Source organism: Ceratotherium simum, chromosome 6 (assembly GCF_057802395.1).
Source record: "Ceratotherium simum simum isolate JZ-2026a chromosome 6, ASM5780239v1, whole genome shotgun sequence".
NCBI lineage: Eukaryota > Metazoa > Chordata > Mammalia > Perissodactyla > Rhinocerotidae > Ceratotherium > Ceratotherium simum.
In genome coordinates, this window is record NC_141905.1 from 9,749,775 (window position 1) to 9,811,550 (window position 61,776).

At 37.6% G+C, this 61,776-nt stretch overlaps 1 protein-coding gene across 3 annotated transcripts; it reads left to right on the forward strand.

The window, feature by feature from the left end:
* The first annotated feature begins 24,238 nt into the window (after positions 1-24,238).
* Positions 24,239-46,900, forward strand: LOC101402106 (zinc finger protein 248). 3 transcript variants are annotated; one of them, XM_087431862.1, is made up of 6 exons: positions 24,240-25,481; positions 25,577-25,618; positions 33,502-33,628; positions 33,901-33,996; positions 39,006-40,076; positions 40,846-46,893. In XM_087431862.1, exons 2-6 carry the CDS (start codon positions 25,604-25,606, stop codon positions 40,860-40,862), a joined length of 1,326 nt encoding a protein of 441 aa, XP_087287988.1. In that variant the 5' UTR covers positions 24,240-25,481; positions 25,577-25,603; the 3' UTR covers positions 40,863-46,893. The 3 variants fall into 3 exon arrangements, with proteins under 3 accessions (XP_087287989.1, XP_087287987.1, XP_087287988.1); XM_087431863.1 differs by lacking the exon at positions 39,006-40,076 and having other exon boundaries at positions 24,239-25,481; positions 40,846-46,900; XM_087431861.1 differs by lacking the exon at positions 40,846-46,893 and having other exon boundaries at positions 24,239-25,481; positions 39,006-40,582.
* Positions 46,901-61,776: the final 14,876 nt, after the last annotated feature.

Consider the following 61,776-nt stretch of genomic DNA (forward strand, 5'->3'; position numbering starts at 1 on the left):
TCTTTATTCCTTTCTTATCTTCTTGTGGTGTAATGAGTATTGTTTAGAATTCTATTTTATCTTTTCTGTTGGCTTTTAAGTTTTCCTTTTAGATATTGTTTTTTAAGTGATGGCTCTAGGGATTACAACATTTATCCTTAAACTATCACAATCCACGCTGGGTTAATGTTATTCCATTTTACATTTGATGAAAGAATTTTACAACAGCATAATTCAATGTATCTGCTTTCCTGCTGCATCAATCACTTATTGCTGTGTAACAAATTACCCCAAAATTTAGCAGCTTAAAGCAACAACATATATTATCTTACAGTTTCTGTGGGTCAAAAATGCAGACATGTTTTACCTGGGTCCTCTCTCTCAGAGTGTCTCACAGGCCACAACACAGAGGTCAGATGAGGCTGCCATCTCATGTGAAGGATTTACTTCCAAGCTCTCTCACATGTTGTTGATGAGATCCTGTTTCTCGCAGGCTTTTAGACTGAGGGCCTCATTTCCTTGCTGGCTGATGGTTGGAGGCTGTCCTCAGTTCCTTATCACATGTGCCTCTCCACAGGGCAGCTCACAATATGGGAACTGGCTTAATCAAGGTGAGCATATGAGGGTAAGCAAGAGAGTGCCAGCCAGCCAGAAGTTATGGTCTTTTTTAGCCTAATCACAGCAGGGACAGCCCAGCACTTTTGCCATGTTCTATTCATCAGAGCATATGCAAGGGGGAATGAATTTCACAAGGGCATGAACACTGAGAGGCAGGGACTATTTGGGGCTATCTTAAAGGGCTGCCTACCACACCTGCCATTGTGATCATTTTTATATATTTTATTATTACAAATGTAATAATAGACCCACTGGCTATAGTGGACCAATGAGTACTGACGCTGACCTTGCTCTATCTCTTCTCTATGTAAGTAAAGCATTGCTCCACCCAGTGGTTGATTGCATTGTGTTTTCCTTGGTGATTCTGATACCAAAATGCAGTGGAGAAAGGTGTTTTAAGTCCTCCGCTAGGATTGGTAACTGGTGCTTGGTACACTGCTCAACAAAAGGAAAGAAAAAATGTCATTACATGCATTAATATGGGACTATAGACTATCAAAATAATTTACATAGAAGTTATTAGTATTAAGTAAGACACTTCTGGACAGGATTTAGTAGCATAGACCACCTTAAACAACTAGAAGACCAGACAAAATATGTGAAACAATGGTTTAGAGATATGGACCAAAGGCCACACAAGAATGTGATCCCTGAGAAAAGGAAACAAACAAGGTGAGCCCTATGATTACAATAGCTTACTGTCTTGGAGGCAGGCAGGTTCCAGGCCACAATGTAGGGAGGAGGGATGCAAAAAGAGCCTGGTGGTCTCACTGTGTTGAGGAGACAGAGATCAGAATTCAGGGAGGCCAATGTAGCTGTATATTGTGGGCCAGAGTATTAAGGAGGTGAGGGCTATGCAGAGAGAGCTCTGGACATCTGCAAAGAGGTAACCTCATGTCTTTGTCTGAATATTGATCTACGCACACGTAAGAGAAAACTATCCCAAACTTGGGAAAGACTCCATAAAGGAGTAAGGAAAACAATTCCTAGAGTCCATACAGAGATGGTAGTAGTTCCTGTTTCCACCAGTTTTATGAAAAAACCTATGAATGAAATACATATGGCATCAGGTACAATCATCAGAATGCTATAATTGAGTAGTGGAGCAAAATTCGATGCAGAGTACAGACTGATTTGGACTTTCCCTAACCAAGCTTAAAAGAGAGCTGCAAAAGAATCCAGCTGAGGAGTGAGGTGAGCAAGACGGCAGACTTGGAAGCTCCAGGCTTCTGCTCCTGGATGGAAACACTGAATAAACAACAACATAGGCACCAAAAACAGTTTTGTGAGAACTCTAGAAACCAGTTAAGCAGCAGCAGCAACCAAGTGAATCACTAACCAAGAAAAAGCTACACTCAAAATGGTAGGAATTAAAAAGAACTTAAAAAAAAATGGTAGGCAATTTTGTGGGTGCTTTTGCTCACTCTTACCCTCCCCCCACCCCCCACCCCAGTGCAGCATGGCACAGTAGGGAGGTTGCCCAGTTCCTGGCTCCTCCCTCAGGACGAAAGCAAAAGAGTGGAACTTGCTTGAAACTCCTGGTTTATTTGGGGGTTGCCCATGGGACTGATTTCCACCTTGCCTATCTCAGAACGCTGATGGGAACAGTGGCACAGTTTGGATATCGGGTTGGTGCGGCTGCATGTGAGAAAGCAGCAGGGGGACTGCAGACCTGTGGGCACCTGAGGGCAAGAGATTACTAAAGGCAGAGGAATAGAATTAACAGCTAGGGCTCTAAGAAGAAGCTGAGGTGAGATTCTTAGGGAAATTAAGACAGTTAAAAGCACCTGCATATGCTAGAATAAAAGCACACACATTAGCCCAGTCTAATTTCAGGCCAGATGTTGAAAACCCAATTAGTATAATTTCTGGATAAAAGGCAAAAATGAATGTCTTTAGAATTTCAGAAGAGACTCAGTAGGAACATCAAGCAAATAATTTTATTCCAGGAAATTTTCTTCAGAATAGGGTGGCAGGCGATGGGGCTGAGGTGCTGGGGATAGAGTCAGTGGGCACAAAACAGGTAGACGATCCCAATCAGGCGACTGAGGTCTAAGAAAGGGTTTCCTCTCCCCCTACCCTAATTGCAAGTGCCCAAGAAGGCTGAGAGAATTACCAACTCCCAAGAGACCCAGGGGCATGGTGGAGTAATGGTGACTTGATCCACGTGGACGGAGTTCAGCTGAGAGAGCTGCTCCTATTGACATGGCAACTTTGCCCGGCAGCTCTGCCTCAGGTGTAGATTGGACTAGACTGTTGCCAGTTTCTGCTGGTTGAACAAATGAGTGATTGATAAACTGACCTGTTTTGCACACTTTTGCGTTATGTCATGCAGAGCACTGTACGTGAGTAGTGCAGGCTCTGGAGCCAGATGGTCTAGTGCAGATCTCAGCTCTTCTACTTCCTAGCAGTTTGGTCTTGATCACAATACTTACCCTTTCTGGGCCTGCTTCAGTTTCTTCACGTGTAAGATGTGAGTGTTAATAATTCTTATTCTATCTTGGGGTTGTGATATTTCATTGAGTTAATGCATACATAGGTTGTCTGCAGGTAATAAGCTTTGAATAAATTGTTGTGGTTATTTAGATCATCAGGATTCTCTCTGAGCCCAGGAAAAGAGATAAAGTGTGTAATAAGTGGACATGCACTTGATGTTGGGATTAGACTGAGTTTAGGGAAGGCACAGCCCACTTTATTTTGTTAAGCCAAAAATATAGATGGTATCGATATCATTGATTTCTCTCTTTCAGACACATATGACAATACCCAATCACTGAGACCAACAAAACATACTCAGTCCATTCATTCAGTTCTCTTCATGCAATATTGCAGCAAGCCTTTATTATTTTTAATTGGTTTATTATAATTACCTCTTTACTGATTTTTCTGATTCTACTATTGCCCTCTAGCATTAAATTCTCCATATAGCAGCCAAAGTAATCTTTTAAAATCACTAATTAGATTATGTTTTTCCCACTTTATTTAAAAACTCTACAATGGCCTCCTCTTGCACTTTGAATAAAATCCAGACTCCTCACCTGGGTTTATAAAGTTTCTCCGTGAACTGACTACATCTGCCACCTTGCCTTGTACTACCTTCTCCATCTCCCATCAGCCTCTCTTGATTAACCTTCCTTCTGTTTCTTGAACACCATGCTTTTACTTGTCAGGGGGCCCTTGCATCAGTTGTTCCCTAGACCTGAAATGCTCTTCTAACTGATGTCTGCATGGTTGGCCCCTTCTTGTCATTCAAAACTCGGCTTTTAAATGGTATCTTAGAATGGCCTTCCTTGACCACCTAAACTAAAGTAGCCAGACAGTCATTCTCTTTTATCTCACCCAATCTAATTTTCTGCATGATGCATCATTATTATTGTAATTTAAGATAGAGTTCTGCATTAAACATCCTAGTACAGGCATCTACTTTGACTTATTGGTTATTTTCTTAAGACAGATTCCTGGATGGTGAGTTGATAGGTTAAAGAGTATTACATTTTAAAATACTTTAACAAATAATTAACATAGTTTTTAAAAAACCTTTTAATTCAAGTATAACACATACACAAAAATGTTCATGAAACATTGATGTACAGTTCAGTGAATTACCACAAAGTAAGATTTGTGTAACTATCACCCATGTCAATAAACATGCCAATACTTCCAGAAGCGCCCCAATGCTACTCCAATTATTAACTTCTCCTGCTCTCCTCCTCAAAGGTTCTACTATCTTAACCTCTAATAATAGAGTTCAAACTGCAAAACAAAGGGAAAGTTGAAGTCAGCCTGAGAAAAAAGAAACATTATATACAGGAGACAACACAAGTTACGGAAGATTTCTCACCAGAAACTAAGCAGAAAACAATGGAATGGAATCTATAAACTGCTTAAAGAAATATCTAACTATATGCTGTTAAGAAGAAGATATATGCTGTTACATCTGAAGATATAGATAGGTTTAAAGAAAAGAATGGAGAGAGATATGCCACGCAATCATTAACAAAAACAAAGCTGAAAAAACTATATTAATATCAGATAAACTGATGTCACCAAAGGAATATTATTTTGGATGAGGAGCAACATTACAGAAGGATAAAAGAGGCAAATTATCTAAGAAGACATAACAATTCTAAATGTGTATGCATCTAACAACAGAGCATCAAATACAAGAGGCAAAAACTGATGGAACTGAAAGGAGAAATAGAAAAACCCTAACTGAAGATGTCAACAATTCTCTTTCAGTAGAAAGAAAATCAGTAAAGATGTCAACACAAACAACACTATCATCCAACTAAACTTAACTGACATTGATAAAACATTTTACCTAACAATGGCCAAATACATTTTCTTCTAAAGTACACATGGAACACTCAACAAGATGGACAATATTCTGAGCCATAAAAAAAATTTCAATAAATTTACAAGAATAGAAATCATAAAAAGTATATTCTCAGGCTATAGTGAAATTAAACTAGAAATGAATGACAGAAAGTCATTTGGAAAAAACCCCCAAATATTTATAAACTAAACAACACACTTCTAAATAATCCAAAGGCAAGAGAAATTGGATTTGTGGTTAAAAATCTCCCCCCCTCCCCCGCCCCAAACAACTCCAGGCCTAGACAGTTATACTGAGGAGTTCTACCGTACATTTAAAGAATAAATAATACCAATTTCACACAATCTTTTCCAGCAAATACAAAAGGTTGGATTTCACTTTATAAGGCCAGCATTACCCTGATATTAAAATACCAAAACCATACAAAGGCACTACAAGAAAACTAGAGACCAATATTATCCATGAACATAGATGTAAAAATCCTCAAGCAATTATCAGCAAATCAAATTCAGAAGTATATAAGAAGTATAATATATCATGACCAAATGGAGTTTATACCAAGAATGCAAGGCTGGTTCAACATTTAAAAAAAGCAATCAATGACACACATATTAGAATTGTTAAAATTTTTAGAAACAACAATACCAATTGCTGATGAGGATGCAGAACAATAGGAACTCTTATTCATTGCTGATGGGAATGCCAAAAAAAAAAAAGGGTCCAGCTACTTTGGAAAAACAGTTTGGCAGTTTATTACAAAGCTGAACATAGTCTTACTTACAATCCAGCAGTTGGACTCTCGGGTATTTACTCAACTGATTTGAAAATGTCTGTCTACACAAAAACCAATATGTCAATATTTATGGCAGCTTCATAATCACCATTCATAATTTGGTTCATAATCACCAAAAACTGGAAGCAACCAAGAGTTCTTTATAGGAGAATGGGTACATATGTGGTACATCCCCCAATGAAAAACTATTCAGTGATAAAAAAGAATAAGTATCAAGTCATGCAAAAACATAGATGAATCTTAAATGTATACTGCTAAGTGAAAGAAGCCAGTATAAACAAGTAAGGTTCCATTTACATGACATTCTGAAAAAAGCAAAACTCTAGAGACAGTAAGCAGATTTAGTGTGTGTATAGGGGGGACAGAGCTGTAAAGGAGTAGAGTTTTGTATGTGACTGAAGTTAACTTGTTATCAATTTAAAATAGAAGGTTATAACGTTAAGATATTTTATGTAATTCCCATAGAAACTACAAAGAAAATATCTATAAGAAGGAAGTGAGTGAGGGAATCAAAGCACGTCACTATAAAAAAATCAGTAAAAACAAAAGAAGGGAGTAAGAGAGGAAATGAGGAATAACAAAGCTACAGACACACAGAAACAATTAAAATGGTAATAGTAAGTCCTTCCCTATCAATAATTACTTTACATGTAAATAGATTAAACTCCTCAATCAAAAGACATAGATTGGCTGAATGGATAAAAAAACAGGAACCAATTATATGCCCATCTACAAAAGTCTCCCTTCAGATCTAAGGACACACATAGGCTGAAAGTGAAAGGAAGGAAAAAGATATTCCATGAAAATGGTAACCAAAAGAGAGCAGGAGTGGCTCTAATATTAGCCAAAACAGACTTTAAGTCAAAAACTGTCAGAAGAGACAAAGAAGGACATTATATAATGATAAAAGTGTCAATTCACCAGGAAAATATAACAATTATAAAAAATAGATTCACCAAACATCAGAGTTCCTAAATATATGGAACAAACATTGATGGAATTAAAGGGAGAAACAGACAGCCACACACTAATAGTAGGAGACTTCAACACCCTACTTTCAATAATGAAGAGAACAAGGAGACAGGAGATCAATAAGGAAACAGAGGACTTCAACAACAGTATATACACCATTAGGATCACACAGACATAAGAGAACACACCACCCAACAACAGCAAAATATACATTCCTCTCAGGTACACACAGAACATTCTCCAGGACAGACCACATGTTAGGCCACAAAACAAACCTTAACAAATTTTAAAAGGTTAAAATCATAAAAATATCATTTCTAATGATAATGGAATGAAACTAGCAATCAATAGCAGAAGTAAAACTATGAAATCCATAAATATGTGGAAATTAAACACATTTTTAACCAACGGGTCAAAGAAGAAATCACAAGGGAATCTAGAAAATATCTTGAGGCAAATGAAAATGAAAATAAAACACATCAAATCGTATGAGATGCAATAAAAGCAGTGTTAAGAGGTAAGTTTATAGCTGTAAACACTTACTTTAAAAAAGATCTCAAATCAACTACCTAAATTTAACCTCAAGAAACCAGAAAAAGAAAAACAAACTAAATCCAAAGTTATCAGAAGGAAAGAAATAATAAAGATTACAGCAGAGATAAATGAAATATAGAAAAGAAAAACAATAGAAAAAAATCAATGAAACTACAAGTTTTCTGAAAAGATCAATAAAATTGACAAACTCTTAGCTAGCTACCTAAGAAAAAAAGAAGATTCAAATAAATAAAATTATAAATGAAGAGGGAACATTACAAACGATGCCACAGAAATAAAAAGGATTGTAAGAAAATACTATGATCAATTGTATGCCAACAAATTGGATAACCTAGAACTAATGGATAAATTCCCAGAACACACAACCTACTAAGACTAAATCATGAAGAAATATAAAATTTAAACATACATATAACTAGTAAGGAGATTGAATCAGTAATCAAAAACCTCCCAAAAAAGAAAGGCCTAAGACCAGATGGATTCCTGGAAAATTCCACCAAGTATTTAGAGAAGAATTAAAACAAATCCTCCTGAAATTCTACCAAAAAAATTGAAAAAGAAGGAACACTTCAACCTTATTCTATGAGGCCAGCATTACCCTGATACCAAAGCCACACAAAGACACTATAAGAAAAGAAAACTACAAACCAATATTCCTAATGAATATTGATGCAAAAGTCCTCAACAAAATATAAGCAAACTAAATCTAGTAGCATATTAAAAGGATTATACACCATGAACAAGTGGGATTTATTCTTGTAATGCAAGGATGGTTCAACATATGAAAGCCAATGAATGTAATACACCCCATTAACAGACTGAAGGACAAAAAACACATGATCATCTTAACTGATGGAGAAAAAACATTTGACAAAATTCAACATCTTTTCATTATAAAAACACTAAAAAAACTAAGAATAGAAGGAAACTACCTCAAAATAATATAGGCCACAGCAAACATCATATGCAATGGTGAAAGACTGAAAGCTTTTCCTCTAAGATAACAAGAACAAGAAAAGGATGCCTACTCTTACCTTTGCTATTCAACGTAGCACTGAAAGAACACTTAGTAGTCTTAGACAGAGCAATTAGGAAAGAAAACAAAATAAAAGTCATCCAAATTGGAAAGGAAGAAGTAAAACTATTTCTGTTCACAGACAACATGATTTCATATGGAGAAAATCTAAAGATTCCACAAAAACCTCTTAGAAATAAACAAATTCGGCAAGATTGCAGGATACAGAGTCAACACACAAAAGCAACTGGGTTTCTATACACTAACAATGAACAATCTGAAAAGGAAGTTAAGAAAACAATTCCATTTATAATAACATCAAAAAGAATAAAATACTTAGGAATAACCTTAACCAAGAAGGCAAAAACTTGTCCACTGAAAACTACAAACCATTCCTGAAAGAAATTAAAGAACATATAAATAAAGGGAGAGACTTCCTGTGTTCATGGACAGGAAGACTTCATATTGTTGAGATTATCAACACTAACCAAAGCAATCTACAGATTAAATGCAAGCCCTATCAAAATCCCAAATGTATTTTTTATAGAAATAGAAAAGTCGATCATAAAGTTCATATGGAACAGGAACCCCAAATTACCAAAACAATCTTGAAAGAGTGTAACAAAGTTGCAGGACTCAAACTTCCAGATTTTAAAACACATTACAAATCTACAGTAATCAAAACAGTGTGGTACTGGGGCCGGCCCAGTGGTGCAAACAGTTAAGTGTGCACGCTCTGCTGCGGTGGACCCAGGCCCAGGGTTTGCCGGTTCAGATCCCAGGCGGGCACCGATGCACCGCTTGGCAAGCCATCTGTGGCGGTGTCCCACATAAAGTGGAGGAAGAGTGGCATGGATGTTAGCTCATGGCCAGTCTTCCTCAGCAAAAAAGAGAAGGATTGGCAAATGTTAGCTCAGGGCTGATCTTCCTCACACACACACACACACACACACACACACACAAAAAAAAACAGTGTGGTACTGCCATAAAGACAGAAAAAACAGACCAATGGAATAGAGAGTCCAGGCATAAGCCCTTATGTACCTGGTCAAATGATCTTTAATAAGAGTGCCAAGACAACTTAATGAGAAAAGGACAGTCTTTTCAACCAGTATTGGGAAAACTGAATATCTACATGTAGAAAGAAAGAAGTTGGACCCTTCTTTTACACCATATACAAAAATTAACTCAAAAAAGATTAAAGACCTAAACATAAGAATGATAAAATGATAAAACCCCTAGAAGAACACATAGGGGACAAACTATATGACATTGAATTTGGCAATGATTTCTTGGATATGACACCAAAAGCACAGGCAACAAAACCAAAAATAGACAAATGGAGCTACATTAAATTTTAAAACTTCTGTGTACATATTATAAATTTTTTAAATTTCATATTTTCCTGATGTCTTAAGATCCCCACAAACAGGCTGTGAGCACTCTGTGAAGGCAACCGGGTGCACTAGTGTGATAAGGCTGGTTCCTGCCACAAGCTCCCATTCTTGCCCTCCTCTGACTATGACCTAGTGACATTCAAATGCATCAATAAAATCCCCGCATGCCTTTTACTTGTGTTCTCCACTCTGATCCCCAATAAAGGCACTTGCCCAAGGGTCCTCACTCTCTCTCTCTCACCTCCCCACTTGCCTGGTTGAGCACGCTGCCTTATTCATTCTCCCATATGGCTCCCTGCTTGGTGTGCTGTGCCTCGCTCTTCTAGGACATCTAAGTATAATAAGCCCTTTAATTTCATATGCCTCTCCAAGTGTAATTTCCACAGTTGTGTTAGAGTGATCCTTAAAGACCACAGAACAGGGACTCACCCCCTGCCCATTTACAACACAGTGCATCAAAGGACACAATAAACAGAGAGAAAAGGCAACCTATGGAAGGGAATATTTGCAAATCATATATCTGATAGGGGGCTAATATCCAGAATATATAAAGAACTCCTACAACTCAAAAAAACATACAAAATAACCCAATTAAAAAAACAGGCAAAGAACTTGAATAGACATTTCTCCAAAGAACATATACAAATAGTCAACAGGCATATAAAGAGATGCTCAAAATCACTAACTATCAGGGAAATGCAAATCAAAACCACTATATCATCTCACATCATTAGGATGGCTATTATAAAAAAAAACAACAGAAAATAACAAGTGTTGGTGAGAACGCAGAGAAATTGGAACCCTTGTGCGCTATTTGTTGGAATGTAAAATAGTGCATCCACTCTGGAGAACAGTAAAATTAAAAATAGAATTACCATATGATCGAGCAATCTCACTTCTGGGTATATATGCAAAAGAGTTGAAAGTAGGGTCTCAAAGAGATATCTGTACACCTTTCATCACAGCAGCAGTATTCACAAATAGCCAAGAGGTGGAAGTAATGCAAATGCCCATCAAAAGATGAATGGATAAAGAAAATGTGGTATATATACATGATGGAATATTACTTAGCCTTAAAAAAGAAATTCTACTCATATATGATATTATTCATATACACTTGGCCACATGAATTTTCTTTATAAAGAGTATGAGATACAGAAGCCACATAAAGTTTTCTGAAAGAAAAAAACAACATCCATTAATTGGATTCTTGGCAAAAGACTGAAAAAAGGTCCTAAAACTGATGAAGCAAGTTATTTTTAGACAACTTTGCTGTAAAATATGTTGGTGTCTCTGTGAAGGAGTTCACAGCACATGCTGCAAACTCCTTTGGCCTGATCCTTTTAAAAAACTCCATTTTTCCTTTTTGTTACACAGTAAAACGAGCAGTCTCCCAGTGCCAGTTCTTAGAAACATTCCTCAAGCGAAAGCTTTTCTTTCTGCTTCCATCTTCACATTTGCCTTCATATGAGCCCTTTTTTTTCATATGCCCTACTTTTGTAATCTAAAGACATTAATAGAAATATACGTTCTTTCCACCATTCATTTAGTGCTTTAGTTGTCCCCATGAAATCACCCTTATGATTTATCATATTCCCCAAACTAAAACCCTCTGCTATTTTTCTAATGAAAAGTTGAAGACTAACATTTTTCTATGGCATTGCAAGGGAAGAAGGGAAAAAAAATGAAATCCTGTCACATGCTACAACATGGATGAAACTTGAGGACATTATGCTAAGTGAAATAAGCTGGCCATAAAAAAATAAATATTGCATGATTCCAATTAGAGGAAGTCTCTAAAATAATCAAGTTCATATAAACAGAAAGTATAAAGGTGGTTGCAAGGGGCTGGGGGCAAATGCGGAGTTGTTTAATGGGTATAGAGTTTAAGGTTTGCCAGATGGAAAAGTTCCGGAGACCTGTTTCACAACAATGTTAATATGCTTAACACTAGTGAACTGTACACTTAAAAATAGTTAAGATTATAAATTTATGTTACATGTTTTTTTACCATGATTTAAAAAGTTATAAAAAATAAATTTCTTTATACCAGGAAAATAAAAGATGTTATATAGTAAGCCCTAGAGCAAACACTATGGAAATAACTCAAAAGTTATCATCAAAAAAACTCATTAAAGAAATTAAAATGCAATATTAGGGAATACTCACTTAATGCAAAAGAAAATAGTAAAGAAGAAATAGAGGAACAAAAAAGAGACATGTAGAAAACAAAAAATTAAAATGGCAGATATAAATCTAACTATATTAATAATAACATTAAATGTAAACAGATTAAACAATACAATCAAAAGGAAGAGTTTGTTAGATGGAAAAAAAGCAGTATCCAACTATATGCTATCTACAGTAGACACATTTTAGATCCAAAGATAGAAATAGATTTAAAGTAAAATGATGGAAAGGATATATCACATAAACAGCAGCCACAAGAAGTCTGGAGTGGCTACACTAACCTCAGACAAAATAGATTTTAAAACCCAAAAATGTTACTAGACATGAAGGGGGACATTTTAAGATGATAAAAGAGCCAATCCATCAGGAAGATATGACAATTACAAACATATATACACTTAAAACAGAGCTCCAAAACACATGCAGCAAAAACTGAGAGAATTGAAGGGGGAAACAGACAACCCAAACACTGCTTGGAGGCTTTGATACCACACTTTCAATAAAGAATGAAACAATGGGGGCCGGCCCCATGGCTTAGCAGTTAAGTGCATACATTCCGCTACTGGCGGCCCGGGTTCGGATCCCGGGCGTGCACCAACACACCACTTCTCCGGCCATGCTGAGACCACGTCCCACATACAGCAACTAGAAGGACGTGCAACTATGACATACAACTATCTACTGGGGCTTTGGGGAAAAAAAAGGAAGAGGAGGATTGGTGGTAGATGTTAGCTCAGAGCCAGTCTTCCTCAGCAAAAAGAGGAAGATTAGCACGGATGTTTGCTCAGGGCTGATCTTCCTCACCAAAAAAAAAAAAAAAAAGAAAGAATGAAACAAGAAGGCAGAAGATTAGCAAAGAAATAGAAGACTCAAACACCACTATAAACAAACTAGACCTAAGAGATATCTATAGAACACTCCATTTAACAACAGCAGCATACACATTCTTCTCAAGTACACATGGTACAAACTTCAAGACAGACCACATGCTAGGCCATAAAACAAACAAAGAAACTTGAAAGGATAGAAATAATACAAAGTACATCCTCTAACCAAAATGAAATGAAATTAGAAATCAATAACAAAAAAGAAATTTGGAAAACTTATAAATATATGGAAATTAAACAATATACTTCTAATAACAAATGGGTCAAAGAAGAAATGAAGAGAGAATTTATATCATATCCTGAAATGAAAGAAAATGAAAACACAACATACCAAAACATATAGGATGCAGTGAAAGCATGGGCTTAATGAGAAATTTATAGCTGCAGATGCCTATGTATAAAATAACAAAGATCTACAATCAGTAACTTAACCTTCCACATTAAGACATTAAAAAAGAAAGAAGAAAATAAACTGGAAGCAAGCAAAAAGAGTTAATAATAATAAAAGACTAGAGCACAAATTAATGAAATAGAGACTAGAAAAACAATACAGAAAATCAATGAAACCAAAAGCTGGTGCTTTGAAAAGATCAATAAAACTGATAGACCTTTAGCTAAATAGATCAAAAAGAGAGAGAGGAGACTCAAATTACTAGAATCAGAAATGAAAGAGTAGACTTTACTATCCACCTTAAAGAAACAAAAAAGATTATAAGAAATACTATGAACAATTGTATGCCAATAAATTAGATATCTCAGTGTAAATGGAAAAATTCCTAGAGGGGCACAAAGGACCCAAGCTGACTGAAGAATAAATGGACAATCTGAATAGACCTATAAAATGTAAAGAGACCGAGTCACTAATCAATAACTACTAGCAAGAAAAGCCTAGGCCCAGATGTTTTCACTAGTAAATTGTACCAAATATTTAAAGAAGAATCAATACTAATTCTTCACAAACACTTTCAAAAAATAGAAGAGGATGGTACATTTCCCAACTTATTATATGATGCCAGTATTATGCTGACATCAAAACCAAAACCATGACAAAAAAAAAACAGAGACAAGTATCTCTTATTAATATAGCCACAATAATCCCCAACAAAATAATAGCAAACTGTATCTTATAACGTACAAAAAATTATACATCATGATGAAGGAGAATTTCCCTCAAGAATGTAAGGTTGGTTTAACATTCAAAAATCAATCAATGTAATATACCATATCAATAATATAAAAAACAAAATCCACATGATCATCTCAACAGACACAGAAGAAGCAACTGACAAAATTCAACACCCTTTCATAATAAAAGCACTCAACAAACTAGGAATAAAAGGAAACTTTCACAACCTGAAAAAGAGCATCTATGAAAACCTACAGCTAATATCTTACTTAATGATGAAAGACTGGATTCTTTCCCCCAAGATCAACAATAATTTAAGGATGAAAGTTATTGTCACTTTTATTCAACCGTGTACCAGAGGTTCTAGCCAAAGCAATTAGGCAAGAAATAAAAGGCATCCAGATTGGAGGGGAAGAAGTAAACCTCTATTCTCAGATGACATTATCTCGTATATATAAAATTCTAAAGAATCCTTGAGTTCAGCAGGGTGGCAGGATACTAGATAAATATATAGAAATTAACTGTATTTCTATACACTTGCGATGAACAATCTGAAAACAAAATTAAGCAAACAATACCATTTGCAATAGCATCAATAGAATAGAATACTTAGGAATAATTTAAAAAAAAAGAACTACAAGACTTGCACCTAACAACTATAAGACATTAATCAAAGAAATTAAAAATCTAATTAAATGGAAAAACATCCCATAGTTTTTTGGGGTTTTTTTTGTTGTTTTTTTTTTTAAAGATTTTATTTATTTTATTTTTCCCCCCAAAGCCCCAGTGGATAGTTGTATGTCGTAGCTGCACATCCTTCTAGTTGCTGTATGCGGGACTCGGCCTCAGGATGAACGGAGAAGTGGTGCCTCGATGCGCACCCGGGATCCGAACCCGGGCCACCAGCATCGCAGCGCGCGCACTTAACCACCAAGCCACAGGGCCGGCCCATCCCATAGTTTTAGATCAGAGGACTTAGTATTGTTAAGATGGCACTACTCTGCAAATTAAGTTACAGATTTGATGCAATCCCTATTATAATCCCAGCTGGTTTCTTCACAGAAATTGACAAGCTGATTCTAAAATTTATATGGATTAGCAAGGGACCTAGAATAGCCAAAACAATCTTGAAAAATAAAACAAAGTTGGAGGACTCACACTTGCCAATTTCAAAACTTACTATAAAGCAACAGCATCAAGACAGTGTAGTATGGACCTAAGTACAGACATACAGATCAGTGGAATAGAATTGAGAGCCCAGAAATAAACCCATACAGCTATGGTCAACTGATTTTTGGCAAGTGTGCCAAGAACATTCAATGGGGGAAGATTAATCTTTTTAAAAATGGTGCTGGTACAACCAGATAGCCACTTAACAAAGTTGGACCTTTACTTCACACCATAGGAAAATATTAACTCAAAATGGATCAAAGAGCTAAATGTAAGAGCTAAAAGTATAAAACCCTTAGAAGAAAACAGGAGAATATCTGCATGACCTTGGATTTGGCAATGAATTCTTAGATATGACACCAAAAGCACAAGCAACAAAATATAGATATATGTACTTCACCAAAACGCAAAACTTTCGTGGTTGAAAGGACACTATCAAGAGATTGAAAAGATAACCCACAGAATGAGATTACATATTTGCAAATCATATACCTGACAACAGACTTGCATCTAGACTATATAAAGAACTTTTACAGATCAACATTAAAAAGACAGTAAAATAAGCTAATTTAAAAGTGGACAAATGATCTGGACAAAAATTTCTCCAAAGAAGATATACAAACAGTCTATAAACTTTTGAAAAGATGTTTAACCTTGTTATTCATCACGGAAATGCAAATCAAAACTACAACGTGATACCTCTTCACACCCACTAGGATGACTAGAATAAAAAAGTCAGATAAAAACAAGGGTGTGTAAGGATGTAGAGAAATAGGAACCATCATACAATTCTGGTGAGAATGAAAAATGGTGAAGCCACTCTGGAAAACAGGCTGGCAGCTCTCAAAAGGTTAAACATGGAGTAACCATCTGAATCAGCAATTTAATTTTTAGGTAAATACCCAAGAGGAATGAAAACATATGTCCATACAAAACTGATACATGAATGTTTATAGCAACATTATTCATAATAGCCAAAAGGTGGAAACAACCGGAATGTCCATCAATTCATGAATGGATAAACAAAATGTGATACATCCATACAATGTAATATTATTAAGTCATAAGAAAGAATGAAGTACTATTACATGTTAAAACATGGATGAACTTTGAAAAACATTATGCTAAGTTAAAGAAGTCAGTCTCAAGAGACTACTTCATTGATCAACTACTACATTGATTCCATTTATTTGAAATGTCCAGAAGAGGCAAACCTATAGAGAAACAAAAGATTAGTAGTTGCTTGAGACTGGGGGAAATGAAAGTATAGGGGGATGACAGCTAAAGGGTATGGCTTTCTTTTCAGTAGATGAAAACGTTCTAAAATTGACTGTGGTGATGATCACTCTTATATGAGAATATACTAAAAACCTTTGATTTGTACACTTTAAATGAGTGAATTGATGTATGTGAATTATATCTCAATAAAACTGTTATTTTTTTTAAATGGAGGAAGGGTGGCACAGGAGCCAACTGAAAGAGCTCCCAGCGGCCAAAACTGGAACAATTTGAGCAACAAAATAGATCAAGTAGTATTGGATTATGACCCAAAGTATAAAATAAATATCCACGAGTCCATACTGATATAAATGATTGAATAAATTACTAAATGGGGGAAAACCCACAAATTTTCTGTGAGAAGAATTCTAAATAATTTATGCAGATACTCTGCACACAAGGAGGTGGATATAACTCCCTACTCCTTAAGTGTGGCCTGCACATAGTGACCTCCTTCCAAAGAGGACAATGTGAACACAGGAGATCAGAGAATAACTTTACAGTGGAGAAACATGAAAAACGCTACCTTATCCACGTGACAGGTCATTAACAGGGACACCTCAACAGTGATAAGTCATGCTGATAGCATCCACCAGTGACAGGATGTAATTGAATGACACTTCACTTCTGGGGTCTCCTTATCAAAATGCATAACCCCCGTCTAATCATAAGAAAAACTGCAGACAATTCCTAGTAGAAGGACATTCTACAAAATATGATCAGTAAGTACTCTTCAAATCTGTCAGGTACCCCAAAAACGAGGAAAATCTGAGACACTGTCCCAGCCAAGAGGAGCCAAAGGAGACATAGCAAATAAATGTAATTCATCCTGGATGGGATCCTAGAACAGAAAAATGACACATGTAAACAGTAACGTAATCTTAATAAAGTATTAACTTTAGCTAATAATAATGTACTGGTTCATTAATTATGACAAATGTACCAAACTAAAGTAGGATGTTAATAATAGGTGAAACTGGGTGTGGGGATATGGAATCTCTCTGTACTATCTTTGCAACATTTCTGTATATCTAAAACTGTAAAATAAAAAGTTAAAAAAAAAAAATCAATGTAACTCACCATATTAACAGATTAAGTAGAAAAGCCACTCATGCTCATCTCAGATGTGGAAAAAACACTCAGCAAAATTCAACATCCGTTCACAGTAAAAACTTTCAGCATACTAGGAATAGAAGAGAACTTCCTCAGCCTGATAAAGGGCATAGAAACAGAACTCCAGCTAACATCACACTTGATGGTGAAAGAATTAATGCTTTCCCTCTAAGACCAGGAACAGGGCAAGAATAACCTCTCTTACTACTTTTATTGAAATTCTACTGGAATTTCTAGCTAGTGCAATAAGGCAAGAGAAACAAATATACACACACAAAAGAATAAATAAAAATAATTTCTACTTGCAGATGACATGTTTGCCCATGTGGAAAATCCCATGGAACCCACAAAAAAAGCTCTTAAACATGACAGAAGATTGCAGGATACAAAGTCATCACACAAAAATCAATTGTACTTCATGTACTAAAAATGAGCCGTTGGAATTTGAAATTATATATGTAATATAATTGTAGTAAATATACATTATATATATATTTGGTGCTTTCGTAAATTCATGTGTATAATTTTTGTAAATATATGTGTGATTATTTATTTATTTTTTTGTGAGAAAGACCAACCCTGAGCTAACATCCAATGCCAATCCTCCTCTTTTTTGCTGAGGAAGACTGGCCCTGGGCTAACATCCGTGCCCATCTTCCTCTACTTCATATGGGACGCCACCACAGCATGGCTTGCCAAGCGGTGCATCAGTGCCTGCCGGGATCCAAACCGGTGAACCCTGGGCCGCCACAGCAGAGCGCGCGCACTGAACCGCTTGCGTCACTGGGTCGGCCCCCATGTGTGCGATTTTTTAAAGTGCCAAAAAACCAAAATATTTTTAAAGTTTAATAAAATTTTTAATTTAATTTTTTATTGTAGTTGACAGACTATGTTATATTAGTTTCAGATATACAACATAGTGATTCAACATTTAGATACATTACAAAATGACCACCACGGCAAGCCTAGTAACCATCTGTCACCACACCAAGTTATTACAATATTATTGACTATATTCCCTATGATATACATTATTTTCCTGTGACTTATTTACAACTGGAAGTTTGTATCTCTTAATCCCCTTCACCTATTTTGCCCATACCCCCAACCCCTCCCCTCTGGTGACCACCAGTTTGTGCTTTGTATCTATGAGTTTGCTTCTGTTTTGTTTTCTTTGTTTGTTTGTTTAGATTCCACATATAAGTGAAATCATATGGTATTTGTCTTTCTCTATCTGACTTATTTCACTTACCATAATATCCTCTAGGTCCATCCATGTTGTTGCAAATGGCAAGATTTCATTCTTTTCTATGGCTGAGTAATATTCCATTGTATATATATATATATATATACCACATCTTCTTTATTCATTCATCTACGATACTTACATGGCTTCCATATCTTGGCTATTGTAAATAATGCTGCAATGAACATAGGGGTGCATATATCTTTTTGAATTAGTGTTTTTGTTTTGTTCAGATAAATACCCTAGAACCAAAATACTTATACATAAACTTAACAAACATGTATAGGATCTGTATGCTGAAAGCTACAAGCATTGGTGAAAGAAATTAAACAAGATCTAAATAGAGATATATCATGTTCATGACTTGTAACACACAATATCATGTATTAATCCTTCCCAATTTAATCTATAGACTCAATGTAACTCCAGTCAAAATCCCAGCAAACCTATGTACAGATATGACAAGCTTATTCTAAAATTAATATGGAAACACAAAAGATCTAGAATAGCCAAAACATTTTGAACAAGAAAAATAAAGTTGATGGTCTCACACTACCCAATTTCAAGACTTAGCATAAAGCTATAACGTTAAAGACAGTGTGGTATTGGTGAAGGCATGGACACATAGATCAATGGAATAAAATAGAGAGCACAGAAATAAACCCACACAAATATGGCCACATGGTTTTTGACATAGGTACAACGCCAATTCAGCGGTGAAAGGACAGTCTTTTTAATAAATGGTGCTGGACCATTTAAACATTCATACGCAAAAATACAAAACAACAATAACAACAAAAAGAATGGCAATCTATGCTTCACACTTGTGCAAAAATTAACTCAAAATGTCTTAAATAAACTTAAAATTCTAAATTCTTTAGTCTTAAATAAACTTAAAATTCTAAAACTTCTCAGAGAAAATCTTTGTGACTGGGTTAGGCAAAGAGTTTAAGTTTCATACCAAAATCACAATCCATAAAAGGAAAAATTGATAGACTGGACTTTTATTAAAACTGAAATCTTTTGCTTTGTGAAAGATACTCTTAAGAGAATGAACAGACAAGCCATACACTGGTAGAAAATATTTGCAAATCACATTTCTGACAAAGCATTTGTATCAGAATATATAGAGTTCTTTTTTTTTTGGTGAGGAAGATCAGCCCTCAACTAAGATCTGACGCCAATCCTACTCTTTTTTCTGAGGAAAACTGGCCCTGAGCCAACATCCGTGCCCATCTTCCTCTACTTTATATGGGACGCCACCACAGCATGGCTCAACAAGCAGTGCGTTGGTGCGTGCCCGAGATCCGAACCGGCAAACCCCGGGCTGCCACAGCGGAGCGCGTGCACTTAACCGCCTGCACCACTGGGCCAGCCCCAGAATATACAGAGTTCTTAAAAACCACCACAAGAAAATAAACAATCCAATTTAAAACTTGATAAAAGATCTGAACATGTATGTCACTAAAGCAGATACATGGCTAGCACATAAGCATGTGAAAACACGCACAACATTAGTTTACAGGGAAATGCAAATTAAAACCACCAGAAGGCCTTTATACCTCTATTAGAATGGGGAAACAAAACAAACATTAAAATAAGAAATACTGCTGTGGATGTGGATATTGAGAAATAAGAACTCTCACTCACTGCTGGTGAGATCGCAAAATAATACAGGCACTTTGGAAAACAATTTTACAATTTCTTATAAATTTAAACACTAACCATACAATCCAGCAATCCCACTCTTATGTATTTACCCAAGTGAATTGTAAATATATGTCAACACAAAAGCCTCAACACAATCATTCCTAATCACCAAAACAGGAAACAACTCAGATATCCCTCAACAGGTAATGGATAAGCAAACTGTGGAACATCTATAAATAAAATACCACTCAGTAATAAAAAGGAATGAACTAATGCCTCACACTACAATATGAATAAATCTTAAATGACTTTTGCTAAGTGAAAGAAGCCAAACCCTTATGCTGCATATTATGTCATTCCATCTATTTGATGTTATGAAAAAAGTTAAATTATAAGACAGAGAACAGATCAGTGGATGCCAGGGGTTGGGGGAGGAAGGGGGGTTGAGTAACAACCCGAGGTTGCCTGAGGGAATTTTTATGGTAACAGAACTGTCATGCCTGGTGCTGTGATGATGCATTTGTCAAGACCCACAGAGCTATACACCGCCAAGAGAGAACCTAACTCTATTCAAATAAAAACAAACAAACAAACAAAAAACAGAGTTGGATGGACTGCAGACTGTGATAAGTGACTCTGTTTTCACAAATGTATCATGTAACCCGAATGAAAATGGTGGGGGAAAAGGAGCTGACCTAAATAACTTTGTAAATCAACATTTTTACTGTATAAGACTGAAAACAAAAAGAACTGTACATAAACACTGTAGCCTAGTTGGTGAATGCTCAGAGGGGTTAGCAATTCTGAAACTATATGTACACTAGGGCTAAAAGAGTAGGTAAATAAATTATAGATAATGGCAGCCAGGTACCGCAGTGTCTAAGTATGAAGATAAAAATAAGCAAGGGGTGGGTGGGAAGGCTAGAATGAACCCTGGGTTAGAAAAGGAGATATCAGTGTGAATTCACATTAATTTTAATATATATGTATACATGTGTGTACATATATGTATACACAGATACAGAAATATAGATATTGTAATATAGATTACTAAAATGGACTAGTAAACATACATGTATTTCTTAGCTCTGCTGAGTCTAGAAACAGTTACACTCAGTATCAATAAGCACACCTAGAACTCAGATCTTCATTTCTCCAATAAAAGGAACCAAGGCTTCTTGGAAAATGGCTGATTCTAGGGCTGCGGCAGGGAAAATGCAAGATGAGCCTGGAGCACCTTGTGGTGTCAAAAAGTGAGAAAGTGCTTTAAAAAAAAAAATGTTAAGGATATGTTAAAAGGATCCAAAAGCTAACCTATGATAGCTCTCAATGCCCAAAGCTGGAACAATTTGAGCAACATAATAACATAATAGTATTGGATGAAATGAAAAGAGTGGAGGGGGAGGTTGACCTGAAAAAAGGACCAACAACATGAATTGATCTTAAGTGAATTTTGCTAAGTGAAAAAAGCCAAATCCAGGAGATACATATTGTATAATTCCATTTGACATTCTGAAAAGGGTAAAATTATAGAACAGAGAACAGTTCAGAGGGTGCCAAGGGTTGGGTGAGAAAGGTAGGGTTGAGTAACAATGGTTGGGCATAAAATAAATATCCGTGAGTCCATAGTGACATAAATAGATGACAGAATAAATAAATGGGGGAAATGAAACTTTCCACTTACAGAAGAATCCAATTAATAAATATAGAAGGAAGAAGTGAAATAGAAAATACCATTTAGAACACCACAATAATAATTGTTGCAGGCAAGGTCCACCAGTGACAGCTAAAATCACTGGTCAAAACTCTAAATAGATTCAATACTTTGCAAAGCCTCAAAGGGTCTCTCCTCAAATTTACTAATAAATGTGGTGGTTTTAAAATATGACCACAAATTCGAGATGAAGCTTATTTCCTCCCCCTGTGAGTGTGCAGTGGACTTAGTAACCCACCTTTAAGTGCAGATTAGAAACGGAAAAATCCTAACTACATACTGGAGAAACCTGTCAGATACCACCTTAACCAAGTAATCAAGGTTAACATGACAAGTCATGTTGATATCATGTGCCCCCTGATACTTAGGTAGGGCACATCCTTTCTGTGGTATTCTTTCTAAAAACTTATAACCTCAGCCCAATCAGGAGAAAATGTGTGACAAACTTAAATTCAGGGACATTCTTCAAAATATCTGACCACTATTCTTCAAATATCTGATGGTCATGAAAGACAAGGAAAGACCAAGAAACTGTTAACAGATTGGAGGAAACTAGAGAGACTGATATCTAAATGTACTGTGGTATCCTGGATTGGATCCTGGATCAGTAAACGGACATTAGTGGAGAAACTGATGAAGTCTAAATAAACTCTGTAGTTTAGTTAATAGAATTTTACCCGTGTTACTTTCTTAGCTTTGATAAATGTACCATGGTTCTATAGAATGTTAACATTAGGGGAAGCTGGGTGAAGGGTATAGGGGAACTGGGGAAGCTGGGTGAAGGGTATACGGGAACTATCTTTGCAACTCTTCTGTAAATCTAAAGTTATTAAAAAACAAGTTATAAAGTGATATTGACCAAAAAGAGTTCACCATATATTGTTTTGTTAAAAGTTTGCCATAAAATAATATGACATATGATCATACTGTGCTAAAAATGTCAGGAGGATGAGCACATAAAAGAATGTATATTTGGTTCCATGTAAAATATGGTTGGTTCCAGGAGTGTGCTTTCATCAAGCGTGGTATATGAACAGTTTCAAACATATGAAGTTTTTATTATTGCTTAATATCGAATTGCTAGCTTTTTTCCTCATTCCAGAAAATAACTAGGCTGGTTACAGTTATTATTTTCGTTTAGATAAATTACTTTCTCAACTGCTAAAAAATAAATTTATCTAAACTAAAATAACATCTGTCCACGTTCATAAATGAAATTCACGCACACATTCCCTTCTCTTGGTTTGTGTGAAAAGGCACACTGCTTGGATGCACATCTCTGGGGCACGGAAAGAAACCTGGCTGCAGGCAAAAGGACTGAGTATCTCAGTAATCTTTCAACGCAGTAAACAAGGCAGAAACTCTCCAGCTGATTTCTAAAGGAGTGGGCATGGTGTATACTGACAAGGGAAATCCCAAAAAATGCACAGGTATTAACAATTTACGTGCCAGACACCGTCCAAAGTGCTTTTATAATGTAAACACCTTTAATCTTTATAAAAACTGTTAATTAGGTACTACTATTACCTTACTTGCACAATTTACGAGTGAGGCATCGCTTCTAAGGGTAGAGCCACTTTCCCAGCCCAACTACCAGGAGCCAAGTTCCCGCTCGCCGCCGCTACCGCGCCGCTCCCTCCTTCTGCGCATGTGCATCCCCGCCTTCTCCTCCCGACCGCTCCTTCCCTGGCCTCCAGCCCCTCGTGGGAAACAATCCCTGGCCTGCCGGTCCACGCGGCGAGGGAGCTGCGGGTGAGCCCCGGAGGGGGGGGCGAGGGCCGAGGGGGCCGTCCGCAGCTCGAGGGTCTGGCGGAGGCGGCGATGCCCGGTGGTGCGTAGGGGCCCCGCGGACACCGGCGAGACCTAGGCGGCTGTGTCGCCTGCAGAGTTGAAGGGACGGCAGGCGGCAGCGTCTGTGTCTGAAGGGGCCGGCGTCGGAACGTGGGCTCTCAGGCTCGTTGGGTTCACAAGTGTCCAGCCCCTGCGCTGAGCGGGCGACACCGTCGTGTGGCCGCCGGTGGGGAGTGCGCGTGCGTGACGTCTGCGCTGGTCCCACGGGCGTGGGGTTTGGGGTGCGGGGAAGAGCGAGTACGCGTGCGCGACTCGCGTGCGCTTGGCGTAGTGACGTGTGCGCGTGATTCTTTTGCTCTGGGCTTACGGGGAGGGGGATGGTTGTGAAGGAGAATGAGTGCGCCGGGCTGGGGGTCCGATGTAAATGAACTGATCCCACCAAATAGCTGACGCGTGACTCGGTTACCGTTTTGGTAAAATGCGGGTGTCAAGAATACTTGCCGCATTGTGTTGTTCTGAGCACTCACATTTTGTTAGCTGCTATTGTATTTATTTGTTACGTATGTAATACATGCGGCCGGAGCTTGGCCAAGTCTCTAGGGCCTCCATTCCTCAGTTAACTCATTTGTGAGTAATGGAAGACGGTCGGAGCTGGACTAGCTAGCCACCAAGGCCCTTTCCTGGCTCTAACGTTAACCAGATCCCAGGTTATTATTTATTATGTATTCATTTGTTATTTGTTATGTATAACCATGACACAGTATCCTGAAGCCATCGAAGGCTGTGTGACGGTGGAAGGTCTGGGACAAATTTAAGAAGAGAGAGGTGAGCTGGAGCTGAGAGGGGTGGGCACGCAGGCTACGCAGGAAATGTCACCTCTTTGGAGAGTTTGTGAGGCCGTGGTCACGAATGAAAGGCTCACCAGCCATAGCTAAGGGAATTCTGTCATTACCCCTCCCTAAACACCCCCTTCTCCCGTCATTCTTCGTTCACTCTTTGCAGAGGTGAGCTGCCCTCAATGTCCCATTGTTGATGGCATTTAGAGAGATGCTGAGGTTCCCGTTCTCCTGGCCTTACAGATGCACAGGATGGTGGTGCAGGCGGGTCCTTTTTGAGTTATCCGTTTTGACCTTACTTGAAAGATTAAGAAAAAAATTGAGTCTGAGAAGGTGACTGGCTCGCGCAATTGGTTAGTGTCAGAACCAAGATTAGAAGTCAGGTCTGCAGATTCCTGGGCTACTGCCCGTTTTGTCACTGTTAGGTCAAAGTTAGTATGTTATTAAAAGATCATTTTGAAAATTGTAAGCAAGTTAGAACAAACATTTCAAAAAATGTATCTTGCCTTAAATACCCCCATCCCTTTTTTCAGAGGTTATCTGACCTCATAGGATTAAGGGTGTTAGCAGGTAAATAGATAAACAAGATGGCTTGAAGGGTTTTTTTTGCCCCCTACAACATAAGTTTTGACAAATCCATAGTGTTTCCTCCTTTAGATTACTGTTATATGTTAAACTCATCTTCTCATGTTTTTAATTTTTCTGTGTCACAGAACCTAAATTGGTAATAAATCAGTAAGAGACAAATGTTTACATTCACTCAGTGAAAAGTATCATGTCTAAGCTCAACATATATCGGAGCCACACATGGACATGTAAGTATCTTGTGTGTGGAGCTGTGTAGGCAGGTGAATCCAGGAACTGCAGAGCGGGCCAAGTGCTCCTGACTTCCTTCTTCCTTCTCCCTCAGCTCTCCTTCCTCCACTAAGAGCGGAAAATGAACAAAGCCCAGGTGAGTTTTTTGTTTATTTATTCCCACTTTGTTTTAAAATGGGTTTTCTAAAGTTTATAGGGGTTTATATTTTTGCAATGAAAAAGTAGAAATAGACAAAAATTTACATTAAGGTAAATGTAGTGAGAGTAGCGAGTCCAAAGTTGGGCACTTGGCAAAATTAGTTGCAGGAGTTTGAATTTCACAGATTTATACAAGTTATTGTAAAATTTTCTCTGATCTTTCTAATAACAACACTGAAATAAATACAATGTAGTGCCTGTAATCATTTCTTGGTGGAAACAGCACAGCACCAAAGCAGAACTCAGTGCACATACTTTTCAGGGGACCAATGAGGTTTGAGTAGATAGCTCTCTCATGGTCCTACTTGATCCAGGAATAAGACCTTGAAGATGTGGCAGAATGGAGGGACTGCATGTCCTCAAAATAACTCTCCAAAAATGTTTGTGTCAACTTGTTTGTATTTCTAGCTTAAGGAGCAGACAGTTCTGGCTTTTGTTTCTGCATTTCTCATTTGCATTTCAACCTAGTGAATGTAGCCTTGCTCCTTCACCACCACTCACCTGAATCAGTTCTGGAAAAGTCTTTGTCTTGACCCTTCTGCAGCATTTGATACTATTTTCCATATTCTCTTTGATTTGAGTCTCCTCTGTTGTTGTCCATGACACCACATCAATTGTGGATGTTCCATAGTTTATTAAACTAGTTATTAACTATTTCCAACGTTTTGCTACTACAAACTGTGTTTTAATGAATAACCTTGTATGTATAGGTTTATTCTATCAGATAAATTCCCAGAAGTGGGATTGCCAGGTCAAAGGGTGAATACAATTGATATACTTCATCAGTTTGGTGGGATTATAGTATCATTTTGTATTCCTGTTGGTACTGTATGAGAGTGTTTGTTTCTCCACACTTCTCCCATAGAATCATGTGGTTCAACTTTTGGATTTTTGGCAACTGATAGGTAAAAAGTGGAATTTCATGTAGTTTGCATCTGCAATTTTCTTAACTCTTGAGTGAGGTTAAATATTTTTTCGTGTATCTAAAAGGAGTCTTTATTTATATTTCTGTAAACTATCTGTTCATGTCTTTTGCCCATTTTGCTCTCAGGTTTCTGGCTTTTTTTTTTCCAGTGTCTAGTTTGCTCTTTATATATTAAGGGTACTAATGCTTGTCTATGTCTACTTATGTGAGTTACAGACTATTATTTTCTGATATATCATTTGTCTTTTGATGATTGTTCATGGTGTTTTTCTCCCATACAGGTATTCTGTTTCAGGATACCACATTTCACTTAGTCGTTATATTTCTTTAGGCTCCCCTTGGCTGTGACAGTTTCTTAGACTTACCTTGTTTTTGATGACCTTGACAGTTTTGAGGAGTACAAAACAGGTGTTTTGTAGAATGTCCCTCAATTGGGAATTGTCTGCTGTTTTTCTCATGATTAGACTGGGGTTATCGGTTTCTTGGAGGAAGACCACAAAGGTAAAGTGTCATTTGGTCACATCATATCAAAAGTAAATGCTCTCAGCATGACTTAGCACATTTGGTGTATCACTGTTGATCACCTGGCTGAGCTGGTATGTCAAGTTTCTCCACTGTAAAGTTACTCTTTTTTTCTTCTATTTTCATACTATACTCTGTGGAGTATACCTCGTTCGTGGTAGAGTATCTACGTAAATTATTAGGTATTCCGCACAGAAGATTTGTCTGTTCTCTCCCATTTATTTATTTGATTATTTATATCAGTATGAGCTGATGGCTAGTTATTTTGTACTTTGGTTATAGTCTAATACTACCTTGTTCATTTGCTGCTTAAATTGTTCCAGGTGGTTATTAAGAGCACTTTTAATTGGTTCCTGTGTCCTTTTGACATACCTCATTATTTTGTTTTTGTTTAAGTACTTCTTCCTTACTTTCTGGTACTAGGAGATATTCCAGGCCCATCTTAAGTATTCCCTGCTTTAGAACTAGCCATTTTTTCCTGAAGAGCTCTTGGTCCTTTTATTGGAGCATGGTTTTAGAAACCAAGATTGGGGGGCTGGGTGTGCCTGTTGCTACTGGTGTGTCATTGCTTGTAGACCCTCTCAGCTGACTGAACAAGGAAATACATGTGTATACTAATTCATGTACTTACTTACACATATCTATAAATATTTCAGTATGCAACCATGTGTATCTATATTAAGCTAAGTATTAGTTCACACTGATGTCTCCTGCTGTAATCATTACCACATGGAACATTCTAGCTTTCTCCTCTTGCTTGTTTGTAATCTCCCACTCTAACAATGAGAATCTGGCTACCACTGTCTGCATTTCATTTACTTAATTGTTCAATTTCAGCATGTATAAGTGATTTCAGAATTGTTAACCCGTGGATTCTTGGTTCCTTCCAGTTTTTTGCCATTATGAATTAAGCTGCTAGAAACATTCATATGTAGGTTTTTGTGTGGACATAAGTTTTCAAACACGTAGGGTGTGAAATTGCTGGATCATGTGTTAAGACTATGTTTAGTTTTGCAAGAAAATGCCAAACTGCGTTACAAAGATGCTGTATCATATTGCATTCCTACCAGCTAGGAATCAGAATTCCTGTTGTTTTGCATCTGGAACTGAAATTGATATTGTCATTGTTTTGGATTTAACTATTCTAATGTGTCATGGTATCTCATTTTTGTTTTAATTTGCATTTCCTTAATGACAGATGATGTTGAGCATTTGTTCATAAGTTTGTTTGCTATCCGCATATCTTTGGTGACATGTTTTTTAAGATCTTTTGCCCATTTTTCAATTGAGTTATTTGTTTTCTTATTATTGACTTTTTAAGAGTTCTTTTGTATATTTTGGGTGCAGTGCCCTTTATTATATATGTGTTGCAAATATTTTCTCCCAGTCTATGGCTTGTCCTTTCATTTTCTTAGAAATATCTTTTGTAGAACAGAAGATTTTATTTTTAAGAAAATCCAACCCATGTATTTTTTTTTTCATGGAATGTGCTTTTTCCATTGTATCTAAAAATGCATCACCAAATCCAAGGTCATATAGATTTTCTATGTTCTATGGGCTATATTTTATTCTAGAAATTTTATAGTTTTGCATTTTACATTTAGGTCTATGATTTATTTTTAGTTAATATTTGTGTAAGGTGTAAGGTTTGTGTCTAGGTTCATTTTTTTGCATGGATGTCCACTTGTTCAAACACCATTTTTTGAAAGATTATCTTTTCTCCATTTAATTGCCTTTGTGCTTTTGTCAAAAATCGGTTGACTGTATTTCAGTGGATCTATTCCTGGACCCTCTATTTTTTTCCATTGATCTATGTGTCCCTTTCACCAATAATGCACTGTCTTGGTTACTTGTAGCTTTATAGTAAGTCTTGAAATCAGGTAATGTGAATCCTCTTTTTTCTTCCACATTATGTTGGCTATTCTAGGTTTTTTACCTTGCCGAATAAACTTCAGAATCATTTCATCAGTATCTACAAAATAGCTGGGATTTTTATTTGAATTGCACTGAATTTATAGATTAAGTTGGAAAGAATTGACATCTTAACAGTATTGATTCTTCTGATTGACAAATATGGACTATCTCTTCATTTATTTAGATCTTTGATTTCTTCCATCAGTTTTTCTGTTTTTCTCCTTATCCCTGTAATATATTGTGTAGATTTATACTTGAGATGTTTTTCTTTTTGGTGCTGTTGTAAATGGTATTTTTTCATTCAAAAATTTGAAATTCCAATAGTTTATTCTGATATAGTAGCCCCCCCATCCGTGATTTCACTTTCCGTGGTTTCAGTTACCCGTGGTCAACAGCGATTTGAAAATATTAAATGGAAAATGCCTGGAATAAATAATTCGTAAGTTTTAAATTCCATGCTGTTCTGAGTAGTGTGATGAGATCTTGTGCCATTCTGCTCCATCCCACCTGGGATATGAATCACCCCTTTGTCCAGTATATCCACACTGTATACTCTACCCACCTGTTAGTCACTTAGTAGTTGTCTAGGTTATCAGATCGACTGTCCCAGTATTGCAGTACTTGTGTTCAAGTAACCCTTATTTTATTTAATAATGGCCTCAAAGCGCAAGAGTAGTAATGCTGGCAATTTGGAGATGCCGAAGAGGAGATAATGTTGTTAATCTCTTACTGTGCCTAATTTATAAATGAAACTTTATCATAGGTATGTGTGTATAGGAGAAAAACATAGTATATGTAGGGTTCGGTTTTATCTGCTGTTTCAGGCATCCACTGGGCTATTGGAACATATCCCCCACAGATAAGGGGGGTACTACTGTGTAGGAAAACAGCTGAGTTTTTTATATTGACCTTGTATCCTATGATGTTGCTGTATTTGCTTATTCCTTCCAGGAGGTATTTTTTTCCTTTTTGTAGATTCTGTGTGATTTTTCTACATAGACAATCATGTTGACTTTGAATAAAGACAGTTTTACTTTTCCTTTCTAATCGTATACCTTTTATTTCTATTTTTGTTTGTTTTTAGTCTTATTGCACTAGCTAGGACTTCCAGTACAAAGTTGAATGAGAGTATTGAGACAGGAGATCCTTGCTCTGTTCTGTGCTTAGGGGAAAAGTGTCCAGTTTCTTAACATTAAATATGATGTTAGCTGTAGGGTTTTTGTAAATGGTCTTTATCAAGCTGAGAAAATTCCCTTCTATTCCTAGTTTGCTGAGAGTTTTTATCATAAATAGCTGTTGGATTTTGTCAAATGCTTTTTCTTCATCAATTGATGTGGTCATGTAATTTTTCTTTTTTGGCATGTTGATGTGCTGAATTAAATTGATTGATTTTTTTTAAATATCGACCCATCCTTCGATGCCTGGAGTAAATTCCACTTGGTTGTGGTTTATAATTCTTTTTATACATTGTCAGATTTGATTTGCCAATATTTGAGGATTTTTGCATCTATGTTAACGAGGGATATTGGTCTTTAGTTTTCTCACAGTGTCTTTATCTGATTTTGGTATTAGGGTAATGTTGGCCTCATCTAATGAGTTTGAAAGTGTTATTTACTGGAGGAGATTGTGGAGAATTGGTATTATTTTTTCCTTGAATCTTTAATAGATTTCACCAGTGACACCATCTGGGCTTGGTGCTTTCTATTTTGGAAGTGTTTTAATTATTGATTTAATTTTTTTTAACAAATATAAGTCTATTTACATTATCTAGTTCTCCTTGTGTGATTTTGGTAGCTGTATCTTTTAAGGAATTTGTTCATTTCATCTAACTTATCAATTTTTCAGGAATAGAATTGTAGTATTCTCTTATTATTCTTTTAATGTCTTTAGGATCAGTATTGTTGACCTATCTTTCATTTCGGAGATTTGCGATTTGTTTCTTTTCTGTTTTTTCTTGGTTAGCTAGTCTTGAGGTTTATTAATTTTATTGAACTTTTCAAAGAAGCAGCTTTTGGTTTCATTGATTTTTTTTTCTATTTTTTTCATGTATTCGATTTCATTGATTTATTCTAATTTGTATTATTTCCTTTCTTTTGCTTGCTTTAGGCTTAATTTGGCTTTTTCTCTAAGTTTACTAAGATGGAAGCGTAGGTTACTGATTTTAAATCTTTCTTTTCTGCTATATACATTTTTTTTTTTATAATTTTATTTATTTATTTTTTCCCCCAAAGCCCCAGTAGATAATTGTATGTCATTGCCGCACATCCTTCTAGTTGCTGTGTGTGGGACGCGGCCTCAGCATGGCCGGAGAAGCGGTGGGTCGGTGCGTGCCCGGGATCCGAACCCCTGGCCGCCAGCAGCGGAGTGCACACACTTAACCGCTAAGCCACGGGGCCGGCCCACTGCTATATACATTTGATGCTATAAATTTCCTTCTCTGCACTGCTTTCTCTGCATCCCACAAATTTTGATGTGGTATTTTCATTTTTATTTCATTTAAAATATTTTTAAAAATTTTTTTGAGACTTCCTCTTTGACCTGTAGATTATTTGTAAGTGTGTTGTTTAATTTTCAAGTATTTGGGGGATTTTCCAGCTATCTCTTGCTTACTGATTTCTATTTAATCCCATTGTGGTCTGAGAACATATTTTGTATGATAGCTATTGTTTTAAATTTATTAAGGTGTGTTTTGTGGCCTAGATGATGGTCTATTTTGGTGAATGTTCCATGTGAGCTAGAATAGAATGATAGAATGTGTATTGTATTGTTTTGGATGGAGTAGTCTATAAATGTCAGTTAGATCATGTTGATTGATAGTGCTGTTCAGGTCATCTATATATGTACTGATTTTCTGTCTGCTTGATCTCTCAATACTGACAGAGGGGTGTTGAAGTCTCCAACTATGATTATAGATTTGTCTGTTTCTCCTTTCAGTTCTATCAGTTTTTGCCATAGGTATTTTGATACTCTTTTGTTAGATGTATACATGTTTCAGATTGTGTCTTCTTTCTCTAAATGATTTTGAATCCATTTAATGAGTTCTTAATTTCAGATATTGTATTTTTTCAGTTCTAGAATGCCCATTTTATGCCTGTGTGTACATGTATGTGTACGCATATGTATCAGAGGTCCCCAAGACCATCCCCAGGTTCAGTGATTCACTAAGATAACCCAGCATGTAGTTGTATTTATAGCTGTGACTTATTACAGTGAAAGGATACAAAGCACAATCAGCAAAGGAAAAAGGCACATGGGGCATAGTCCAGATGAAACCATGTACAAGCTTCTAAGTGTCTTCTCCCAGGACATGCTTAAGTCCTCTAGCAATGAGATGTGACAACAAATGTAAAATGTCTGCCAGGGAAGCTCAGTAGACACTCAGTGCTCAGAGTTTTTATCAGAGACTAGTCACATAGGTACTTTCTGCTTAGCGCATAACAAAATTCCAAACTCCAGAAGGAATGCACGTGTGCAGCATAAACCATATTGTTTACACAAATAGTTTAGGCTCAATGAACCATTCTTATCAGGGAATGATGAGAACCCTCTTGAAGTCCAAGTTCCCAGATGCCAGGCAAGGGACACCCTTGTAGCAGACCTTTCAAAGGATAGCAGTCTCACGGCTGCTCTATTAATTCTTTTCTGCACAACACACATGCCATATATCTGTTGGACTTCTCCCATCTTTTCACTTATTTTGTTTATGTTTTCCTCTTATGGAACATATTAATCATAATTAATTTTGAAGTTCTTGTTTATTAATTCCAATATCTAGATCCCCTGCGAGTCTGCTCTTATTGTCAATGTTTTTCTTGGTCCTTGTCTCTTCACATAACATGAAATTTTTTATTGGATGCCAAACATTGTATTTAATAAGTGTGAAATTGGTAGATGCTCCAGAAAATGATCTCTTTTAGCAGAGAGGATTCATCTTTTTCTCTGGTGGGCAGGTAGATTGCAGGGCTGGTCACGTTACTCAGTCGTGGGTTGAGCTTGGTCAGGGCCTGTATCATATTCATTTTAATCTCCCTCTTAATTTTAACAACTGAAAGTTTCACGTCTTCAGTGGAAGTTAATTTGATAATATAAAAGATAGTATGACAGAACTAACTTTTCATTGGTAATCCCAGTCTACTTTGTGTGTGCTGCTAGCTCACGCAATGTCTGATTTAATAAATGTTAGTATGTATGTCTCCTTATCAGGTCATAAGCCCTTTGAGAACAGGAACTGTGTTTATTTGTTTTCATCAATAGTATTTGTAGCAACTAGGACAGTTCCAGGCCCTTAGTGAAAACTCAATTTGTACAAGATATTTCTTTTATCCTACACAGTGTAGCACAAAAGAAGGCAATCTTATATGTCAATTTTTTGTAAACTCTAAAGAGATTAGTTCTTTTAAATCTTTACCACATCATATAGTTCTGACGTCTTTATATAGAAAAGGAATATACCGTTACAGGAACAAGTGTCATTCAAAGATGTATGTGTGGACTTCACCCAGGAAGAGTGGTGTTTGCTGGATCCTGCTCAGAAGATATTATACAGAGATGTGATCCTGGAAAATTATAGCCACCTTGTCTCAGTAGGTAAGAATGTTTTTCCATATGATTACCAGTAGCATGCCTTTCTTAGTTGATGAAACACATGAACTCCCTGTGGAATTTTCTGATTTGAAGCTTGAGATTGAAGGCTCTGAGATGACCGATCGCTTTTGGCCACCATAAAAAAATATGTTCTTACTTCCTCAGGGATTGGTTCATTTGCATACCTCCTTTGGACAGCTCCTGAAGCTATACCTTTCTTCCCCGTCATTTTTTCAGAGTCGCCGAAGAAAGGCTGTATTATTTTCTCTTAACAGGATATTGCATTTCTAAGCCAGAAGTAATTTTCAAGATAGAGCAAGGAGAAGAGCCCTGGACATTAGAGGAAGGATTTCCAAACCAGTGTCGCCCAGGTGAGTTAGTGAGTTCACAGGCAGATGCAAGCCAGAGGAAATGAGATCTTAAGCCATTGGTTTAGGGTTTATCACCTTTGAAATATTTTTCAGAAATTTTTTTTTAGCCCCAGACTTTGGGAAGTAACTAAGGACAGTTGGCTCACATCCCTCCATTACCTTAATCACATTCCTCCATGTCACTTTTACTCATAAATACTTTCCTTTGTTCTTTGACATTTTAGGGTGATTTACCTATACCCATAATCCAAACTCAGTTGGCTTCATCTTAGATAATTTTAAAAGAGAAACTAGCCAAGGAAAATTATTCACTTTCCCTCTATTATCTTTGGATACCTTTTGTTAGCTGGTAGGTATTCATGCAATAATTTCAGATATTTATTTAAAAAATATATGATGAACACTCATTATGACCCAGTTATGTTTTTAGGTAATTAAAAGAATAATATCCCTGTTATCATAGAATGTTTATTACAGTGAGGGACAAAGAGCATACGTGTGTTTGCATGCGTAGATATATGTGCATGTATACACACACACAATGTTGGGTAGTAGTAAGTACTGTGAAGGTAGTAAATACTGTTAAGCAGTAGAAAGGGAGATAGAGAATGATGGCCTGGGCTGTTTGGTAAGGAAGTCAGAGGAAACCTTTTTGAATAGGTCCACAATAGAGATGAGACTAATAAAATGAGAGTGAGCTTTGTGGATTCTGAGTATTTCAGGCAGAGGGAACATCAGGTGTTGAACTTCTCAGACAGTGTATTCTTAAAGTTTTTGAAGAATGGCAAGGATGTCATTGTGGCTGGAGGTGCATGGGCATGGGGGAGATTGGTACGAGATGATGTCATAGGAAGTAACGTGGACCATGGGTAGATACATTAATTTTGTTTTGAGTGATATGAGAAATCCTTGTTTTCTTTTTTGAGTAAATGTAAATCAAATTAAATTATCAGATCTGATTTACAGTTTAAAAGGATCTCTCTGACTTCTTTGCAGTGAATACACTGTGGTGGGTGAGTGGTACTTAGGCATGAGTATGGAAGAAATACCAGTTAGGGGACTATTATGTACTCCAGAGGAGAGAGGACAGTGGCTAAGGCTATGTGGGAAGTGCTGAGAAGCGGTAGATTTGTAAATATATCTTGAAGATGAGACCAAGAGCACTTGCTGTGGATTAGATATAGAGTGTAAGAGAAAGAGAGGAGTCAAGCATGACTCCAATGATTTGTCTTAAGCAACTGGATAAATTAGGGTACCATTTACTGGGATAGAGAAAATTAGGGAGGAGAGATTATAGGGGAGTTATTACAAATTTAAATTTAGACATGAGAAGCTCGAGATAACTGTTAGAATCTAGTCTGTGTATTGAATAGGAGGTTGGATATATAGAAGTATGAAGTACATGGTTGAGGCCAGAACTAGAAGTATCCATTTGAAAGCCGTCAGCTCTAGGTGATGTTAAAGGCATGGGGCTAGATGAGACCTTCTAGATCAGAGATGGGCAAACATTTTTGTGAACGACCAGATAGTAAATATTTTGGGCTTAGTGGACCACATGTGGCCTCACTTGTTGTTACTGTTGCCCCTCCTCCTCTTACCTCTTTCTCTTCTTCTTTCTCCTCCTCTGTCTTCCTCCTCACTCCTCCCTTCTGCCTCTTCCATCTTTTTCCCTCTAAAAACATAAAAAACATTCTTAGTTGAAGGACCATTGCCTTGCAGTCATAGTTTGCTGACCCCTTTTCTAGAGAGTGGTTGTTTGTGAGAGAAGTAGTCCTGGGATGATACCACTTTTACAAAGTGTGTAAATCTATTAAATCTCATCATTAGAGGAGATGGAGAAGGAACAGTCTGAGTGACATGAAGACCAGAGAGCCTGGTTTCCCAAGAGTCTAATACGGAACATTCTACCATCCTATTGCTACCTTAAATGGCAACCATGGGGTCACTGTACTCAACTATTGTCCTCTTTAACTAGTCTCTTCATACTTCTGTTCTTCTCCTTTTGAAACCTTCTTCTGCATCTCTTCATTTTCTCACTTTTCGTTGCTATCACTCAAAACCAGTCTGTGTTCTGTCATTCCTGGCTTGATCTAATTCCTAATTGGTTCTTATTTTTTACCTAAAGTATCTAATTTATCTTTCACTAGCCTGACAAAGTTGCTCTTTATTAATAAATGAAATTAAATCTCCTTTTGTTGACTGTTACAATGTGGTCCTATTCTACCTATCTCAATTTCTTTCTTTCTGCTCCTCAGATTTTATACTAAATCCCATACTACATTATATGTTAAATTTCACTTATAAATGCTTTCTCTTTTATCTACAACTTTCTTTGTTTCTTATTTACTTTGCCCTTTCAGGTATTTAAATTAATTAGTATTATGCATGTACAGTGTTAGACTTTGTGTGGTATATAGTAATGGCTTGTTGTTACTATTTCACTTACTTTAAATTAGAGCTCAGTTTTTTTCTGTAACTTAAATGGTCCATCTTTTATTACCCCCCTAATCCACTAGTAGCTGTATCCCAAAAAACTCAGACCTGATCTTATGACTCTTGCTTAGGATTTCTTTCCTTATTGAGATTTTGTTTTCTCAAAGAGAAGGCCCTTTCTTATTCTTCCTAATTCTGATACTTTAATAATTGTTTTGTTGAGTAACTATGGAGCCAAGTTTAGAAGAGATCATTCTTTTTCATCCATTCAGAAAGCATTCTTTTTTTTTTTTAATTTCAATTCGTTTTGTTTTTGTTTTTTATAATTATTTATTTATTTATTTATTTTTCCCCCAAAGCCCCAGTAGATAGTTGTATGTCATAGTTGCACAACCTTCTAGTTGCTGTATGTGGGACGCGGCCTCAGCATGGCCAGAGAAGTGGTGCGTCGGTGCGCGCCCAGGATCCGAACCCGGGCCGCCAGCAGCGGAGCACGTGCACTTAACTGCTAAGCCAGGGGGCCGGCCCCAGAAAGCATTCTGTAGTACTTTTCCTAAATGCACGTTCCCTTATTTTTCTCCTGTATTACAGCTTATCAGGTACAGGTTGGAAATAATTCATATGCGTGTTGCCTTTTAAGAATCATTAATGTACTGTCTCCTCAATGAGGTCAGAGGAAGCAGGATTTTGGTAACATCTGCCAAGAGCTGGACTGTGGTCATGACAAAAGGTGTAGCATTTAGCAAGGGATTTATTTTACATTACAGTGAGTAATACCGACAGTAACTTCTACTAAAGGCAGCAAGTAGAGGCTGAAAATGGTAGGGATGTTGTAGAGTTTGTTGGCTTTTGTTCTTTTATTATTATTTTTGTGGTTTGTTGTTTTAAATTAAAGAAAGTAGCATTTCCTGAAGGATGTCCGGGTCCCAAGAAGAGCCGGAGTGCAGCTAATTAAGTGAAAGGTGTGTTGTTGGGAATGAGAAATTTATGAGACTCAGCTAGAGCTGCACAGAGATATTTTTGATGGACTTGTGGAATGCTGGTTTGAACACTTAATGTGAATCCAGTTGGTATAAAGTTTTTGTTTTGATTTGTTTTTGCCAGGATAGTAACTATTATCTTTTGGTCCTTGAGCGGGCTTAGGACTGTCATAGATTTTTTTTTTTTAACATGTGATTAACATTGTTGCATTGGGTAGCAACAGTGAAGTATAGCCAAGAATTTTTACGATAAAGTTGACTGAAGGTCTCAGAACCATATAAAGAAATGTGATCCTCACAAGTAAGTAAAAGCCACAGATGAGCCTAGATATAAAAGCAGAAAACCTTCATATAAAAGATAAACCTAGATATAAAAACAGACTTAAAGATTAGCATTGCCTCAGAAACAAAATTCTTTTGGGAAAAGTAAGCTAGCTGATTGAAGTGAAGAAACATATGACTTGATGGTCAGGATAAATTCATTAACAGTTGTGAGAAAACAAAATGAAGCTGGTCCTTTTGCAGAGATGGCCTGCCCCTCATCTATTTTGTATTTCCTGTTGGACATTTGCGTTGTTGTGAATCACAGCTAGATAGAGAGTTAGAGTCTAAGATAAAGCAGTGTCCCTTAAAACATGAGGAAATAGGTGCTTTCAGAAGTTTATTTTCATGTTGATATATCAAATGGGAAAAAAAGGAATGCCAACTTGCATATTATTGAGGATCCTACCACATTAATCAAACTGTGAGAAGATAAGGGCATAAACCCTGATCTGTCTCTGATAAACCAAATTCATTCTCTAATATGTTTCTCAAACAGTTTTCCTTTTTTTAAAAATCTCACTTGTTGAACTCATTCAGTTCTCTGAGTTTCCTGCTCCCTCAAATAACAACTCTCAGAAAATCTCCATCCCTTGCTCACTATGTCTTGAGTTTATTTCACCTTTATCCTGCCTCTGTTACAACATTTAAAAAAATAATTATTCCTTGTGAAATAAATTAAATGAAAAACTAGATCCTGGGCTATAGGACTATTCTTTTGAACCCGAGGAAGTTGGTGTTTTCAGAACTTCAGTTTGATGTTTCTGTGTAGAGTGGAAGCATATACTCTAGTAGGAACCCTACCCCAGTAATCAGTGTATGAGGGGACTAGGACTCAGTGCTGGTCTGTCTCCCCCAAACATAGTTCATCCTCTGAAAGCCCTTGTCTGCTAATCTTCACTGTCACTTTATTCAGTGTTTAATGTCTCTCCTGGGCTCACCCATTCTGTGAGTTTCCCTGTTTCTGAATCAGCCACTCCCCAGTTCCCTGTGCTTTGAATTTTATTTTACCTTTTTCTGTCCAGTTTTGAAGGTTATATTTATAATGTGTTAAATATCATTGCCAGTTTCCTTTCTCTGCTTCCACTGCAGCCTGTATTTATTTTGCATTCAAACCAGAAGGGTAAAGGAAATGTATAGTTGGATTTAGTTCACACCAGGAAACAGAGCCTAAAACAAAAGAATTGACTATATAATAGGGCATTTGTGTAAAAGTCCAATTCCATTAAAAATGTATTAGGATTCATAAGATGTGGTTATTTTTCTCATTTCTAGAAGACTGGAAAGTTGATGACCTGATAGAGAGCAGCCAGGAAAATCAAGATGAACATTTTTGGCAACTTGCTTTCACCACCAACAAAACATTAAGTACAGATAGTGGTGATAGAGTAAGGAAAAGTTTCAATCTGGGTACAGACTCTGTTCCATCAAGAAATTTTCCACATAAGTTATGTGACTCATGTGAAATGAGTTTGAAAAATATTTCAGGCTTAATTATTAGTAGAAAGAACTATTCTGGAAAGAAGCCTGAAGAGTTTAATGTATATGAGAAGTTGCATCTTGATATTAGGCATGAGAAAATTCCTACTGGAGGGAAATCTTACAAATATAATCAAAAAAGGAATGTCCTCAGTCATAGCCAGGCTCTCTCTCAGTCAATTTTTCACCAGCCTTTTGAGTATAATGAAAATGGACAAGGCTTCCATGAGGAGGCAGCCTTTTTCACAAACAAGAGAACTCAGATAGGAGAGACACTCTGTAAATATAATGAGTGTGGAAGAACCTTCATCCAAAGTTTAAAGCTCAATTTGTCTCAGAGAACTCATTTGGAAATGGAGCCATATGAATGCAGTATTTGTGGGAAGTCTTTCTATATGGATTTAAGATTGGGACATCAGAGAGCTCTTACAGGGGAGAATCCTTATGAATATAATGGATATGGGCAAATCTTCTGTGACAATTCAACTTTCATTATCCATCAGGGAACTTACACAAGAAAGATTCCCCATGAATATAAAGTAAGTCACAAAATGTGGGAAAAGTCAGCCCTCTTTAAACATCAGGTAGTACACTTGGGGGAGAAACCTTATGAGCATAATGAAAATGGAAGTAACTTCAACAAGAAATCACATCTCACGCAGCTTCGAAGAGGTCACTCAGGAGAAAAAACCTTTGAATGTGGTGAATGTGGGAAAACATTCTGGGAGAAGTCAAACCTCACTCAACATCAGAGAACACACACAGGAGAGAAACCCTATGAATGTACTGAATGTGGGAAATCCTTTTGTCAGAAACCACATCTTACGAACCATCAGCGAACACATACAGGAGAAAAACCCTATGAATGTAAGCAATGTGGAAAAACGTTCTGTGTGAAGTCAAACCTCACTGAACATCAGAGAACACACACAGGGGAGAAACCCTATGAATGCAATGCATGTGGAAAATCCTTCTGTCACAGGTCAGCCCTAACTGTACATCAGAGAACACACACAGGAGAGAAACCCTTTATATGTAATGAATGTGGGAAATCCTTCTGTGTGAAGTCAAACCTCATTGTACATCAAAGAACTCACACAGGGGAGAAACCCTATAAATGTAATGAGTGTGGGAAAACCTTCTGTGAGAAATCAGCTCTCACTAAACATCAAAGAACTCACACAGGGGAGAAACCCTATGAGTGTAATGGATGTGGGAAAACCTTTAGTCAGAGGTCAGTACTCACTAAACATCAGAGAATTCACACAAGGGTGAAAGCTCTTTCAGCATCCTGAATGTTCAAAAGCCTTCATCTACCCTTTCAAATTTGTTATACATAGTTTTAAAAAATGAGATTACTGAAACCCAAAGAATGCCACAAATGACTAGAAAGTGAATGTCTCATTGTACTTCAGATAATTAATACTAGAATAAAACCATATTAATGTTTTGAACATGTGAAAGCTTTCAAGAAAAATTAAAACTTTTCATCATAAAATTTGTGCTGAGGGAAAATTTATTCATTTAAGTAGTGGGGTAAAAATCTTTATCTAGGATTTATGTGGTGTAGTGGATATGATACCAAAATTTTATTGTAAATATAATGGATAATATTCCTTTATACCCATATTCACAGTGGAATCTGAAGCTTAAAAAAATGACAACAGCATTAAACATTTATGTGAAGAGTCCCTGATGTTTGCAGGCCTTATGTGAGTATGCTAATATAACAGAAATTTGAGGTATGCTTGATTTCTGTATTGGGGCCCAATATACTTGTGAAGAGAAAATATGAACCCTTAGTTAAATAACTATTATGGTCTATATTAATATTTCCCAAACTAAATACCACCAGTGTCTTTATAGGTTGACATAATTATATATGTATATATATGTATATGTAAATATGTTCATACACACATACAGTGGTGTGCTAGCGTAAGCTCCTACTGGCTTCCAAGTACTGCTGATTGTTACATTTTCAGGAATTTTGTGAGCCAGTTGTTAAACATAGTCATTATTTAAAAATTATATAAACTTACAGTTAAATCGTATTAAAAACAAAGGTAGTAAATACTCAACAGTCATCACTTCCTAATTATTTTATGACATTTTGCTATTATCTTTGTTCTTTAGGTTACTTGTAGTATTGAACCTGCATGGTGAAAGTACTGTATAATGGTGTGCCACTGCACATCTGTTCCCAACTCTGCATTCAGTGCCATCATGCTGATAGCTTGGCTTTAGTGGGAGTATTTACACCATGGAAATTGGCAAACTCTACAAATCAGGGTTTTTATTTTTTCGGAGAACCTGTTGTCACATATTTTCAGTAGCACACCACTGTGTATATATGAAAATATATTTGGAAAATTTTAAGTACAAACTACATACCCCTTCTCCTATTTCCTGGCATAAATAAATGGTTATGGCCAGTTATTACTGAACTGTCTCGTCAGTAAAGAAGCCAAATATGTGTTATTGAGGTTTTTAACTACCTCTGCATCAGTCCTATTCTAAATATCACCAGAGTCTCTTTATAGTGTGGCCAGTATGTGTTATTTTACAACCACATCACCTACCTTTTCTCTGACTCAGCTGGCATATTTGAACAAGTATGGCCATTATTACTGAACTACCACTTCCATAAAAAAGCCAAACAATATTTTTCTGAGGTTTTTCAGCTATCTCTGGGTCAGTCAATAATGTAAATGCTGTTAGTAACAACGATATTTACATAAATTTTGCAAAGGTTAACATCAGTTATGAACAGTAATACTCACTGCACTCTACAAATAAGTAGTAGTGTGTAATGAAATGCCTTTTCCATATGCTTGGTATTTCATTGCTGTATCTATTTAGGCATGATAGATGTAACCTGAGTTGTATGTAACCCAGGAACTATGTATTTATATTTAATTTAATAGAGTATCATATTCTGTCTCTGTCTCCTTTGTCCTACTGTGTCCTCTGCTTCTTTGGAACACATTGATAAGCAGTTCCAAGAGACACTGCCCACGCAACAGACATTCCCTACTACTTATGTGCTGGGCTCTGTTTTGTCTCTTTGTCTATCCTTCCCCCAGATGATTTAGGGGTAAATCCAGATTAGTCGAAGTTAGTCATGAAGATTCTATTCTACTGATTTTGTTGGGGTGGACACGTGAGCAGTGAGATGTTTGGAAAATATTCTGCAGTGCTTCTGGCAGCAATCTCAGTGATAAAATATTGTCATAACGTGAGAAGCAATTGTTTCTCTTCTGCTGGACTTTTTCGTGTCTGTATGTTATAGCAGATTATAGCTTGTGGCCCTGATGGGCAATAGCCTGAAGATAACAGTACACAAGATGGGAAAAGCCCGGCTCAGAGGTGGTGCCACTGAGCTGCACAGCTCTATCTGGACCTGCTCTCTACTGTGACTTTGTATTACTGTGTTAATAGTGGTTTCTTACTTATTCTTAGGGCTGTTATTTAGAGCTGAAGGCATTCCCTCGATACAGACTAATTCTTTTCTAAGTGTTAATGTTCTATATAGCAATTTTGGAAAAAAATTATTTCTTTTAACAAGTTAATATAGGGATGCCTATTTGTATCAGCCATGGTTCTAGTGAAAAACAGAATTCTGCTCCAACTAAGAAGATATTAATGGCAGACTTATTACAGTGGTTTGGTCCAGAAACAAGGAATATTGAAGCAACTAGAGACTAGCATCAGCAGGAAGCCATTACCGTTCTAAGTCCTAAAGGGGCAAAGGATGGAAACAGGTGTTACCAGAGCCCAATGAGAGCTGCCCTCATGAAGGAGGGACCACCTCGTACGAAACATAGTCACTACCAGAATTGTGGCACCAAATTGCTGGTGCCTCCCTTTGGAGAACGCAACCAGATGCCATCCACAGGTGAGCCCAGGTGGGCACAGCGAAGGCCTGGGTGGAGCCGATGGAGAATAAGCAGCACAGTGTTTTTATTCCTGTGTTAAAGGCTCAGTATTAGAAATAAAGTTATTCCACTGGTTGAAAGTTGTGTTTCTGCCTCATTGTACTTTTGTATCATCATGAGTAAATTCGTTTTGGAACTGGTGGCAGATATGTTTCTCCTTTGACATGCGTGAAGCAGACATCATGTTAAGTTGCATTTTTCGTATATCCTTCTGTGATGTTTCTTGTTATATGTGGTATGAGGTAAGCAGCTCTCTATTCTTCCAAATAAATAACCAGTTGTCCCTCCACTATTTGATTAATTTAACCTTTTTCTTGTTGGCTTGATATGGGATTTTTATCATGTACTTAAATATTATATAGTGGCTATTGCTTTTGTCTGCTCAATGTACCTTTTCTATGTTCTTCTAGTAATATATCCTGTCCTTGTGAGCACAGAGTTGGCATCTTCCTGTCCCCACATTTGTATTCATCCAGGAATGATCCTTTGTTACAAAATAGGCCCATGAGAACCCGTCCTAGAATATTTTTATTGAGAAGTCACCACGACCAGAGAGTTTGTCTCCTTGTTGCTGCCAGGAGCCATATCAAGAACATTTATCTGCAAGGGAGATGATGGTGATAAATGTCATAAAGAAAAAGAAAAATAGGAAAAGTTGTCCATAGGATGGTTTGAATTTAGTGTGGAGAGGGAAAGACCTCACTGGGAAGGCTACAGTGAAGAGAGTGAGCCATTTGGATTTCTGAAGGAAGAGTGTCTGTGTGTGTGTAATACATATACATGTATAACCAACAATTTTATATGTCTGTGATTTCATTTCATGAAACAACACTCTAATTACTTGTAATGTACTTTGATGTTTTATTTTTTATTGTCCTACATTCTGTTAAAAGAAGTACTTGTTCCCGTATAGTAGACTGATTTCACAACCAACAAATGGGTTAGAGCTTGAAAACGGGTGCTCAAGTGTGTAAAAACAGGAGAGGAATTGCTGGGTCATAGGTGTGGCTTTCTGAAATGACTAAGCAGTTTACAATCTCAGTGCCTGGAAATTGTTTTCTCATAAACTCCCAAGAATCGGTTTCTTTGGAATTGGGACCATTTTCTGTCCAGAACTTGGCCTCCCCTTGCCTGGTATGTCCTGTCACTTTACATCCAGCCTGTACTTGGCAGGGGAAGGTGGAGCCTTAGCCTCTGGAAGGGTTCAACCCATGGGAATCCTAGATGCCCTCACCCACTACTCCTGCTTGTTGCCCCCCAGTCAGAGACTGCAGCTGTAGCTGTCCTGGACCTATCCCTTTTTCTCTTTTTCTGGGGAAAGCTTATCATTGAGTTTCTGTTATTTCCATTGAATCATCATCTGCCACTCAGTGACTGGACACTGCATAATCTTCAGCCTCCTTCCTTTTATCTGAGGAACTAAGCCTCCCTTTTCCCAGCCTGCCCCTCTTCTCAGACCTTATAACCCCAGGCTTCTCCTTCAGACAATGAGAAACTGTTGCCTACTCTTAGCACTTTTTAAGAGCAAGGTCCCCTCAGATATTTGGGGAGGTGGAGAAGTGATGCTTAATATCTTGCACGCCCTCCACCATGTCTGGAGTCCATAGTTGGGATTGTTGATCCTCTCTGGGCTCAGTTTCCTCATCTACAAAATGGTAGTTATCCCCATCTGAAAGAGTAGGCCTTACCTTGAGCTTACTTCCAGTAACACACGGGCCAAAAATTCTCGCTTGTCTGACCCCCCTAAAAGAAGGCCCAGTCCTCAGAGAATAACAGGGGAGTTCAGAACTCCTTGAACTCTATCCCCTAATGAAGGCATGCTCTGCTCCTGTGGTACTCTGATCACATTCCTTAAAACAGAAAAAGAACTTGGAGAAGCATGGCAGCCGTGACTGGTGCCCATGGAGGTGGTGAGACTTCTTAAGCTTTCCCCGGACTGGGTGCTCCTGTGCTGATGGTCCATACCAGGGCCCATACTGGGAGAAGAGGGTATAAATATTCTTTGGAATATAATAGATGAGAATTCTTCAACCCCTCCTCCCAATAGTTACCTCCCCTAAAATAACTATTGGTTTTTAGTTCAGCACATATCCTGGGCCTTTTGCCATGCGTTTCAATCCATATATATGTACCTATAGAGAATTTATAGTATACTAGAGTCTTAGTTTATGGGCATTTGAGTTTTGCAAATCAGAAATACTGTCAAAATATTAATAAAGTCCTTTATTAGATGCAAAATATAAATACCGTTTCCAAATCAAATTTTGTTGCCTGAAATTAGATAATTTTAAAGCAGCCATGCTGGATTTGCAAGCTGTATTTGTAAATTGCTACTAAAGAGAAATAAACCGTATCATTCTTAATAGTTTATGGATGAACAACTATTGCTATTAATGGTTTTGGAGTTTTTTCACATGATTTTTGCAGATAGTCTATGTTATTATAGTTAAAAACATTTTAGGGGCCGGCCCGGTGGCGCAAGTGGTTAAGTTTGCGCGCTCCACTGCAGCGGCCCGGGGTTCGCCGGTTCGGATCCCGGGCACGCACCAACGCACCGCTTGTCAGGCCATGCTGTGGCGGCGTCCCATATAAAGTGGAGGAAGATGGGCACGGATGTTAGCCCAGGGCCAGTCTTCCTCAGCAAAAAAAAAAGAGGAGGATTGGCAGATGTTAGCACAGGGCTGATCTCCTCACAAAAAAAAAAAAAAAAAAAAAATTTTTAAATCCCTGTAAAATGTATCCAAGAGTTTTAAAACTGACAATATTAGTGGTAGTGATGAAAAACATATCTGAATATCAGTAACTTTAGAAGAGCAGTCAGATAACCATGGAAGGCTGTGAAGAACTTTAACCCTGAAACACCATGCAGTTAATTTAGTAGGTAATGATGTGAAAATAATAATGCTCATAAAATATAAATAAAGTGGCTTTGCTATACCACAGGAGTTATAGACTTACTCTCTCTGAAATGTGTTCTTCAATTTTACTTATATGGGAAAATTGGTGGGAAAAAAAAATACTGCTCCCTACTGTTATCTGAAGGTGGGTTGTAGTTTTATCTGTGGTGTTTGGGTTGGTTTGGTTTGGCTTCTTATATTTGTGTTCTTTTTGGATATACACACACAACATTAGGATAATATATATATTGTAAACTCCATTTTTTATTTCACAATATGTGATTAACATATTTCCATATTAGTTTTTCTGCCCTTACATGATCATTTTTAATGACTACCTAGAATTCCATCTTATGAATCAGTACCATTTTACCTGTATCCTATCAATGCTCACTTAGGTGGCTTCCAATATTTTTACTTTCATAAATAACATTGTGGAGGAACACCTTTGAGCATACATCTTTCTACACTGGTCCAAGTTTTCTTCTTAGAATTTCTTTCTAAAAGTGTATTTCTGGATTAAAAGGTAAGTTCATTTTCAGTTCTGATGAAATTGACTCCAGAAAGGCTGAATGAATTTCACTCCCATCCAAAGTTTGGAAATGTGGGTTCTCTAACCCATTCCCACAGTGGATCCTATTCTTTTACAGTTTTTTCCAACTTTATTTATATGACATAATAAAATATTTCTTAAATTGATTTTCTGGAGACATTGAGCAAATTAACACTATTTATTGATTGTTCATCTTCAGTTTCTTTCTTACATTGGCTCATATACTTAGCCTCATTTTAATTGAGGTGCTCATCATTTTATAATAGCTGGTCTAAGATTATTACAATATTTTCTTGGTTTATGTGCTGTTTGTAATAAGAATCTAAATATATTTCTTACCTCTTTTTGCAACAAGGAGAATTGTACATAACTGCTTTTTTTACTCTATATATTATTTCATATCAACATGATATCCTTTCTCATTTTTTTGGAGTGTACTCTAAAATTTGCCTATGGGAGGATTTTTTTTTTTTTTGTGAGAAAGATTGGCCCTGAGCTAACATCTGCCAATCCTCCTCTTTTTGTTGAGGAAGGCTGGCCGTGGGCTAACATCCATGCCCATCTCCTCCACTTTATATGGGATGCCACCATAGTGTGGCCTGCCAAGCAGTGTGTCGGTGCGCACTCGGGATCTGGGCCGGCCCCTGGGAGGATTTTTTAAGTTTAGGTTTCATAAATTCAAACTTTTAAATGATTTTTTTGTCTCTGCAATTGGTGTCATGCATTCTTAACATTAAAATTATGAAATTCTTATATTTTGAATACTTTGATAGTTTAAATTTTATATTTCAATTAAGAATCCACACAAAAATATATTCTTTGTAATATGTGAGATAAACATCTCTTATTATGCTATCTTGAGAGAGAACCAGTTGCCCCAACACCAATTATTGAATAGGCCCATTTCTTTCCACTGCTTTGAAACATCACCATTATCACATACTAAATTCTTACACAATCTTAGGACTTTACATGTTTTTTTCCTGACTTAGCTAAAATATTTAGATTATTATAGCCATTAAAGATACATCTTCAGTTGAGATTTAGTCTGCATTTTCACAAAATGTTTGGCTCTTCCCATCATTCCACATAAAATTTACATTTATTCTAGCAACAGAATAAAAAATGTGAAAACACAGAACTTTGTAGAAATTTTGTTTGGAATGTTGTACCATAATATACTTCATCTTTTTATTCAGGAAAATGATTTGTACCTCTTATTACTCAAATCTTAAACTATTGTTCAGTTAAGTTCTATAGTTTCCTTCATATAGTCTCTGCACATTTTTTATTTATGTCTAGATATTTTCTTTCTTTGAACTTGTAAACTTCTTAATTATGTTATCATCGTGGACATAAGGGAAACATTATTAAAACATATTTACCAATAAAGATTTTCACTATATACTCTTTAATGAAGAGATAGTCACAAAGCATTATGCCCTTTGTCAAAATGTCAGTTTGCACTTAAAGTTAACTCTGAGAGGAGGGGTCTTTTGGATTGTATTTCTTTTTTGAATTTTTTCCAGTTTTTAGTATTTGTGTAATTTCTCTAAGCTAACGTATTTTGCAACCCAAGAGAAACCCTGATGATCATGGATATGACACTTTTTAATTGTTGGCGTCTGTTTTCAGTTTTATTTAAATGTTTTATCTAGATTCATAAATGAAATTGATATATTTGTGATATCTGTTTGTGGTAGTTTTATGTCAGTATAGACTCGGGGTATGATTAAAGCCCACTTCAAAACCATGTCTTTAGGGATTGTAAAGAGCAACACCCTGAGAGAAGAGATTATTTTGGGGAGCACAAAGGAGGGGCCGTAGAAGCTAATGGGGACTGAATCTAGAAATGTGATGAATTGTGCCTCTGATGACACTGTGAAGGTAAGGTGCAGGCCTTTGCTCTGCACACATGCGGTTCCAGGTTGTCTCCAGCCTCTTGAGGGAGCTAATGCCTGAGGCTCCAGCCTTTATCCTTTGGAGACCTGGTTCTGGACAGAACTGGGAAGGAAATTTGTGCACGTTTGGGTTCTGTGAAATTTGGCAGAAAAGGAGTCAAGATTGCCTTACAGTGGGTAGGATCCAAAATTTTTCCAAATGCCTCTCAATTGGGTCTATTAGTGTATGTATTTTTAGCCTGCTCTGGACTTACCTTCAGATAAAGGTGTTTGATAATGGGCTGTGCTCAAGGGTCTGCTGTTTCAGGGTGGAGGGGAGGGTGCAGGAAAGAGAGGATGAGCTATAGTTGCATCTTTTACTTTCTTTGAGGAAAGCTCCCTAGGTAAATGTCCAGATATGTGCAGTAAAATATACAGGCCTTGATTCCAGAAGATGCCTTCTGCAGCTGTATGTGCCAGGGAGTGAGGCCCATAAATGTGATGGAGGAGGGCAGTTAAAGGCTATCGGGTAAGAGCTGGGGCTGTGAAGTGTTAGTGGTCTTTAGTAAAGCACACTATTCAAGAGCATGGACTTTGGAGTTAGTCATCTCTGCATACATGTCCAGATTCTACCACTTAACACATTTGTGAATCTAGACAAGTGATTTAACCACTGAAAACCTTAGTTTCTCCCTCCCTAAAATGTGAATGACAGCAGTACCTACTTTATGAGGTTGTTGTAAGACTTAAATAAGATAAGCAAGTAAATTCTAGATATATTCATTCAGTCAATAGATATGAGTCAGGCAATTTTATAGTTGATAACGAGTCACTTGAAAATGAAACAGACAAAACTGGAGAGTGACATCACCAAGATGGTGAAGTAGGAGACCCCAGCCTCTCCCCACAAAGATCAACAATTAGCTATCCATAAATAAAAACAGCTCTGGGAGAGCTCAGGAGTCTATTTAACAAACTTCAACAGTGCAGTGGAACAAAAAACCTGAGAATAACTGCTCAAAAAGGGAAGGAAGAAGAGCTTCATTTTGCCAACATCAACCCATTCCTTGGCTGGTGCTGCTCAGTGCCAAGAGAGAACTCCTAAGCTAGAAAGAGTTCTTGCTGGGCAAGGAAGAATGAGGTAAGCAACCAGCTTCCCCAGCCTTTCAGGACCACACTTAGGTTTCACTTTGCCCAAAGAGTGGCACAGCTGAGACTAGTATAGAGATGGCTAGGAACAAGGAAGAAGAGCAGGGGCTACCAGTGTCAACTACACAGCTGTAGTGACCACAGTTCCCAGTGACCTGTTCAGCAGAGGACCCCAGCGGCTTTTGCCACTGAAGAAAACAGCACGGCCATGGACCCTTCTGCAGATTTTACCAGTTTTCACCCCACAGGTATTTGCATTTGCAGATGCCAGCTTCCTGAGTCCCTCTCCACTCTTTCTGCTCCCCACCCCCACCCCCAGCCTGCGCCAGGGCCCAGGATCCACACCAGCAGCTGGCCCAGGCCTCCCTGGCTGCGAGAGTGCAGGACACCAGCCTAGACCCCAGTGGCTAACCCCCACCGCCATGCACACACTTGCGGTTAGCTTCTCCAGCTGTGCACTTGCACGCTGCCAGCCTGACTCTTGTCACCAACCTCAGTTGCCATGTGCATGCCCATTGCGCTATCCTGCAGCCAGGGAAGTGCACATCGACAGCCACGGTCCCTATAGGTGCTTGTGGGCCTAGATTCAGCCTCATCTCAAGTTACTGGCCCACACCACTGGGCTCACTTGCAGCTAGTCACCCCCGAGCTGTGCACCTGCACTCCCCTGGCCTGGCCTCTGTCACCAGCATTCACTGCTGTGTGCCTGTGGCAAGACACTGCAGCCACAAAAGTATACACCAACAAGGCCACATTAGCTGCTTCTGGGCCCAGATTCAGCCCTCTCTCTTGTAAGTGGCCTGCACCACTGGGCTCACCTGCAGCTACCCCTCCAGCTGTACACCTGCATGCTCCCAGCCTGACTCCCTTCACTGGCCTCCACTGCCATGTGTGTGCCTGTGGAGAAACCCTGCAGCCACAGGAGGGCCCCCCAGCTGCCTGTATGCCTACAGTTGGCCCAGGCCTTCACCACTACATTTGTGTCTGCAACCAACACCTGCCACTTCATAGGCATCTGTGGCTGGCACCCACAGCCAAGTGTGTGCACACCACTGGTTCTGGCCATGACCGCTGCCTGCCCTGTTCCCTAGCCACTAGACCTGGAGGTGCCACTGAGGACCCTATCAGTCCTTGCAACCACTGTGGACTCTCCCACAGCACTCACCAAGGACCACACTGTTGTCAATGCTCTGGACCCCAGTGGCCTGAGCTGATGAAACATCATGTGCCCCCCAGAACCAGAGCTGCCACAGGACCTTGCACTTGGCACCCTGCACCACTAGGCCTGCATCACAGCATATTCTGGCATGCCCCAACTCACTGGTGATGGTCTGTCTTTATTGAAATCAGTCCATAAAGTCTGTAAGAGGTGACTCCTTCTTCAAATGCACAGACACCTATGCAAGGGTACAGGGGTCAGGAAGAATCAGAGAAATATGACACCACCAAAGGAACACAGTAAACTTCCTGATCCCAAAGACAGAGAGATACGTGAATTGCCTGACAAAGAATTCAAATAATTGTTCTAAAGATGCTCAGAGAGCTACAAGAGAACATAGATAAAGAATTTAATGACATCAAGAAAATAGTACAAGATAAAACAAGAAGTTCAACAAAGAGAATATATAAAAAACCAAACAAATTTTTGAGCTGAACAACACAATGAGTGAACTGAAGAAGTCAATAGCTTCAACAGGAGTCTGGGCCATAAAGAAGAAAGAATGAGTGAGCTCAAAAAATGATCATTTGAAATTATCTAGTCAGAAGAGCAAAAAGAAGAATGAAAGGGATGAAGAAAGACTATGGGACTAAGGGGACACCACTAAGAGAAACAAGGTACACATCACTGGAATCCCAGAAGGAGAAGAGAGAGAGAGAGGAACAGAAAGCTTATTTAAAGAAATAATGGGGGCCGGCCCGGTGGCGCAAGCGGTTAAGTGCGTGTGCTCCGCTTCGGCGGCCCAGGGTTTGCAGGTTTGGATCCTGGGTGCGCACCGACGCACTGCTTGTTAAGCCATGCTGTGGTGGCGTCCCATATAAAGGAGAGGAAGGTGGGCATGGATGTTAGCTCAGGGCCAATCTTCCTCAAGAATAAAAAGGGAGGGGGAGGATTGGCATTGGATGTTAGCTCAGGGCTAGTCCTCCTTACAAGAAATTAATAAATACATAAATAAAATAAATAATGGCTGAGAACTTCCTAAACCTGGGCAGAGATTTGGACATCCAAGTACATCAAGCTAATAGGTCACAACATAATTTCAATCCAAAACAATCTTTTCTAAGACATATTATAATAAAACTTTCAAAGACAGAGAATTTAAATACAGCAAGAGAAAAAATTTCTCTCATACAAGGAAACCCCCATAAAGTTATTGGTGGATTTCTCAACAGAAACTTTGCACAAAGGCCAGGAGTGAGTAGGATAATATATTCAAATTGCTGAAAGAAAAAATTGCCAATCAAGAATACTTTACCCAGCAAAGTTGTCCTTCAGAAGTGAAAGCAAGATACTTTCCCAAACAAAAGCTGAGCAAGTTCATCACCACTAGACTTGCCTTACAAGAGATGCTGAAAGGAGTTATTCAAGCAGAAATGAAAGGATGCTAAATTAGCAACATGAAAATATACAACACGCTGGTAAAGGTAAGTATAGAGTCAGATTTAGAATACTCTAACATTGTAATATGGTGGTGTGTTAACCACTTAACTCTAGTATAAAGCATTAAAAATGGCTATAGCTACAATAATTTAATGGATACACAGTATAAAAAGATGTATATTGTGATATCAACAACATAAAATGTGGAGGGGATAAAACGGTAGAGTGTATGTATGTGATTGAAGTTATGAGGTTAAAACAGACTATGTCAATAAGATGTTTTAAGTAAGCCTCAGGGTAACCACAAAACAAAAACCTATAGTAGATAACACTCAAGATAAAGAGAAAAGAATCCAAATGTCTACTAGAAACTGTATATCCATATTCAAAAGAATAAAAGTGAACCCCTATCTTACACCACTCACAAAAGTTAACTCAAAATGGATTAAGGTCTTAAATGTAACACCTGAAACCATAAAACTCTTAAAAGAATATATAGAGAAAAAGCTCCTTGACATTGGTCTTGGCCATGATTTTATGGATATGACACCAAAAACACAAGCAATGAAAGCAAATATAACAAGTAGGACTACATCAAACTAAAACTCTTCTGCACAGCAAAAGAAACAAAATGAAAAGGCAATCTACAGAATGCGTGAAAATATTTGCCAACCATATATCTGAAAAGGGGTTGATATCCAAAATATATCAGGAACTCATACAACACAATAGCAAAAAAACCCTATGTGATTTAAAAATGGGCAGAGGAACTTAATGACACTTCTCCAAAGAAGACATACAAATGGCCAACAAGTACATGAAAAGATGCTCAATATCACTAATCATCAGGGAAATGCAAATCAAAACCACAATTACATGTCACTTCACACCTAATAGAATGGCTGTTATCAAAAAGAGAGTTAACAAATACTGGTGAGGATGTGGAGAAAGGGTACTTTGGTGCACTGTTGGTGGGAATGTAATTGGTAAGGCCACTATGGAAAACAGTATGGAGGTGCCTCAAAAAATCAAAACTAGAACTACCACGTGATCCCGCAATCTCATTTGGTATATATCCAAAGGAAATGAAATCACTCTCAAAGAAATATCTACACTCCCATGTTCATTGCAGCATTATTCGCAATAGCCAAGATATAAAACAACCTAGGTGTCCATCGATGGATGAATAAATAAAATGTCTACACACACACACACACAGAGGAATATTATTCAGCCAGGAAAAAGAAGGAAATCGTGCCATTTGAGAGAACATGGATGGACCTTGAGGGCATTATGCTAAGTGAAATAACTCAGTGAAGGACAAATACAGTTTGTTTTCACTTTATGTGGAATCTAAAAACATTGAACTCAGAGTATAGAATGGTGATTGCCAGGGGCTAAGCAGTGGGGGAAATATTGGTCAAAGGGTACAAACGTTCATTCATAAGATGAATAAATTCCATGGATCTAAGGTAGAGCATGGTGACTATAGTTAAAAATACCATATTGTTTACTTGAAAGTTGCTGTGAGAGTAGAGCTTCATTGTTCTCACCATAACAACAACAAAATTGTAATTATGTGAGATGAAAAATATGTTAACTAACTTTATTGTGGTAAACATTTTGCAATATACAAGTTTATCAAATCACATTGTACACCTTAAACTTACAGTCTTATATGTCAATTATATCTCAATAAAGCTGGTAAAAAACCTCTGTGCTCTTACAGAGCTTCTTTTCTAGTGGGGACGATAAACATAAAAATAGTTACTTATAACTCCCAAAATAGCAGAAAGAGGAGCTCCCCAGACCCACTTCCATGTGAAGCAAGCATAACTGATGAAAATTATTTTTAAAAAAGTAAATTCTCTGGAAATGGTCCTAAGGGCATATAGCAAAAAAGAAACATTTATTCAAGAAAATCTACTAAAACTCATTAAGAACAGCAAGAGTTTGTGGTATTTGAACCATAACCAGCTCCCTCCTAGCTCAGTGTGACAATAACTCCAGGCATGTGCAGCCAAAAACACAGCTCTCTCACCTCCCAGCTCCCAATCACGGGCTGTGGCATCTAGCTGGGAGGGGCAGGCTTCCAGCATTTCTTGTACCTCTCCAGCAAACTCTTTCAGAGGCTGCATTGCAGACAAGTGCAGCTGAGGAGAAGTCAAGGGCTCCTATTTACCCAACCCCACTCATGACAGAAGTCTTGTTTCAGGCATGATGTGCAGAGAATACTGAGGCCCCGATAGGGTGGATATTTCAAGCCAGAAGGGAAATGAAGAAGACCAGAGGCTACCACCCCCATCCAGCACCCTGCTCCTAAAGTATGGCTGTCACTAAGAGAGAAACATGCCATAGTCTCCACTCCCATGACTGGGGCATGGCTCAGAGATTTTTTCTAAGGGGGAAAGGCAGGTGATAGAATCAAGACGTCCAAAGCTCTCTGCAAAGGAAGTGACTTTATTTGAAAGAGTGTATGGGAAGTTTAAGCCTAAGGGCAATTAAAAACACTGAAGATTTTGGTGGATAGTAATTTAGAGGAGGACGATAGCTTCATGAGAGATCCAAATGAAACCAGAGGACAGGTAGTTTACTAGAGGAAGCAAGGAGACAGCTAATAAGAGCCAAACTGAGGTCAGAACAAGGCTCAAATATTGACCTGAAAAACTATCTTCACAGGAAGGCTTGGATAGTAAATTGCAGTTAATTTAAGTCAATTTCAGTTATTAGCATGGTAGTAGCTACCTATCCCCCACCTCCTAGCCCTGTGGCAGTCAGCTATTCACACGTTCCTGGAGCAGCTCGCATGAGCCAGGGTGGGCATTAGTGACTCTGTTCTCTAAACATCAGGGATCTGTGCTCTGTTTGCTCATTGCTGCTTCTGATTTTGGAGATGCAGACAGCCATTGTTGCACCCCCATACCATTGTTGTAAGCTCTTCTCCCTCTGAATAAAGTGACTTCCTAGGGATTTAAAATGCTAGCACTACCCCCCTGCTTCATTTTTCTTTTTTTCCTCCTTTTGGGAGTCAGACATTTAAAGACTAGGATATTCAAAAGCAACCACATATACAGAAAAAATTTAGATAAAGTACCACACATGTCTAAGGAAAAGTGCAGGCTCAGAAAAGACCCAAGAAGACCATAAGTTTATACCTCAGTCTGATCCTGGCCCACAGACATCCTATAACAATAATAAAAAAATAAAAGAAAACCCCGCAAAAGCTGGGGAAGGGAGAGAGTCTGATCTACAGAGACACCACATAAGATTCAAATGTCCCGTTTTCAAGAAAAAAATCACAAGGCATACAAAGAAAGAGGAAAATAATGTGTCAATCAAAGGAAAAAAAGAATTCAAAGAAAATGTCCCTGAGAAATACCAGATGGTGGACTTAGTAAACAAAGACTTTAAAACTGTCTTAAACATGCTCAAAGAGCTAAAAGATTATATGGACAAAGTAAAGAAAACAATGTATAAACAAAATGGAAATATCAGTAAAGAGATAAAAAGCAAAAATGAACAAAAAACATTCTGGTGCTGAAAAGTACAATAACTGGGCCAGCTCCAGGGCCTAGCAGTTAAGTTCAGTGTGCTCTGCTTCAGTGGCCCAGGTTTGGTTCCCAGGCATGGACCTACACCACCCATCAGTGGCCATGCTGTGGCGGCAGCTCACATACAAAAAGAGTAAGATTGGCAAGAGATGTTAGCTCAGGGTGAATCTTCCTGAGCAAAAAAAAAAAAAAAAAAAAAAAAAGTACAATAACTGAAATAAATTTACTAGAGGAATTCAAAAGCAGATTTGATCAAGCAGAAGAAAAAAATCAGTGAAACTGATCAAGTCTGAGAACAAAAATGAAAAAGATTGAAGAAAAGCGAACAGAGCCTGAGAGACCTGTGGGAAATCATCAAGCAGACCATCATATGCATTGTGGGAGTTTCAGGAGGAGAGAGAGAGAAATGTGTAGAGAAGTTATTTTAAGAAATAGCCAAAATTTGATAAAAGATATGAATATAAACATCCAAGAAGCTTAGGAAATTCTAAATAGGATAAACTCAAAGACACCCACACTGAGGCACATTATAATCAAACTGTCAAAAGTCAGAGACAGAGAATCTTGAAAGCAGCAGGGGAAGCAACTTGTCACATGCAAAGAATCCTCAATGAGATTATCAGTAGATTTCTCATCAGAAACCTTGGCTGCCAATGGGCCGGCCCCGTGGCTTAGTGGTTAAGTGCACACGCTCCACTACTGGCAGCCTGGGATCAGATCCTGGGCGTGCACTGACGCACCGCTTCTCCAGCCATGCTGAGGCCGTGTCCCACATACAGCAACTAGAAGGATGTGCAACTATGACATACAACTATCTCCTGGGGCTTTGAGGGGAAAAACAATGAGGAGGATTGGCAATAGATGTTAGCTCAGTGCTGGTCTTCCTCAGCAAAAAGAGGAGGATTAGCATGGATGTTAGCTCAGGGCTGATCTTCCTCACAAAAAAAAAAAAGAAAAAGAAACCTTGGCTACCAAAAGGCAGTAGGTTGGTATATTCAAAGTCCTGAAGGGAAAAAAATCTGTCAACAAAGAATCCTATTTTCTGCAAAATTGTCATTCAGAAGTGAGGAAGAAATTAAGACATTCTCAGATAAACAAAAGTTGAGGGAGTTTGTTACCACTAGACCTGCCCTACTACAAAAGATAAAGGGAGTCCTTGAGGTTGGAATGAAAGGACACAAGACAGAAACTCAAAGCTGTAAAAAAAAATTAAAAAAAAGAAAAATAAAAGAAAATCTCTGGTAAAGGTAAATACATAGAAAATTATAAAAGCTAGTGTTATCATATCTTTAATTTGTAACTCCACTTTTTGTTTTCTACATGATTTAAGAGACTAATGCATAAAAATATCAATTGTTGTTGTATGTTTTGGGCCCATAATGCATAAAGATGTAATTTTTTGACATCAGTAGTTGAAAAGGGATGCAGATGGAACTGTACAGGAGCAGAGTTTTTGTGTGTTATTGAAATTAAGCTGGTATGAATTGAAATTAGAGTGTTATAACTTTAGGATATTAAATTTAATCCCCATAGTAAACACAAATAAAAATAGTTATAGAAAATACACAAAAGGAAGTGAGAAGGGAATTAAAACATTTCACTATAAAAAAAAATCAACTAAACAGAAAAGTAGACAGCAATGTAGAAAATGAGAGCCAAAAGCCATTAGGCATACAGAGAACAAATAGCAAAATGACCGAAGTAAGCCCTTTCTTATGGCTTATTACTTTAAATGTAAACGGACAAAACTCTCCAATCAAAAGACAGAAATTGGCAGAAAGAATTAAAAAAAAAATACATGATTCAAATGTATGCTGTCTACAACAGACTCACTTTACGTCCAAAGACACAAGTAGGTTCAAAGTGAAAGGATGAAAAAAGATATTTTATGCAAATAATAACCAAAAGAGAGCAGCAGTGGCTATACTAATATCAGAAAAAATAGACATTAAATTTAAAAAAGAAACAAAGCATGATATTTCATGTTAATGAAAGGTTCAATACAGCATGAATATTTATAATTATAAGCACTTATGCACCTAATAACAGACCATTACAATATATGAAACAAAAATTGACAGAATTCAAATGAGAAATAGATAGTTCTGAAATACTAGTTGGAGACTTTAATACTCCACTCTCAATAATGGGTAGACCAACTAGACAAAAGATAAGTAAAGAAATAAAGGACTTGAAAAACACAATAAACCAACTAGATCTAACAGATATATGCAGAACACTAGCAAACAACAGCAGAGTACACATTCTTTTCAAGTGCAGATGTGACATTCTCTGGGACAGACTTTATGTTAGTCCACAAATTAAATCTCAATAGATTTTGAAAAGATAGACATTATGTGAAGTATCTTCTCTGACCACAACAGGATGAAGTTAGAAATTGATAATAGCAGGAAAACTGGGAAATACACAAATTTGTGGAAATTACAAGACACTCTGTTAAACCACCAATGGGTCAAAGAAGAAATAACAAGGGAAATTAGAAAATGCTTAAAGATAAATGAAAACACAAACAACATACCAAAACTTATAGGATGCAGTAAAAGCAGTACTAAGTGGCAAATTTATACCTATCAAAATATACATTTAAAAAGAAGAAGGATCTCAAAACAACCACCAAACTTTTCAGTTTAAGGAACTAGGAAAAGAACTAACTAAACCCAAAGGTAATAGAAAGAAGGAAATAATAAAGAGATAATGAAATAGAGAATAGAAAAACAGCAGAGAAAACTCAAAAAAACCAAGAGTTGCTTCTTTGAAAAGATCAATGAAATTGACAAGCTTTTACTTAGCTTGACTAAGGGAAAAAAGATAAGCCTCAAAGTACTAAAATCAGAAATGAAAGTGGGGACATTACTGTGCATTCTACAGAAATAAAAAGAATTAAAAGAAAGTACTATGAATAATTGTATTCCAACACATTGCATAACATAGATGAAATAGAAAAATTCCTAGAAATACAAGACCTACGAAGACTGACTCACAAAGAAATAGACTAAATAGACACATAACTAGTAAGGAGATTGAATCAGTAATCAAAAACCTCTTAACAAAGATAAGTCCTGTACCTATGGCATCACTGGTGAAATATACCAAACATTTATAGAAGTATTAACACCAATCTCACAGTCCTCCAAAAAATTAAAGATGAGATAACAATTCCAAAGTCATTCTGTGAGGCCATGTTTACCCTGATATGCTGATACCAAATCAGTACAAGAAAAGTACATACCAATGTCTCTTATGAACACTGATGCAAAAATCCTCAACAACATACTAGCAAACCAAATTCATCAGCATATGAAAATAATTATACACCATGACCAAGGTAGATTTATTCCTGGAATGCAAGGAGCTTTCAACATATGAAAACTGATTAATTTAATATACCAAATTAACAAAATGAAGGGGGAAAAAATCTCAATTGATGCAGAAAAAGCACTTGACAAAATACAACATCTTTTCATGATAAACACTCAATAAGCTAAGAATATAATGAAACTGTGTCAATATAATAAAAAAAAATATTTAAAGTACACAATTAACATCATACTCAGTGATGAAAAAGACTGAAAGCTTCTATCCAACATAATATTGGAAGTTCTAGCTGGAGCAATTAGTCAAGAAAAAGAAATAAAAGGCATCCAAATTGGAAAGGAAGGTGTAAAATAATCTGTGTTCACAGATAATATGATCTTATATGTATAAAACCCTAAAGATTCCATGTACAAAAGTAGACCTAATAAGTGTATTTGCAAAGTAACAAGACCCTGTTAGCCCAGGGTCTGCCCTACCCAGTAGAGCTCTGATTTAATCCAGCTCAGTGAGGGCAGGCAGCCTGCCCTAGGGACTGGCCCCACCCAATGGCAAGCCCTCGGGCAACTTGTGGGCCTGCCCAGGCTGGGTGCCTGGATGCTCTGCAGCTGGGCGAGTGGGTCCACCTCTGCGGGGCAGGGCATGAACAAGGAGTGGGTGTAGTGTGTGTGGGGCCTCTACAGTGCCGTGACTGGGCCCACTTCAGCGAGTTGGGGCATGCACACAGGGCAGGATTGTGTTGACAGGGTGTGTCGCCCTGTGGGCAGTGGGGATTGTCAGCTACAGAAGACTTGCACTTCTCAAACAGCCACATAGGGGATTGGCCCCACCTTCTAAAACCTGAAGCAATTGGGTGCTTCCATGCCTGGGGCCAGCACCACTCAGCTGCAATCCTGAGAGAGCTGACAACAGCCTTGTAGGCCAGAGGCCTACAGCAATTCTAAGCTCCTGAGCCTAATAACCAGCCACACTTGGGGCCTACTCACTTAAAAAAAAAAAACACAACTGGAATGTGCTATTAGACCTTGCAGCCAACTGTGCTGGTGCCCCCTACACTTGATTAAGTGACTGAAGCATCCATAGTAGCCACAGGCAGCTGAGCAATACAACCAGCCAGCCAGGGGGACAGCCCAGCCTCCCTGGGAACCTGCAGCAAGAGCAACCCTGCCACAACAAGAGGACAGAGCCCACACAGGGGTCACTCCTGTAACATTTGTAACTGGTGATGAGAGGGAAGCACACTGTTAGACCTCATAAGGCATCTCTTACATAAAGCCACCTCTCCAAGATCAGGAGACGTAGCTGACCTACCTAATACATAGCTATAAGCACAGAGAAAGAGGCAAAATGCAGAGGCAAAGGAATATATTCCAAGTAATGGAACAGGACAAAACCCCAGAGAAAGAACTAAATGAAACAGAAATGGGCAATCTACCTGACAAAGAGTTCAAATAAAAAGACAAAAGGATGCTCACTGATCTTGGGAGAAGGATGAACTCAGTGAGAACATCAACAAAGAATTGGAAAATATAAAAAAGAACCAATCATAAATGAAGAATACAATACTGGAAATGAAAAATTCACTAGAGTGACTCAAAACCAGAGTAGATGATACAGAGGAACAGATCAGTGAGCTGGACAAAAGACTAGAGGAAATCACCCAAGCTGAACGGCTAAAAGAAAAAAGAATTAAAAAGAATGAGAACAGTCTAAGGGACCTCTGGGACAACATCAAGGGCACTAACATCATGTCATAGGTGTCCCAGAAGGAGAAGAGAAAGATAAAGGGGCAGAGAAACTATTTGAAGGAATAATAGCTGAAAACGTTCCTAACCTAAGGAAGGAAACAGACAGGAAGCACAGAGAGCCCCAAACAAGATAAACCCAAAGAGGCCCACACCAAGATGTATTATAATTAAAATGTTAGCAATTAAAGAATTCTAAAAGCTTCAAGAGAAAGGCAACAAGTTCCACATAAAGGAAACCCCATAAGGCCATCACCTGACTTCTCAGCAGAAACCTTACAGGCTAGGACAGAGTGCCTGATATATTTAAAGTGCTAAAAGGCAAAAACCTACAGCCAAGAACACACTACCCAGCAAGGTTATCATTCAGCATGGAAGGAGAGATAAAGAGTTTCCCAAACAAGGGAAAACTAAAGGAGTTTATCACCAAGAAACCAGGTTTACAAGAAATGCTAAAGGGACTTATTTAAGTGGAAAAGAGAAGACCACAAATAGAAATAAGAAAATTATCAAAAAAAAATTAATAAAATCACTGGTAAAGGCAAATATACAATAAAGGGTACAGTTCACCCACCTACGAATCTAATATGAAGGTCAAAAGACAAAAGTACTAAAATTATCTATTTCCATGATAAGAGGGTAATGGATACACATGCACAAAAAAAGAGGTTAGATATGATATCAAAAACATAAAATGTGGGAGGGGGAGTAAAAGAGTAGAGCTTTCAGCAAGAGGTCAAACTACAGAGACCATCAACTTAATATAGATTGCTATATATGTAGGTTATTATATATGAACCTCACAGTAATCACAAACCAGAAGCCTCTAATAAATACACAAAAAACTAAGAGAAAGGAACAAAAACATAATACTAACAAATCACAAGGGAAGAGAGCAAGAGAAGAAAGGAACAGAGAAGAA

Coding starts and splice junctions, on each gene's coding strand:
- LOC101402106 (XM_087431861.1), top strand. Junction 33,629..33,900: donor TAGCCACCTTGTCTCAGTAG/GTAAGAATGTTT, acceptor TTCTCTTAACAG/GATATTGCATTTCTAAGCCA. Junction 33,997..39,005: donor TCCAAACCAGTGTCGCCCAG/GTGAGTTAGTGA, acceptor TCTCATTTCTAG/AAGACTGGAAAGTTGATGAC.